Source organism: Nicotiana tabacum, chromosome 2, assembly GCF_000715075.1.
Source record: "Nicotiana tabacum cultivar K326 chromosome 2, ASM71507v2, whole genome shotgun sequence".
NCBI lineage: Eukaryota > Viridiplantae > Streptophyta > Magnoliopsida > Solanales > Solanaceae > Nicotiana > Nicotiana tabacum.
Window position 1 is genome coordinate 10501892 of NC_134081.1, and position 72089 is coordinate 10573980.

The 72089-nt window shown below is 36.5% G+C and overlaps 4 protein-coding genes across 4 annotated transcripts; 3 read left to right on the plus strand and 1 right to left on the minus strand.

The window, feature by feature from the left end:
- The first annotated feature begins 23503 nt into the window (after window positions 1-23503).
- LOC107815237 (synaptotagmin-3) lies at window positions 23504-30753 on the plus strand. Its single transcript, XM_016640792.2, has 12 exons — window positions 23504-23737; window positions 24749-24850; window positions 25144-25194; window positions 25336-25459; window positions 25561-25679; window positions 26200-26301; window positions 26414-26488; window positions 27357-27433; window positions 28280-28529; window positions 29144-29515; window positions 30158-30286; window positions 30379-30753. Exons 1-12 carry the CDS (start codon window positions 23627-23629, stop codon window positions 30505-30507), a joined length of 1641 nt encoding a protein of 546 aa, XP_016496278.1. The 5' UTR covers window positions 23504-23626; the 3' UTR covers window positions 30508-30753.
- A 6385-nt stretch (window positions 30754-37138) lies between these two features.
- On the minus strand, window positions 37139-37585 carry LOC142166202 (uncharacterized). Its single transcript, XM_075224706.1, has one exon. The coding sequence runs from the start codon at window positions 37583-37585 to the stop codon at window positions 37139-37141; it is 447 nt and encodes a 148-aa protein (XP_075080807.1).
- Window positions 37586-44453: 6868 nt separating this feature from the next.
- LOC107815238 (29 kDa ribonucleoprotein A, chloroplastic) lies at window positions 44454-47431 on the plus strand. The gene is made up of 4 exons (XM_075224710.1): window positions 44454-44804; window positions 45779-45880; window positions 46253-46588; window positions 47366-47431. Exons 1-4 carry the CDS (start codon window positions 44454-44456, stop codon window positions 47429-47431), a joined length of 855 nt encoding a protein of 284 aa, XP_075080811.1.
- LOC107795302 (protein CNGC15b) lies at window positions 47373-54298 on the plus strand. The gene is made up of 9 exons (XM_016617909.2): window positions 47373-47472; window positions 47664-48090; window positions 50310-50382; window positions 50782-51328; window positions 51578-51790; window positions 52016-52308; window positions 52383-52494; window positions 52604-52840; window positions 53230-54298. The coding sequence occupies exons 3-9, from the start codon at window positions 50336-50338 to the stop codon at window positions 53923-53925; spliced, it is 2145 nt and encodes a 714-aa protein (XP_016473395.2). The 5' UTR covers window positions 47373-47472; window positions 47664-48090; window positions 50310-50335; the 3' UTR covers window positions 53926-54298.
- The last annotated feature ends 17791 nt before the right edge of the window (window positions 54299-72089 follow it).

Here is a 72089-nt window from a genome sequence, read left to right on the forward strand (position 1 = left end):
GCGCAGGTCGGTCGGTGCAGTACCACTTATATGTCAGGAGTTCTCTATTCTCTTTTTGGTGAAGTTCGTGTCACAGTCTCGTAGGGAGGAGCTGCGTAGACAGTTTGAGCAGCTTCGGTAGGATGGTATGTCTGTGACCCAGTACGAGATAAGGTTTTCTGAGTTGGCTCGTCACGCAGTTTTGTTGTTTCCCACTAATAGGGAGAGGATTAAGAGGTTCATTGGTGGCCTCACATATCAGCTACGGTTGCTTATGACTAGGGAGAGGGTATATGGTGCCACTTTGATGAGGTGGTTGACATTGCTTGGCAGATAGAGGTAGTCCGTAACTAGGAGCGTGGTAAGAGGGAGGCCAAGAGGCCTCGAGGTTCGGGCGGTATTGGTGAGGTACCTTTTGGGGGGCAGTCCTACCACAACAGGGGTCGCCCTTATAGGCCCGATCAGACGACTCGTCCAGCTCATCGTGGTGCAACAGTTCGCCACGGTTCTTACAATGCCCACTTAGGCCAGTCTTTATTTAGTGCACTACCAGCGTAGAGTTCTCACTATGCCTTGTCTGCTCCGGCTTCTACGGTTAATTCCTCGGGTTATCAGAAACAACAATTCCGTCAGAAGATGGGTTGTTTCGAGTGCAGAGAATTTGGTCATATCAAGAGAGATTGTCCTAGGTTGTTGAGTGGTGCTCCACATCAGAGTTCTCAGCCGATGGCAACAGCACCAGCAGTAACACCACTCGCCCAGCCAGCTTAGGGTATGGCTCATTCAACTAGGACCGATTTTATGCTTTTCCTGCCAAGCCAGATGTTGTTGCTTCAGATGCAGTGATCACAGGTATTGTCTTAGTGTTCCATAGGGAAGCTTCTAATTATTTGACCCTGATTCTACTTATTCGTATGTATCATCATACTTTACTCATTATCTGGAATTGCCCCGTGAGTCCTTAGTGAACCGTGTGTATCGGTCGTGTGCGGTAACTATTGGGGGATTTGAGACTAGAGTTGATCTCTTATTGCTTAGCATGGTTGATTTCGATGTAATCTTGGGTATGGATTGGTTGTCTCCATGTCATGCTATTCAGTGGCAGACCCAAGTGGTGGCTAGCGGGTTCAACTGAACCCGCTCTACAAAAATATAATATTGTGTATATGTATAAATTAGGATTAAAGTTGTGTACATTTTGCATAAATATTTTATTTGAACCCACTTGACAACTACTATTTTACCACTAAATTTGTATTCTTCTAAGATTGAACCCGCTTGCATAAAATTCTGGGTCTGCCACTGATGCTATTCTGGACTGTCACGCAAAAACCGCGACGTTGGCGATGCCAGGGTTGCCGAAGGTCAAATGGAGAGATTCTCTAGATTATGTTCCAAGTAGGGTAATTTCTTATTTGAAGGCCCAGCGTATGATTGGGAAGGGGTGCTTGTCATATTTGTCCATTGTGAGAGATGTTGATGCACACACTCCTACTATTGATTCTGTACCGGTAGTGCGAGACTTTCCAGATGTATTTCTTGTAGACCTGCCAGGTATGCCGACCGATAGGGATATTGATTTCGATATTGCCTTGGTGACGGGTACTCAGCCCATTTCTATTCCTCTGCATCGTATGGAACCAGCTGAATTAAAAGAATTGAAAGAACAACTTTAAGAACTTCTTGATAAGGGGTTTATTATGCCTAGTGTGTTGCCTTAGGGTGCACCAGTTCTGTTTGTGAAAAATAAAGATGGTACTATGCGGATGTGCATCGATTACAGGCAACTGAACAAAGTTACAATCAAGAATAAGTATCCTTTGCCTCGTATTGATGATTTATTTGACCAACTACATGGAGCGAAGGTTTTCTCCAAAATTGATTTGAGATTCGAGTATCACTAGTTAAAAATTCGGGATTCAGATATTCTAAAGACAACATTCAGGGCCTGTTATAGTCACTATGAATTTCTCGTGATGTCTTTTGGTCTGACCAATGCCCCAGCAACAATTATGCACTTGATGAATATTGTTTTCCATCCATATCTTGATTCATTTGTCGTAGTATTTATTGATGATATCCTGCTGTACTCACGTAGCCAGAAGGAGCATGCACAACACTTGGGTATTGTATTATAGAGGCTGAGAGATGAGAGACTTTATGCTAAATTCTCTAAGTGTGAGTTCTGGCTTAGTTCGGTGGCATTCTTGGGACACATAGTGTACAGTGAAGGAACTAAGGTGGATCCGAAGAAATTAGAGGCAGTTCAAAGTTGGCCCAGTTCATCTTCAACTACTGAGATTCAGAGTTTTCTCGGCTTGGCCGGTTATTATCGTGGCTTTATTTGACCGAGAAAGGTACTCCATTCAGGTGGTCAAATGAGTGTGAAGAGAGTTTTCAGAAGCTCAAGACAACTTTGACTACAACCCCAGTATTGGTGTTGCCTATAGGTTTAGAGTCTTATACTGTGTATTGTGACGTGTCACATATTGGTCTCGGCGCAGTGCTGATGCAAGACGGTAGGGTGATTGCTTATGCGTCCAGACAGTTAAAGGTGTATGAGAAGAATTATCCAGTCCACGACCTTGAGTTAGCAGCTATTGTTCACGCCTTGAAGATTTGTCGGCATTATTTGTACGGTTTCCATTGTGAGGTTTATACCAATCACCGGAGTCTACCACATATGTTTAAACAAAAGGATCTTAATTTGCAGCAACAGAGGTGGTTGGAGTTGCTTAAGGATTATGATATCACCATTCTCTATCATCCCGTAAATGACAATGTGGTAGCCGATGCCTTGAGTCGTAAGGCAGAGAGTTTGGGCAGCTTAGCATACTTACCGATAGTAGAGAGGCCTTTAGCCTTGGATGTTCAGGCCTTGGCCAACCAGTTTGTCAGATTGGATATTTTCGAGCCGAGCCGAGTTTTGGCTTGTGTGATTTCTCAGTCTTCTCTTTATGATCGTATCAGAGAATGTCAGTATGATGACCCCCATCTGCTTGTCCTTACGGACATGGTTTAGCACAATGATGCCAATGAGGTCACTATTGGGGATAACAATGTATTATAGATACAGGGCATGCTATGTATGCCTATTATAGATGGTTTGCATGAGTTGATTCTCCAGGAGGCTCACAGTTCGCGACACTCCATTCATCCATGTGCCACGAAGATGTATCAGGATTTGAGGTACCACTATTGGTGGAGGCGAATGAAGAAAAATATAGTTGGGTTTGTAGCTCAGTGTTTAAATTGTCAACATGTGAAGTACGAGCATGAGAGACCGAGCGGATTGCTTCAGAGACTTGAAATTCCAGAGTGGAAGTGGGAGCGTATTACCATGGACTTCGTAGTTGGGATCCATTGGGTGATTATATATCGGTTGACCAAGTCCGTGCATTTTATTCCAATTGGTACTACTTATTATTCGGAGCGGTTGGCTAAGATTTATATCTGCGAGATTGTTCGCCTACATGGTGTGCCAATGTCTATCATTTCGGATTGGGGCACGCAGTTTACATCACAGTTTTGGAGAGCAGTGCAATGAAAATTAGGTACATAGGTTCAGCTGAGTACAACATTTCACCCTCTGACAGACGGACAATACAAGCGCACTATTCAGATATTGGAGGATATGCTACGCACTTGTGTCATTTATTTTGGGGGTTCTTGGGATCAGTTTCTGCCAATCACGGAGTTTGCTTACAATAACAGCTACCAATCAATCATTCAGATGGCTCCGTATGTGGCTTTATATGGGAGATGGTGTCAGTCTCTGGTGGGTTATTTTGAGACGGGTGAGGCTAGGCTATTAGGTACTGATTTGGTTCAGGATGCTTTGGAGAAGGTTAAATTGATTCAGGAGCGGCTTCGCATAACACAGTTTAGACATAAGAGTTATACCGACAGGAAGGTCCGTGATGTTGCTTATATGGTTGGGGAGAAGGTTCTGCTCAAGATTTCACTCATGAATGATGTGTTGAGGTTCGGGAAGAAAGGCAAGTTGATCCCTCGGTATATTAGGCCTTTTGAAATACGTAAGAAGATTGGAGATGTGGCTTATGAACTTGCATTGCCGCTTAGTCTATCGGGTGTCCATCCGGTGTTTCATGTATCTATGCTCCGGAAGTATGTTGGGGATCCGTCTCATATTTTGGATTTCAGCACAATGTAGTTGAATGGTAGTTTGATATATGATGTGGAGCCGGTGGCCATTTTAGACCGGCAGGTTCAAAAGTTGAGATTAAAGAACATAGCTTCAGTGAATGTACAGTGGAGAGACCAACCAGTCAGAGAAGCTACTTGGGAGACTGAGTGGGAGATGCAGAGTAAATATCCACACCTATTTGAGACTCCAAGTATAATTCTAAACTCGTTCGAGGATGAACGTTTGTTTAAGAGGGGGAGAATGTAATGACCCGGCCAATCATTTTGAGTATTACAACCTCGTTCCCCCATTTACTGCTCAACTTATACTTTATAATTATTATTTGACTCGCCGGGGTGATTAGTTCGGGTCCGGTGAGGTTTTGGAATGAATTGGAACACTTAGTTTCAAAATTTAAAGCTTAAGTTAAAATAGTGACCGGATGTCAACTTATGTGTAAACAACCCCGGAATAGAGTTTTGATGATTCCAATAGCTCCGTATGGTAATTTTGGACTTAGGAGTGTGTCCGAAAAATTATTTGAAAGCACGTAACTAAATTAGGATTGAAATGGCGAAAATAAAAATTTAAGTTTGGGAGTTTGACCGGGGAGTTGTCCGTGCAGCACGTGAGTTGTCCGCGCGGATTATAGCGCTTGGGCTGAAGGAGCCCCTCCGGAGTCTGTACACACCCCAGTGAGCGCATGTACCTACTGAGTGCGAGTGCTGAGTGAATGGAATGGCTGAGTGACTGTGGTCCTGAGAGGATGCATTTGATTTCATTATTGTTGCACTTCAACTGCCATATATCATTGTTTTGAAAATTTCTCAGAGATATTATGTTATGTTTCAGTTGAACTTGACATGAAATTACTGTTTTGGCCTTAAATGTTGAACTTGAAAGCATGCCTACCTTATTATGTTGGAAATTACTGTAATTGGACTCAGCTGTGAAGCTCGTCACTAAATTCAGTTATTTATTTAGTATTGTTACTTGCTGAGTTGGTTGTACTCATACTACACTATGCACTTCATGTACAGATTCAGGTATTTCCGGACACAATGGGTGTTGATTTTTTCGCACAATTGATTATCCGAAGATTCTGAGATAGCTTCCGGTATTTCACAGACCTTGCTTCTCTTTCCTTATCTTCTTGATTACTGTATTTGGCTTTAGACTATTATAGACCGTGTTTTCCAGACTTATGAGGTATAGATGCTCATGTACTCTGTGACACCCCGATATTTGAGAAATCCGCATTATGTTTTGAATTTTTATCTCGGTTATGAGAACTTTTACTATTAAAACTGCTTTAAATTCATTCTTGTTAAAAGTGTTAGAAATATTTGTGAGAAATCGGCTTGCCTAGTTCCACGTTAGGCACCATCACAACATGTTAGGATTTTGGGTTTTGACATTTATCCCTTGAGCTACACCGTCACCGAGCCCAAAAGCATGCGTACAATGTGAACTTGTGATATGTCTTATAAAGCTTTTCACTTTCCTCTCCATTTTAATGTGGGATTCGCCAAAAGTGATGTGTACATCCTTTTTTAAAAGCTTGCCAGCCTAGAAACCTGCCAATCTTGCTTGATTCGCCATCGGCCCTCCCTCCCTCCATCACGGGCATCATATGGATTATCCATATTTTTTGTAATGACATGTTTGAATTTCTATAAGTTGAATAATATGTGTCAAGTTTTAGCTTAGGATTATAAGTAATCGGGATAATATAATAGCTCCCTAAAGCAAAGAAATATCCTTATTTCTATTTAATTTAGACATCACTTGTCTGTATTACTAATAGTCAATTTAATTCACATCAAAAGTATTCACCCCTAAAAGGGATAATGCATAAAATCCTCTCTGAACTATACCCGAAGTTACTACGACACACCTTATTTTTGTGGGGGTCCTATTACCTCCATAAATTTATTTTTTTTGTAATTCTTTGCAACTTTATTGCTGACGTGGAGCACTACGTAAGAACAACTCTTTCAAGCGCGTGAGAACTTAAACAAGGGCTCTAATCTATACGAAATGGCCACGTGTCAATTCCAAAGCTGCTTTTCAAGAGCTCTTCATCCCCATTTTATCACCTATTTTCAAGAGCTCCAAATCTAATTTTTGGTGTCAAAATTCAACAAAAACTCGGCTAAATTTGGACCAATCAAGCTCAAATTTCAACTACAACTTCACAACATCATCATCACACCTTAGTGATCAATTTGGTCAACAAACAAGAATTCTGACAAACTCATTTTTTTTTGTTCTTTAAGCTTTTTCAAGGTTCAACAATGGTGAATTCGAAATTCTTTTTTCATTTTCGAATTTCATCTACAACTATGGATTTAGAATGATATTAGCACTTGAATCTCAATTTTAAAACTTCAATGACGTCTGAATATGCTCAACACCTCTAATAATTTTTCAAGTTCATACAAAAATAATTGTCCTTTCCATTTTTCTAAATACAAAATAATATTTCCAGTACATTTCGAATTTTTTTTTAAAAAAAAAAAAGGGGGAAGAAAATGAGATAGATTTAAAAAATAAAAATAAAATACGAAATTACATGTGGCAGCCAGCACTTAGGATGACATTTATTCCACTTTAAAAAAGTTTAGCCGGAGTGGGGGGAGGGGGGGGGGTAATAGGATCGCCCGCAAATATAAGGTATGTCGTAACAATTTCAGGTATAGTTCAGAGAGGATTTTATGCATTATCCCCTACTAAAAAGATATTCCTTTCCTAGTGAAAAATAACAGCCGAAAAATCGGTCGAAAATATCGACCTAATTGATCGGTGTTTGAAAATAACTTGCCAATTTTTTTGGTCTTAATTGTTCGAATCGGTTGGTTTTTTTGCGCCACAATACGAAAAATTATTTTTCCAACCAAATAGGCCGGTAATAAGTACCAATACTTTTTCAAAGCACTAATCGATTCAGTTAGTTTTCTTATTTATTTTTATTAAGAAAATTGATTGAATCGATTATTTTTTTGGTCAAAATTATATTCAGAAAACTAACTAATGCTATCGATAATTTGTTTTTAAAAAAAACGACTGAGTCGGTTGGTTACATTCGCTCATTGAAGAGTACAAATAAAAAAAAATCCTAAATCAACAAGTATCAGTGGTCTAGTTATAGAATAATACCTTGTCACACTACATACCTTAGTTCGATTCCCAAATGAAGCATTTTATATTTCCGTAATTTAAGAAAAAACGGCCATTTCTTTTATTTTTTCGCCAATTAACCATCGAAATCAGTCAATTTTACCAATTGAGGAGACCGGTTTTTGATACCTATCAAAAAATTTCAACCGACCAAATTCGATCAATTTTTTGTCGGAATTTATACAAAATCGACCGAACGAAATCGACCACGTTCGGTCGATTTTGTATAGTGAAGAAAGCCCGATTTTTAGTAATGTTAATTTGTTTTTGTAAAAGAGAGTATATGCTCTCACTTTCCACAACTTCTATTATGAGTTATTGAAGATTTTGACATATTTCTTGAAAAGTCTCTTATCTTTATGACGAGACTTCAACATAGACCAATTAAGGTCAAGTCTCTTATCTTTGTGATGAGACTTCAACATAGACCAAGGTATAATATTTTATTTTATTTTGAAATGGTTAAAAGTACCTACATAAATTTGGACCAAAGTAATTAGCGTCTTACTCACCAAATAAAGAGATCTCTTCTCCATTATTATAGCAGTCAAATCATGTCTCACAAAATATTGTCATAATTATATTAAACAATGATACGCCTTTGACATCTTTTGCGTTTGATTTTGTACATTGCCAATTTCATTTGCACAAAAGAAGTTGAGTTTCTTAGTTTCAGTTTTAATTAACGTCAGCACAAAAACCCCAAGATGAATTATCAAATTCTTAAATAAAAAAAAATCTGCTATGACTTACCAGATATAAGTAAAAAGAAATCATGAATTTTGAATACATATTGAAGAGGTTGGATGAAGAAGACAAAGAACAACAAAATTCATCCAACCTCTTCAATATGTAATTCAAAATTCATGATTTCTTTTTTGAACACAAGTTTGGATACAAAGGGGCAAGACGCTAGCTTCTACTGTATTTTATTTTATTATTTTATTAGTATAATCATATGTAATATCATTATAGAGTGTTATAAACTATATGATGATCATAGAATATTTTGTTCGTGCTAATTCGTATTTTTTACATGCTTTCTAGTAGATGAGGTTTTTTTATGCCTCAATAGGATTTGTAAGGTAAGGTCTATCCCAGTATGTGTGTGCTATATTCCTATGCCTTTGGGAATGTATCCAAACGGCTATGAAATTATATGCACTCGTTAGACTTTGTCGACAGCTACACCATGATCCTATGCACGAGGCTGCCATCGTAAGGCATTGGAGGCGCATATGAGCGATTATATAGCTAAGGCATAGAAGCAACATTACTGTAGCTTTTGCTCCCCTTACTTATACTCTTCCTTTGTATTTTTTCTTTTATTATTAATAAAATAGCTAGTAGGCAATAATTTGCTAAAAAAAAGAAGAAGATATAAGTAGCTTTAATCTTAAAGAGGTTCTCTCATGACCTCTTAAATATAGACGTGTTTTCAACTCAAGAAGTTTTTCGAAAAGTTTTAAGTATTATTAATGAGATTTTATTACTAATCGTATTATTGAGAAAATATATTCTTTTTTAATATTCAATTGTGTAATCCAATTAGGTTTAAAATACAATAAAAAGTTTGAACAAAAATACACCGTACTGTCCCATGCATGCATGGGACAGTGGCGGAGCCACCTTATCCGAAAGGTCCGTCCGAAAAATCACACTGTATAACTAGGTAATATATCTGATGGATTATTTTCATCGCTAATTAAACCGACGTTCGCAAGGATTTTGCACTTTAAATTTGTATCTTTATAGTTAAATGCGTACTTAATTTCTCAACATGTTCAAACTTCAAAGTTAAAACGAAAAATGCTCTCAATTGGGTAGATTTTTATCTTTTATATTTTCCAAGAAATCTTTTTTCTTTCGAATTTTAAAACTTTCTCAAACCAGTTTCTTATTCTTTACTATAAGTTGACAATTACGTTTGATGTCTTTCTATTTTTTCTTTGTTCCGCGGGCAGATTTAAAATTTGAATATTATGAATTAGAGCTCGAAATTTATTATTTTTAAGATTACTCCAAATATTTCCTTTCAGTTCATCATGAATGCTATAAAAAAGATATATTGGTAAAAACTCACCCTTTGCTATACACTCAAAAAGTGAAAAATAAAGGACAAACAATAGAAAAGAAGAAATAATCAAACTTAGAAAAAGTCTACAGTTTATATATACAAAAATGAAAGGAAAAAAAAAAAACAAAGCTTACAATGAGTCAAACCTAAAATATATAGACGGTGGTTAGAACAGTCGACGAGGCTTCAATATTAAACTACAATCTTGTTGAATATTTTGTTTGCTCAAGTCGAATTTGATCATTTATTTTTGTTAAATTTCATACCACAATTATTGTTTTTTGTACTGACAGGTGTATTCAATTCAACAAGTATTACAATAATACAAGTACAAATGGGAGAGACCAGAGAGAGATTTTAACTCCCAACTACCATCGCCCACACTTTCCTTCCACTTCGACCAAAAATGCAAAATGAAAAAAAAAAAACTTAAATAGTCGTCACTCAATCGCTTAAATTAAAAATTATATGTAGATGTATAATATATGTATAATTTATGTATAATTGTGTATAATCAATTGCATAACCTATGTATATCGACGAGAAAAAAACAAATAGTGAATCCCGCCGCCTATTTGTGTAAAGATTTAAAAAAAAAAAAGAAGAACTCTCCAACTAATTAGGATTTGTTGTGTTAGGGTTGGTAGATCGTTATGGTGTTTAGCACAAGTTCTATTGTTTACAAATGAAACGATCCCTTCCCGGGCATAAAAAGAAGATAGAATTTTAAAAGAAAAACCGAAATGAAACGATAAATAGAAAAAAAAGAAAAGTAAATTTCTTTGGTCTACGGTAAGTCCTTAGACATATACTTCCACAATACTAGAACAAAAATAATCAATATGATTTGCAACTTTGCATGAAACTCTTATCACGTTTGCATTGATCGTTTAGTGGTGTATATATAACGATGATACACAAGCAGCAATGGCGAACCTAGGAATTTTCACAAGGGTATTTAAATTTGAGAGAAGTGAAAAATAATTCCCGACAAAGGGTGTTCAATATATATTATATACCTCTAAAACGTAATATTTTACTTATATACACAGTGCAATTTTTCGACGAAAGGTGGTCAGTTGACCACCCTTGTGACCATGTGGCTTCGCCACTGTACACGAGTTAAATGTAAAGTTATATAATTAAGATATTGCAATTACGAGTGATGTATAGGTTTAATCGTGGTGTAACCATAAATTTATACAAGGAAGATTCAAAGTAGCTAGTCATTTCAATGTCACCAACTAGAATTTGAAGCACCAAAATCAATTTTTGAAATCCCTTCGCCACTATATTAGAATCAATTTCTTGTATCAAAGGATTCAACAAGTTATAACCGAAAAACTCTTTTTTTTTCCCCCCTCTATTTGCTCTCTATAGTTTTTCGACGATGAAGATTCATTAAAAACCCCTTATTCCTATCTAGCTCCGCGCTTGAGGTACAATATTAGCAAGAGATAGAGTTGGTCTTATGTTAGTCTATCATGTCGTTTGGTTGGGAAATAAGTTATCTCATGATTAATTATCCCGAGATTAGTTATCCCACCCTCTCATAGGGATAAAAACAAACTACAATTCCGGGATAACTAATCACATAATTAGTTATACCACGATTTTATCTCAACCAAATATGGGATAAACTCGTCTCAAATTTAATCTCGGGATTAATTATCTCTTATCTCTTATACCAAACTAGCCATATGTGCATTCTGAACATCTTTTTCAAAAGTAAATTTCAAACTTTAAATTAAAATAAATTTTACTACAACTTTTCCACTGAGTTCTAAAGCTTCTAAAATTCTCTTATAAAATAGTTTTTCATCTTGACGAGACTTCAATATGTAAGATATTTTTTAATCAAACTTTTACACTGAGTTCTATAACGATTACTTATAAGAATATTGTTGCAGAAGTAGTTTAGTTTTAAAGCCTTACTCACTTAATAAAGAAAATATCGTTTATTTCTTTATTTATATATCTCAACATTTGTAATTACTAGTAGTTATCTACGCGTTCAGAAATTCTTTAAAAATGAGTATTTTAGGAAAAAAATATAATGCCTTTAGTGTCTTTTTGTGCTTGATATATATTAAAAACTGAAAGAGTAAAATAGGAAAAACAAAGAGAGAAGGATCCAATTTAGGTTTGTTGTTTTAGATTTGATAGTATATACTTTATGGCTGAGCACACTCTCTTACAAATGAAAATTAAAAAAAACCCAGAAGTCAAACTAATTCTTTCCCGAAACATAGTCGTCTGACTCTATATAAAAAAGATAATGAAAAAAAATACATAAAGCATAGTCAAATTGTTTATTTTGTTATTTATTCAAACAACCGGAAATAAAAATGAGAGGTCAATATACAAGTAAAATAAACAACAAAAAAACTCTTCATGTTTAAACAAACATTGACCTACCAAGGATGGAGTGGGAAGCACATTTCCAAATGCATTGGGGGGTTAACTAAACCCAAAAGAAAATAAATACAGAGAAAAAAGGAAAAAAGAAGAGACTCAATTAAGCAATTGGTTTTAATTTCAAAAGGTTTATTATTGAATCTCTAGTTCGAATACTTAAAAGGACAGCGCAGTGCACAAAGTATCTCTTGTTCATGCAGGATTCGAAAAAAGTGGTTGTATCTTAAGAAGTGTGATGTAGACAGTCTACCCTAATGGCTAATACAATCATTAATAGTTGCTTTCACGGCTCGAAACTGTCTAGTTCGAATATTTATTTTTTAAGGGTTTATTTGTTAGGCACATGCTAGTATCAACATATTGGCTTTTCATTACACCCAAACAATACAATATAATTTGATATATACATAATATAATGTTTGATTAACATTATTAGCCCACAAATAGTATAAAATATTACGTCCAATCGACTAGTTAAGTGCACCAGCCAAATGAACAAGTATAAGCCATGTTCATTGAACCTTTTAGGGAACAAAAAATCCTACAAAATTCAGAAAACTCTCATATTTTAATAACTTAAATTAAATAAATGTGTCTTTTAAAAATATACATATAACTAAGTAGTAAAGTACTGTTAAATGTTAATCCATCCCTTTTGGGCAGTTAATAATACCGTTAACGAGACAAGTCGTATCTGACCAAACATGATAACTCCAAGAATCTAGTTTTGTGTTTATATTTTTCTTACATTTTACTGGATTGTGATTTTTGGGGTTTCGAGCAGATTTTTCTTGTGAATATTGAATTGTTTGTTAAATTTTAAGATGGTTGATTCATTGCATCTCACCTATATATTCTCTTGTGTTTTCTGCCGGTTATTTAGTTAATTGTAAACATGTTTTAGTTTTGTAATTTAGAGGTGCACTCATAATCTACCCGAAATTGTAAAACATGCAGTGAAGGGGGTGGGGGAATGAGTAAATAATGAGAGAAAAATAGAGAGAGAGGGAGTTTGTGTGTCTAACACGTCTTATTTGTATTTCTTTTAACGAAATTGAACTAAGATGTTAACTGGGTACTAAACTTTTAACTAGTATCACTACCTGTGAAAAACAAAATTAGGTTTTTCTTAATCTATATCTATATCTATATCTATATATATTATTGCTATAATTCCCCTTTTTCTCCGTATCTAATTATTATTATTATTATTATTATTATTAGCCACATATGATGCATTAACTAATAACTAATTCAGCCATATGGCATAATCAAAAAAAGCCATATATAAATTATTTATTAATTAATTAATAATAAATAACTAAACAAAAATATTGAAAAATTTACTATATAATACGTAAAAATATTATTAATAAATTTAAATAATTTAATAATTTCGAGTATTAATTTAAAATAATATAAATATTTATATCAAGATTAAAAAAATCACACATTGATCTATATTATGTTAAAGGATATAAATGGATAATGTCGCCTTCGTCTCCCATTGTAGTCGCCTTCTTCATATGGCAAGGGCTACCCGTCGCTTGCACTACATTGTCTGACGTTAACCTTGTCTGACCGCTTCCGCTCTGACTGAGCTGACCATCGCACCTGACTTCTATATCCCATTATCCATAGATCTCATTCCTTATCGTTGACGGTCTAAGCAGAAGGTTGCTTAGTCAGATGTCTGGTGAACACAGTCGTAATGAGTATGGGTCTAGTAGGTGTACTAGTAAGGAAGCGAGGTACTAAGTTTAGCGTCGACAAGGCAAGTAGTGGATCTTTATTATCGAATGATATGGGAGACAGTCAAAGCATCAGTCTCAGCATCAACAGAAGAAAAAGACTGACCGACCGCCGTTCAAGAGAGATCCTGAAAGCTCGAACTTTTTGCTAGCTTTGAATGATGGGCCGAAGGAAAGAGGAAGACCAAACAAAGTCGCGGTCAAAGCAAAGAAAAAGATGCCAAAAAAGATTCACTTTAGCTTCTAACTCGCTTAGCTTAGTGTATGTTGCTTGCAAGACTTTTGATAGCTGGCTCGGCCGAACGGAATCACCGATCTAGATAGAAGGGTCGTTCACTCCCTATTCTTTGAGAGGTTGCTTGCGACGGTAGCATTAGCTAGGCAATCAAGCTAGGTCCCAGAGTCAGTCCTAAGGTGAAGATCATCGAATGAAAAAATGGATTGAGCTAGCTAATCACTTGATGATACGGTGGAGAATGGGAACAGAGAGTCGCTCCATAAACGAATGAATTGGACTCCTGGTCCTGATCAAACCAGAGATTCCGACAACCCGAAAAATCGGCAAAAAGAGATGGGTCGGATACTGGAAGCTGCCCAAAAGTCCTGACTTTTTCTCTTTTCTATTCAATAAAGAGAAAATTTAATGAAGGCCACATGAAAACATGAAATCTTATATATTAGATAACGTAATAGCAATAATTTAAAAATCAAAAATATTTAATATTAGAAATAGAAGGGAAAGATGATTTGAACTTGAGATTAGATTAAAATTATGATAAAAACGCTCACATTATGGATAGGACCACAAAATTAAAGTTTACTAGATAAATAAAAATAATAATTGGATAACAAATTAAAATGTTAAGAATACAAAATAAATATTTGATGTATTTAATTTAGTAACGAAAATAAAAGTTAAATTTGTATCCTCAAACTAAAAGAGAAAGAAAATTTAATTGCACGTGATATAAAAATAATTATAAGAAAATAGAATAGATTTAAATTATAATAATTAAAAAAACTTATGTATTAATATTTTAGACTAATTCAAAGCTATAACTTAAAATAAAATGTGATACTATGTATTTGTATTGTATAATAAAATATTAATATAAACAACTAATTAAAATTTCATAATAGGGATAAAAATATATAAAGAGAAAAACAGAGATAGTGTGAATATTTATACTTTGAATTAATTTAAGGATAAGTATATTAAATAATTAAATAATATTCAAAAAATATTATTGATAGATTTGAATGACGAAAGATCTCCGAGTAAGAGGATAAAAGCATAAAAATACATTAAATTTTAGGAATAAAAAGTTTATATTTATATATGGTTATCAAAAGAGTAATAAGCAAGATATTAAATCAATTGGTAAGCTAATAAAAGATCACATGAAAATATAACAATATTAAGTAATGAATATGCAGCAACAATAAGCAAAGATTAAATAGAGATTTTGTTTTGGTAAAAATGTAGAAGGATACGACTTATTCGACTTTGAGGCAAAACATAAAGTGGTAATAAGAATTTTGTTAAAACAATATGTTCAAACAAGACACATTACAATGTGATATGTTTAGTATTCTTTAATATTGACCACGGAATAAAATGCAAGTACTAAAATTAAGGGGTTGGGATGCTACAAATATAAATATAAAAAAAATATATTATCTAGTACGAAATATGAGAAACAGTTTCATGTCCTTCTTCTTAAGTGTTAACCCGACGCAATTTATCCGTGATAATGTGCAGCACACGGATCTTTCAAGGGGAAGTTGGGGGTTTGTATTTCTGTTTCTCATCTAATGGTCAAATTGATCATGTTTTGTAATATTGTCATAGCATTCTTTTTTTGGTTCCTAGTTCTTTATTCATTTTAAGATTTCGATTCATTTAAATTCACGTCACATAAGGTCCATTAAAGGAAGGAAACACTATCTATCAGAATTTTTTTTCCTTGGAACTCGAATCCTGGACCTCTGATTAAGGATAAAAAAATATTATTCATCACACTACAACCATTGATAGTAGCTCCTCCCAACACATGAGGGGGAACTATAACTAATTAGGTGATGAACATTATGAGTTAACATCATAATTAAGGCCTAAACTCCTATCAGATCTTATCCTTTTAGAACTCCATGTAAATGGGAAAACACGAGAGCGAGACTCTGATTCTTGAATTAGGTCATTGAGATTGAGCAAAATATCCGACTTCAATCTCAACTTCATTGAAGGAAGCAGATTGTATATTCGTTTTTCTTTTTTATGAATACGCTTTAAATGAAACTATGAAAGAATTTTTTATTTGACTGTGCATAAATAGTACCCAAAAAGAGACTTGCCGAGTAGAGAGATGTTCTCCCCTCTCCTTTATGTGTTGGGATTAGGGTGGATTTGGGCTTTGTGAGTTCAAGATCTCAATTTATTTTACGGAAAAGAGCTAAAAATACCTATAAAGTATTTAATTTGGCCTAAATTTATCCTCCTTCCACCTATTGGATAAAAGTTGTCCTCAACGTTATTATTTGGCTCAAATGTACCCCCAAAAAATTTAAAATGTCCAAATATGGTCCTCGCACTAACGTGGAAGCCATGTTATGATATATTTGAACACATTTATTGTTTAAGGATATATTCAAAAAATATTCAATAGTTCATGTAAGGTCCATTAAAGAAAGGAAGCGTTATCTACCAGAATTCTTTTTCCCTTAGAACTCGAATCTTGCACCTCTAGTTAAGGATGAAGAAATCTTATTCATTACACCACAATAGTTGATGGTAGTTTCATAAGATTCTCAATATGGTGGAACTATAACCAATTAGGTTATGCACGTTGTGAGTTAACATCATAATTAAGGCCTAAATTCCTAGCGGATCTTCTCCTTTTAGAACTCCATGTAAGTGGAAAAATACGAGAGCGAGGCTCTGATTCTTGAATTAGGTCCTTAAGATTGAGCAAAATATCACAGACTTCAACCTCAACTTCATTGAAGGAAGCAGATTGTATATTCATTTTTTTTTGTGAATACGCTTTGGCTAAAACTAGATTTAATCATTATTTATTTCTGTGAAGATAAATTAAAAAAGAATATGAAGAGAAAAAAAAAATCAAGTTTACTTGACATTGAGTTCTTTGGTGTTTTCACTATGTCAATTTTGAAATCTGAGCTTCATAGAAGATTTTTAGGTTCTCTGTGTGATTTGAAGTTGATCTGATAGGAAACGAATCTGAGCAAGAAATTGAAACCACCATTATTGAGCATCTTTGAAGTTTCGAAGTGGGTTTGAAGAGGACTCAAATTTTTATGTTTGAAATCAGTCGTGTGTTGCTAAGTATACTTGGTATTGAGTAGCAAAACTTGTTTATGAATTTTGAGAGCATATGGACTGATTTAGTTAAGATTAAATCGAGTTCTGGAGCTGAAAATTGAGGAGAAGAAAAATATGGTGTGGCTGACTGAACTAGGTCAAAGAAAATTTAGGTTAATAATTTGCCTAGTTGGTAGTTCAAGTGATGGGTCCCATTATCACGGTGGAGATTTGTTAGGGATAAGGACGATTATGTCTACTTTATTAACGGTAAGGATATTATTGGACAGAAAGTAAAACGAAGGATAAACATGGACAATTTATCAAAGTACAGGGATAAATATTTTTTTTTTTATTTTTGATTTGATTGTACGTAAATAGTACAAAAAAAACAAAGAGACTTGCTGAGTAGAGAGATGTTCCTTCTCCTTTACGTGTTGGGATTAGGGTGAATTTGGGCTTTGTGAGTTCAAGATCTTAATTTATTTTACGGAAAAGAGCTAAAAATACCCATAAATTATTGAATTTGGCCTAAGTTTATCATCCTTCCACCTATCGGACAAAAGTTGTCCTCAACGTTATAGTTTGGCTCAATGTACCCTAGAAAAATTATAAAGGTCCAAATATGGTCCTCGCACTAATGTTGGAAGTCATGTTATGATATATTTGAACACATTTATTATTTAGGGATACATTCAAAACTTTTTAATTGTTCACGTAAGGTCTATTAAAGGAAGGAAGCGCTATCTACCAAAAAAATTTCTCCTTAGAACTCGAATCTTGGACCTCTGGTTAAGGATGAAGAAATCTTATTCATCACACCACAACCATTGATAGTAGTTTCATAACATTCTCAATATGGTTGAACTATAACTAATTCTATATTTTCGATAAAACGAATATATCAAGGTATACAAAGCTAAGGGGGAGTTTTGTTTAGTTGAGGGGTGGGGGGAGATAGGGGTAGCAAATATACTGTATTCTCTATTGGATCTTTGGTGAAAAACATAATATTTCGAATTTTCTTGGGGAAATAATGTTTTCCTTTCCATTTTCGCGGGTAGACAACCCTCAGATCCTTTGTAGCCCAGGGGTTAAAAATAGGAAAACTATCAGCTATGTCCATTTAGCTTATTATAAAAATTGGTCAATTCATTAAATATTACTAATATTAGCTAAATGTTACCAATATTATCCAATTAGCTATTTGTAGCAACAACAAAAAAAAGTCAAATCTTTGTTTTATTTTGAGTGTGTGTTACTAGAATAGATTGGGTACATCTTAAGGAGTTTGAATCTCAATTTTGGGATAATTTGGCAAAGTCTTGAGATGGTTTGAATTGAAAATTTGAAGTAGAAGATGAAACATGAAAAAAATGATATGTGTATCATACCGTGTATAATTTGTATATCACATGTATATCCATGTATACATCTGTGTGTGATACATGCGTGATACATGCGTCGTAGAAGTATTTTTTGAACTCAATTTTAACTACGAATTTTGATACTAAATCAGTCCAAATCACCTCCAATCTTCCTCAAAATTTGTATGTTGACTCATCTATATATTTTTAATGAATTTCAACCATACCCGTTGAAAAAGGTCTCTGTTTGCTTATATTCTTGAAATCTTGTATATATATAATCTTGTTTGCTCCTCATCCATGAAATTTTCTTTTCGTTATCTGGTTTGCTCCTCATCCACGAAATTTTCTTTTTGTCTTGTTGCATCTAATGTTGCTGATCGCGCTTAAAAATATGGAAGGAGATCTTTGCGTGTGATTTTTGGAGAGAAAGAACCTTATTTATTTGGGTTTTCAATTTTATATTTGCTCGGCTAGTTTTGGCAAATGTATATATAATGGCTAGATGTTAATAAGTTGAAACTTATTTGGGACATTTATGTAAGATTCCCTTAAAAATATCAAAATTATATTTGAAGTTCAAATGATATTATTTTAAGTATTGTTTATAGTAAAATTCAATTTTCATGAGAAAGTCGTAGAGTAGAACTTAATAGATGGGACATTTTCCTTAAGGAAGTGTTAACATGAAACGTTAGACATATTTGATAACAGAAAAATTTAGACATATTTGACATGAAAAATGCCATAAACAGGTCATGGCGAATATACAACACAACGTAGAATTTTGTGTTTGATACAATCTTTTAGTAGCAAAGTTTTTATTTGGGGAAAATGATATAGCCGCTCTCAAAATAATAGTTTGATACAAGGTTTTTGTTTTGTTTTATATATTTTTTGTATGTATACACATTTTTATGTTATATACAAAGAATATATAAATTTTATACACTTTTGTGGCTATTAGATATAAATAGTTTCGACCGGGGGCTAAAAATAATCTTTGCCCTTTTATTCAATGGGAAATTTTCAGAAATGACTATTGTTTGGAGGCTTATTGCTACGCATAGCTATAGTTTAGCTAATTACATTCCGTAGCTACTAATTATTTGCCATGGGATGTATGGTGTTGTATTCAATTCGGTTGTATACACTGTATTCAATTCGAATGCATTCGTTTTATATATTTTACATTGTATTCAATTTCACTGTATTGAATTATGTTGTATTAAAATAACAAAAAATCAAGAAATAAGGTGTATACCGATGTTTTCAATTAGGATGTATACACTATATTCAATTCGACTATATTCATTCTTAACTATTTTACATTGTATTCAATTTCACTGTATTCAATTTGACCATATTCAAACAACAAAAAATCACAAATACAATGATATTCGACGGTCTTCACTTCATTGTATTCATTCGTTGTTGCTTTTACACTGTATTCAATTCGATGTATTTAATTCGGTTGTATTCAGACAACAAATGTTCAAATATTATAGGAATCTGCCATAAAAATAACCTTCAGAATGCATAAATACAAGAAAAAATATAAAAAAAGGAACTGTATTTACATTAAAAAGTATGAAATACCCTCATATTTGAGCGTATTTGTACAAAATTCAATGTGTTTGTATCATTGCATGTGACTCAATCGCAAAAAAGAGAAGAAAGTTCGCGGGAGATGGCGTCTTCCGGCCAAACAAAACGTTGTATACATTGTATTAAAACTAAAAATAGAGACGAACAAAGAAGGAGAAAAAGCCATGGATTCTGGAGAGAAGCCATGGATTCTTAGAGTCTGAAAGTTCCCCTTCTAGAAGAAACCATAGCATCATAAATTTTGAAAGTTCCCCTTTTAGAAGAAGCCGTAGATTCTAACGAAGGAGAACCCAAATACTAAAAATCGATTTTGAGCGGTAAAACCAGATAAAAAAAGGCTCCATTTTGTGTAAATCAGAATCTAGGTCAACTGTATTAGTGGGCCTCCGCCAGCGAACCAAATCCAGGATTTCAGAAAGAGCGAGGAGAGAGAGAGCGAGAGAGAGAGAGAGAGAGAGAGAGAGAGAGAGAGAGAGAGAGAGAGAGAGAGAGAGAGAGAGAGAGAGTTGAGGGATCAATTGTATATATTTAGGGAGTATGTATATATTTGTACTTTGCTATAAAATATAAAAAGTAACTATAAAATTTAATATTTTTAAAGTGTTTTGGTTTATAATAAATAGGGTGCATTAATTAGCTATATCATGTAAAATTTCCTTTATATTCATCTTTGCACTTCTTAACCTTCTTAATACGTTTTTAAGGTGGAGGATGAAATGGGCCATCATTAGCTTAGATTGTAGGAGGCAGCCCAATAGCAAAATAAGCCTTGATTAATTCACAGCCCATATAAAATCTGTTTTGCTTCCCCGGTATGTGCCTAATATCATCTAAGGTTGTCCTACCCGTAAATACTTATCAACATTTGATGTTTATATTAAAATAAAATAATTTAACCTTAGCGTTTAATAATTAAAGTGAGAATACATAGCTAAGTGAATAAATATTTGTATACAAGTTAAACATCAATTCGATATAAATATCAAATGCGGATAAATTTATCCAAAAACCTAATGAACAAAAAGCCTCCTCCACCCTCGTTTCGAAAATCTAATCTGATGATGTGTATAACAAAAATGTGTCGTGCTTTAAGATTAGGGCTGGCAAGTGGGCCGGTCCCGGGCCTAAATGGGCCGGTCCCAAATTGAACGGGCCAAACAGGCTTTTGTAGGGATCGGTCCGGGACAGGGACCGTTTGGTCCCAGGCTAAGTGGGCCCAACATATATATTTAAAAAAAAATTAAATAGATATTAGAGACAAAAGGATGTTAAAAAATATCTAAGACAATGCTTTGTAAATTTTATTATAGAATTGTGACATAAATTTTAATATTCAATATTTAATATCCTCTCATTGACTAAACTCCTTCTTCTCATTTGATACTTTTGCTTCCATTACTAAAGATGACAATTATAGAATAAAATTAGAGAGAGATTGTGATAGATTGATGATTTTGTAAGAAAAAATGAAAGAATGATGGGGTATTTATAGTTAAAAATAGGAAAAAAGTGTAATTATAAAAAGTTTGGGATTAAAACAAAGTTGGGGGAGGGGTTAAATGGCTATTTTATAAATAGCCAACGGCTATATTATTTTTTTTTATAAAAAAAATAGCCGTTGGGACCGTTTGGCCCGTTAAAGGACCGGGCCGGTCCCGGGCTAAACGGTCCCGGGCTCTGATAGGCTAAACGGTCCCGGGCTCTGGCGGGTTAAACGGTCCCGGGCCTGACGGGCCCAAATCATAGGACCGGCCCACGAGACCGGTTCAGGCCCTCTAAAACCGGGATCGGGCCTGAACCGACCCACTTGTCACCCTTATTTAAGGCATTCCAATTTTGGAGAGAAAAGAAGTGTCCAATTATAATGACATTACGAATTTATAGTCAACAAAAATAAGCTTATGAAGTGTTCCAATAGTATGGCTAAGTGATTAACTTTGGAGATTTAAAATTCGAATCTCAACTACAATACTTTATATAAACCTATGATTTAGTTTATCTGACATATGTGCTTGTGGACTATAACAAGTTGTTCATCGAATTAGGCGAGCCTATTATAATTTTTTTTTTTCAGAAAAACTAAGTATGAAATTCACAAGAAAATCTTTATAGTTATTGCAAAAAGAAAATAAAAAAATAAAAAATTTGAACCAAATGCTAAGATAGGCCAAGCACTTAGGCTTAAAAGTCAATTCAACAAACCGTCCTAATTCTCTTTGGTCATTTATGCAAGTAAACTAATAACCAGACTTTTCTTTTTGCAGGCATGAATCATTTTCCTAGACATGTTCTTTACTTTTAAATTTCAACTCTTTTAGCTACTCTGTTATTTAATTGCGATGTTAGTTTGCGTAAGAAATAGAAACGTGGCACCGAGACTGACTTCAAGAAAAGAAATGATTGAATAATTTCACTAATTCTAGAGCTTACCTTATTATTTAAAGGTTGAATTTACTAGATATCGCCTTGAGATAAGAAAATCATTTATCTGGAGTTTTCTATTCTTGATTCAACAAAAGAACCGATTAATAATTTCGAAACAAATATCACTTATTTAAAAACTACAAAAAGAAGTACACAAAAATCAAAGTCTTATTATTTAATTAATTATATTGTAAAACCCGTTTAACTATCTAAAAACAATACCGTAATATATTGGTATTTTTGACATAAGGATATAGTTTATGACAAATCGACCACTAATTTTCCTAGCAGTTGACAGTTATTATGAGGACAACTACATTTCGAATGATACCCAAATCTTTGGTCCCGTAGCCAAAATTCCTTTTTGTGGTGGTTCTCATGTACAACAAGAAACTTAGTACTCAAGGGTGAAACTAGATGCACTAGTACGGATTTTGGCCGAATCCATTAATTTTGTTTAAACAATATATTTGTGTTAAAAGATTTATTAAATTTATACAAATATTATATTTAGAATCGAGTTATTAGTACTTGAAATTGTCATTCTAAAATCCAGAACCTATAAAGTTGAAATCCTAATTTCGCCTCGATTAGTTAGAATTTTTTTTTAGAAATAGTTAGATTTACAACTGGTAATTAAAAAATAGCCACAATTTCAAAAGTAATTGGAATTCAGCCATTTTTTCATCTAAAGATAAACTCTAAATAAAAACTCCCTTAAAAATCCGGAAATATTCCAGCATAACATGCTGGAGTTCGAATTTTTTACATATGAGATTCCAGCATAATATGCTTGAATTTCATAATGTGCTGGAGTTCCAATATAATATGTTGGAAGTGTAACCGCAGAATCTTCATAATCCAGCATATTATGTCGAAACTTTTCGTGTGCTAGTTTATACGGAGGAGCTCCATAATCCAACATATTATGCTCGAACTTTCCGTGTTTCAGCAAAACATATGTTATTTTTCAATAATTTTACAAACACTGACTATTTTTTGATTACCAAAACTGACTAGCCCATGCTATTCTCGCACTAGTATTTAATAAAAGAGCCACGTCTGAATTTGTTAATTTTAATAAGTTGATAATTCCTACACGTTCTAGTGTTCAACGAATCAACGCTTTCAAATCTCAACATCAATATTAACTAAGCACCAGCTCTGCCAAAAAATCCCTTTCTGTGACATTATTATCTTTCTTTATTTTCAAGTTTGACACATAATACATTAAAGGAAAAAAAAATGGAATATACAAATAATCAAATATATATGTTATCACGCGTTTCTTGATTTGCGTTTGAATGTTCCTTTAACATGGGGTTCATTGAACTTTGAGAATGATCAAAGAAAATGGGTTTTCTTGGAAGTTTGTTAGGTATTTTTGGCTTTGGGATTGGAATTTCAATAGGTCTGGTTATTGGTTATTTCTTGTTCATATACTTTGAGCCCAGAGATGTTAAGGTAAATGCACCTGCTTTTATTTCAATGGAATGATAAAGTTGTTTACTGTATTCCTTTGATTATCTTATATAGGACAGTAATCATTTGATGGGATTTCAGCTATAATTACTTATGTTAATTATCCATTTCCTATGTTGGTTCTTGTTTCCATGTTTCACTAGAAATTGTTAGCATAATTCAGTTACAATAGATGAACCTTATGTTGAGCTCAAATGGTTCAAAGATACTCTTAATATTGTGTGATATTGTCAGCCAAGCCTGCATCGTTTTCCCAAAATGCCTCGTACCATTAAGATTATCCAAGACCTTATAAGTAGAATCTTTTCCTTTTCAATTTTCCATGTGAGACTTTGTTCACATACACCCAACTATCTCCCCCGAACTAAGTTCACATGATCCATTATCATTTATGAGCTAATTTGTAGATTAACTGTGTGCTGCCCACATGATTCCAGTATTTATGGTCACTGAAGCCCAATGAGAGTTTATGTATGCGTCTTTGAAGCTACGGGTAAAGGTAGTAAACCATCCCATAGACGGGCAAACACACTAAGCCAGACCCTACGCCATCACTGTGCCATCTCCATACCCGTCCCGCCAAACCATTGGTATGGGACTTTGTTCACACACACCCAACGCCTTCGACAAACAATTCGCTATGTCTTACACACGCCAAAGTTGTTGGTGCAAAATCATTCATCCTTCTGCATAGGCAGAGGCAAATTAATTCAGGGTTTAGAGTCAGTATTCAGAACGAGTGTTATCTTATTACTACATATGTTTTCTTTTTTATTTCGTTTCATATGTATACATAAGTTCGAACCCACACTAAATCCGCTTCAGTCATTCATTATCATGTAAAGATGAAGATAGACATGTTGATATGTTACATATGTTAGTATAAAATTGAAGAGATACATTTTGAACCAATTTCTGCTCCCTTAAAAGGTTTAACAAATTCAAACCAACTTATTGGAAAGTGAACTGAACTTCTTGAACACAAATCTCCAGGATTTACCAGAGAGTACACCATTCGATGAAATTGAGCCAAGCTCATTAGTTGATCTTCTACCTGAACTCCCATTATGGGTGATGAATCCGGACTACGAGCGGGTAAGCACTTGCCTTCTTTTGAAATTAACATCTTTATCCTATTATCCCAAGTGAAGGGAACCTTGGCGTAACCAGTAAAGTTGCTGTCATGTGATCAGGAGGTCACGAGTTCGAGCCGTGAAAACAGCCTCTTGTAGATATACAGATTAAGACTGCGTACAAAAGACCCTTGTGGTCCGGCCCATCCCCGGACCTTGCGCATAGCGGGAGCTTAGTGCACCGGGCTGCCATTTATCCCATTATCCCAAGTCAAATCTTATCTAGGTTATGATCTTATTCCTATTGTTGTGTAGGTTGACTGGTTTAATGAGTTTATAGCGAACATGTGGCCCTATCTTGACAAGGTAATCAAAATTCGCCGCTTGTTATTTCCAACATATCATTCATATCATGTTTGGGATTCTTATTCTTGTTTATGCCATGGAAATGGTCAGAAATATAGCAGCATGCCTGAATAGTGCAGTCTGATTTTATTTCCTCTACAGGCAATTTGTGGAATTATTAAAAGCACATCAAAACCTATTTTTGCAGAGTATATTGGACAGTATCAAATAAAATCTATTGAGTTTGAGCAACTTACTCTTGGAACAATTCCTCCTCGATTCCATGGTGAGCACAAACTTTATCAAGCACATGAAATGTTGCGATAAACGGCCATCTATAAGATTAGAAGTTACCCATGTTTCATTTGATCTCGATCAATTTGGCAGGTATTAAAGTATATGATTCCAATGAAAAGGAGCTAGTACTTGAGTTTGCGGTCAGATGGGCTGGAAATCCAAATATAGTTGTGGCATTGAAGTTATTATCTCTACAAATCTCGGTACAGGTAAGACTTAGTTTCCCTTTCTGTTCTTCTTATGAAGGATAGATTGACATAATCTTCAAATGAAAGTGCTATGCAATTTGCTTTTTTGTGTTAGTTATCTGATTTACATCATTTCTTTTGATTGCTTTAGTAGAGCTTAGAAGGGAGCCTTGGCGTAACTGGTTGCTGCCATGTGACCAGAAGTTCACGGGTTCGAGCCGTGGAAACAACTCTTGCAGAAATGCAGGGTAAGACGGTGTACAATAGACCCTTGTGGTCCGGCCCTTCCCGGACCCCGTGCATGGCGGGAGCTTAATGCACCGGGCTGCCCTTTTGCTTTAGTAGAGCTTAATGTTTATGGATGATACTCAGATATATATGTTGTATAAAGATTGTGACAGATTGTTGTTTTCAGTAATGTTTTTCAGGAACAACAAAATAGAAACGGAGAGAATGAATTTTTATTGAACTTTATTAGGTGATATTAATAATGTAACTCTCAATGAGAAATTTTACTGAGGTTCGCTATATTTATCTTCAGTTGATAGATTTTCAAATGGCTGCTACAGCAAGGGCAACACTAAAACCTTTGGTCCCAACCTTCCCATGCTTTTCGAGCATAATAGTATCACTGACGAAGAAGGTACGTAAGCATGCAAAATATCTGTGCCTTTCAAAGACTTTAACACTGCTGATGATCTAGAAATAGACTCGGCATAATCTGTCTAACTAAATACTATCGATCATATATGTAGCCAGAGGTAGACTTTGGGCTAAAAGTAATTGGAGGAGATTTAATGACAATCCCTGGTTTACACCATTTTGTTCAGGTAAGCTTCCTCTTTTTACCTAGTGTGCTTCTTAAGTACTAAACTCCATAGGCTAAGCTCGCATTGGATATATAGATAAAAGGTCATATCATAATTTAAGTCAAATGTTCTTTCACTTGTTGCATTTTGGGGTAAAGTGAACTTTCACCAATTTGATCTGCAAATTCAAGGATGGAATCACAAGATTATTTCTTTTACCTATGAAGAAAACTATGTGTGGTATGCAGAATTGTGCTCATTATAATATCACAAGGAATATGCAGAATAAATCTTCAACTTGGCGCCGACACAAAAGCAATCTATGTTTCGAGTTGATTACGTTTACCCCAACAGCCTAAACCAATACAGTTCCTAAAGAAATTAAATAAGCTGGAAGATATTTGTTCACAAAGAGATGTAAAATGTACTTTATGTCTCTAATAAGCAGGCAGGAATACTCAGTACCGCACGCACATTATAGAAAGGCCTTGAGTGCTTTCCTAGCTGCAGACTAATAGTTGTAGAAAATGCACCTTGAAATCTTACTCATTGGTTTGGCTATGACTTAAACAGTAGATAGAACTACTGAAGTAGGAAACTTACAAAATGTAGTAGCATAACATGATTCATCTGCGTAAGAGATATTGCTCTCAAATGAGTCTGTTAAACCTATATTTCCGTTCTGAAAATTTAAATATCCTGATACCATTGTATCTGAGTTTGGCTATTGTGGTTACATACACTCAAAAGTACATAGATTTGAATAAAGTTTTCGCTCTCCCTCCCGTTCCATGTGTTTCTAGATTCAAACTCACTATATAGTAGAGAGGAGTATTTTATACATTACCCTCCTCAGCTAGTTCTAATGGAAGTATTCGTTGGCTGACAGGAAACTATAAGCAAGCAAGTTGCCAGGCTTTACCTCTGGCCACAAACACTTGATATACCAATTCTTGACAGTTCAATGTAAGTTTTAAACAAACAATAATTTACTTGAAATCTCGACAATGGACTAATTCCTGACAGTCACTTGCACTTGTTGTGTCGTGATACTTGAGCGTTACCGTTGTAGTTTCAGCGAATATAAGGGTAGCCAAACACAATTTCTTAAGCTTTGGTTTTCTCAAAATGAAATCATCTTCCTTCTTCTCTTCCTCTTTATTTCTTTTGTCCATGTGTTTTGAACAAAGACTAGAAACTTTTCATGTATTTTACCATTCCTTTTGTACTATAAAATTTAAAATTTCTACTGTTAAAATATGCAACATAAATGCAAGTGCATCCAAAGGGATTTATAAAGGTTTTAGTCTACTCTAATCATTACAAAATTTTGATGGTGTTTAGATTCTTTTAAATGGTATTAGAATCTATTTTGGGTAATACTGATTTCAACAATTGATTTCTCACTATTCCAGCCAAATTTTCTATTGTCTCTACCTATTCTAAAGCTCTAGATTTCATGTATGAACTCTCCCTATCGAGCCATAGACGTTTCTCTCATAGTCCTCATCGAGTCACTAGCACTATTATCGACACACTCTTTAGTCTCCTGAACTTACTTTCTTTACTTCACATACACTTTTCAACTTGTTGAACCTACTCTTATTCCGGTCCACTCTTCGTCTTTTACGCAAGTTGAACCACATAGATTATGCCCGTCAAAAAGCAAATAAGCTTCTAGATTTGAAGTAAATATGATGTCTCCAATATCAGATATCTAAATGCATCCAAAGTGGTTTAACCTTGAGTTATCGGGTTGGATGCTCAAATTCTTTTCATATTTACTAACATTAGCTTTTGTGATTTTAATAGAGGAGCTGTGAAGAAGCCAGTTGGAATTCTACATGTGAAGGTTCTGAGAGCACAGAAACTTCTGAACACGGATTTTTTGAGTAAGTCAGATCCTTATGTTAAACTCAGCTTAGGTGGGGACAGGCTTCCAGCCAAGAAGACTACTGTAAAAATGAACACTCTGAATCCAGTATGGAATGAGGATTTCAAATTGACCGTAAAAGATCCCGAGTCTCAAGTTCTGCAGCTGCATCTATATGACTGGGAAAAGGTCAGAATCTTGATATCTCATGGTATTGTGGCATCATCTCAAAGTTTAATGCTATTTATTTTATTTTTCTGTAAAAAATTTCTGATGGCTAGAATTCTGGTTTCTGATTTTCTGTGAGAAGGAATTTTATTATGTACACCATCCATCTCAAATTTCCAGACCGTCTTTTACTTGCTTGGAGTTTAAGGGTAAAATGTTTGAATATATGGAAATTGGTAGAGAAGCCTTACGATTTTGAAAACAAGAAAAGTTAGTTAAAAAGATGTAATATCAAATTTTGTGTACTACGAAGAAGTATAAGTTAACATCAGTTTGAATTGTTAGAGGGAGTAAAATTTGATATTTATGGAAAGAGGTTAAGTTTTATGTTCAGAGTATTTCGGTGTCTCTTTTCATCGTCTTGAACCGAGGGTCTATCGGAAACAATCTTCTACCCCGGGTAGGGGTAAGGTTTGCGTACACACTACCCTCCCCAGACCCCACTTGTGAGATTATACTGGGTGGTGGTTGTTGTTGTTGTAGAGTATTTCGGTGGTCGTCTCCAAGTCTGCAGATGAATGTCTCATGATCCACAGCAAATGCAAAAGACTAAGAATTTTCACTTTGTTTCACAGATTGGGGCACATGACAAGTTGGGAATGCAAGTCGTGCCACTGAAATTGCTCAATCCATATGAGAAGAAAGAACTAACACTCGATTTGGTCCACAGCACAAACCCAAATGACCCTCAGAACAAGAAGGCGCGAGGCCAGATTATGTTGGAGATGTCCTTCATTCCTTTCCAAGAAGATAGTAAAAAGTTCAGCGGACCTCTTAATATTCATGAACGGAAGGAGAGTATTTCAAGCCTTTCAGATGATAACTATTCCTTGCGGGGAGCAGGTTTGCTGTTGGTTACAGTTATTGGTGCTGAAGATGTAGAAGGGAAACACCATACAAATCCTTATGCAGTGGTAGTTCTTAGAGGAGAAAAAAAGAAAACAAAGGTGACTTTTACACTCTCATATATTGTTAACCACATAGGCGGATTCATTAAACTTGATGTTTCAACGTTTAAGGTTCTAATAGCAGAACCTATTGCACTTTTTGAATTATAAAATCAGAACTAATAAAGGGCAGTCCGTTGCACTAAGGTCCCGCTATGCGCAGGGTCCGGTGAAGGACTGGACCATAGGGGTCTATTGCACGCAGTCTTACCCTGCATTTCTGCTAGAGGCTGTTTTCACGGCTCGAACCCGTGACCTCCTGATCACATGACAACAACTTTACCAGTTACGCCAAGGCTCCCCTACAAATTCAGAACTAATATTTGTTGAAATTTTAGTTATTTTTCACATATAAATCTATGTTCCACACAAAAAATAGTAGGTTCAGAACCCATGCTCGATTCACCTCTAGTTAACCATCTTATTGCTATTGTTGTCTTACCTTTAAACAACAACAATAACAACATATCCAGTGTAATCCACCAGTGGGGACCGGGGAGGATACCGTGTACGCAGACCTTACCCCTACCTTGAGAAGGTAGAGAGGTTGTTTCCGATAGACCCTCGACTCGAGGACAAATGAAGAAAAAAAACAGTAGCAACAAGTATGTTGCCTTACCTTTGTTTACCAAATATTTGTAGGCAAGGAACAAAACCTGGAATCCAAAATGGGAAGAAGAATTCCAGTTTGTGTTGGAAGAAGCTCCATTGAAGGACCTAATCCATATTGAAGTCAAGAGCAAGAAAAGAAGATTTGGTTTTCGGTCTAAGGTAAAAGAACCATCATCACAAAACTCCTTAACTTTTCATTACTACACTCTTTGAATACAAAAACTGATTTTTGTTGCATGTAATTTCTGTAGGAGTTACTTGGGTATGTAGATATCCAACTGATGGATGTGATATACAACGGACGTATCAACGAGAAGTACCATCTCATCAATTCCAAAGATGGAATTCTACATGTTGACATCAGATGGAAGGTGATCTAGCAACTGCAACGCGATGCCTCTGCACTGTAAATTATCCGTTTAGATATTAAGTTCATCGATCCTATCTCTGAACAATTTGCAAGAGTTCTCATAGCAGTTGTTGTATGTCTTGCCTTTAATTATATAGTATAAAGCCTTAATCATCAAAATCATAGCACAATGTCCGTTCTTTTTTAAAGCCATGAAAGAAATGCATACAAACATCTGCGCGCGCACGCATGTTCGTTCGTGCCTTTTGTCTTATTCTATCAGGGGTAAGTATACTTATCTGTGTATTATATTATATCAATCAATCAACTACACCTCAAGTTCAATGAGTTAATCTGCTCTTGTTAGGTTTATTTAATTCTAATACTAAATAGTTTGTTCTTTTAAGATAGAACGGAGATTCTTTATGACTTTATCCCTACACTGGCATATAAGGTTCTAACCAAAATAAAGAAATTTTGACAAGCTGTCAAAAACTAATGCCATTTTCACTTGATTTGTTTCATACTTTTTTTCGAAATTTTACAATTCTTATGTCCAAATGTCCGCTTAGTATCAATTAGTTAACATCGTATATATGGATTCTTTACTTTCTTTGTGCTATGTTCTTAACTAAATCCATATTGATTCTATTGTGTCTGCATATATTTTATACTTGTGATCTAGGACCTTTTTGTCTTCTCCGGTAGTGGCGGAGCATAATATAGTGAGGGGTGGTCAGTTGAACACCCTTTGTCAAAAACTTATATAGATCAAAAAATATCTTTTGTACATACATATTAAATTTTGAATACCGCGATATTTTTGGCTTCGCCACTACCTGTCAGTGTAAGAACCTTAGATGTATATATCATATCGATCAGTAACAACAACATACTCAGTGTGATCTCAGAAGTGGGTTCTGGGGAGGGCGGGGTGTATGCGGACCTTACCCCTATATTGTGTGAGGTAGAGAGAGTATTTCCGATAGATCCTCGGCTCGCAATTTGGCTTATGAAATTAGTGTGAAATTAGTATGTAGCTGAAATCAGAAGGAGGCGTACGTGTGACTGTGTATATGTGGAGCAGCATTAACCATAGGTTATGTTTGCCTTGGCATTATAGGAGACACCAACCATAAGTTATGTTTGCCTTGGCATTATAGGAGACACTAAAATGTAGTATATCCTGTATTTGAATCAAATAGGAAGTGGTCCCTTTAGGGATATCCGATAAATGAAAAATCAAGAAAACTTTGGTGGTCCAATTGATGCACAAACTGTTGTTTGTTAGGTTGTGTAAAGGCAAATGGGTGTAGGAGATGACAGATTACAGCAGCAGTGGTTTTGCAAGTTGCTTTTGCTATCCCTATCAATTAATGTGAAAAACTATAAGATGTATAATCAACAACTAGAACTGTTTTCTTATCAAAATATATCTACAACTAACAACTTGAGCCGTTTTATTAAAAAAATTAAATAAAAGAGGCAAGTGTATTATAACAAATTTAATACAAACAACTCTAAAGGGAGGTGTCTTAGGCCTCATTTTTTAGACTTAAATATTATCTGAAGTTTTATCATTAAGTTCTTAATTATAAGTGCTTTATTTTTTTAGCTTTAATTTTAATTATTCAAATCTAAACATTAATTGCATCTTTTTTACAATCACTTAATGTGTCTAAATATATCTAAATGATTAAGGCTATAACAAAATTTTAATATCATTAAGATGCTACATATTAAAAGATTTCTGCAAAGATGACTGTTTCACAACTATTCCGTCCGCTTTCACTGCAAATTGTCGTCGCCACTGCCCCGATTACTAACTACCACCGTCGCTAATCACCACAGTAAACCGTCACCATCACTAGACACCATTTATAATCACCACCGCCAACCACCATTGTCACAACAATCACTAATCAGGACCATTATGTTTAAGTGAGTTTAACCAAAAATATATCTTTCGATCAAAATCTAAGTTTAGAAGAAAACGAGTTTCTGATAACCAAGTTTTGCTTCACTTTCTCAATGATATCAAAGGAAAATAACAAGAACAACTAAGAAAATAATTGATTGCCAAGTCAAGTTAGAGAATTTCGAGAAAACCGAAAAGTAAAGTATATATTTCAATATTGCATCATATGTCCTTACAAATAGAATTCTATGCCCTTATATAGGAATACACAATAGTAACGGTTTTCTCCCATAATTTGGGCTAATTATGGGCATTAATAATATTGATTGCCCATTATTTTGGATTCTCATAACCGATGCATTTATTGCTATAAATGCCTTACATCTGTTACGATTCCCCTTCCTTATTTCTTTCCGGTCCATGTATCTTTCCCTATTTCTACTATTTATTTATTCTCTGCCAGCCGTTAGGCCCGGTGCCATCTCGTGGGTATTTCTCCTCGTGCCTTCTCTTTTCCTATCAAATAAGATTGCCACGTGTCGCTATATTATTGTTCCACGCGTTATGCCATGTCAGCGGTCTAATATTCCACGTGTAGTTCTTTTTTACCACAAATACAGATAGTCCCCCCACTTTCTTGAATATTCTCTACTGAATATTCGAGGAAGTGGAAAGGTTTTTATGGCGGGAATTCTCTGCCGCCGATTTTTCGAATATAATCATATCCTTTTCTGAACCGATGTGACGTTCATCACTTTCATTTAATGATCATGCCACGTGGCTTTTATCAACTGGTCCTTCAGTTCTTCAGCGTCTTTTAGGGTTTTCCTGCAACCGCATCAGTCACGAAGTGACGGTTCCATTATGACGCTTTATAATGACCTTAATAATCGTGTCTTCTTATAAATACTTCACCCATTTTTTCCGATTTTCTAAAACCTTTCCTTCTTCGTCTTCTTGTCTTACTTTTTTCTACATCTTTTCCTTGCGTTTCTTTGATTAATCATGTCTTCCCCTGATCCTTACAAAGTTATCATTGTTGATGAGTTTGCTTCTTCCAATGTACCTATTAGAAGTAGAAGAGGTAGTAGATTGCGTAGCCTCGGTTCTATTTCTAACCGTGGTTCCTCATCTCAAAATAGTGCTGCCAATACATCTTCTTCCAGACCCAGAGCTTCTGCAACCCCAAGATCTTCTTCTAAAGATAAATATACAACTGAGGCTCTACGTGAACCCAATGTTGATGAAATTATTCCTTAAGAACTATCCTTTGTGACTGATAATGAATCCATGAAGAGTCAGGTTTCTTCCATAGCTGCTTCCCTTGATCGTGTTGATCGTTACCCAACTTTGATTACTGCTGGTCTTCTCGCTCTAGTTCGAAGAGAATGTAATTGGAAACATGATTTCCCAATTTTAGTTCCTGGCACCAACCAAAGAATAACTTCATACCAAACTGGCTATTCCTTCGTTTATACATATCCTTTTACCCTAGGCTTTAAACCTCCTATTGACCCGGTAATCATTGAGTTCTATCGTTACTTCAATGTGTGTTTAGGATAAATTGGTCCCATTGTTTGGAGAGATGTTGCATGCCTCCGTTATTTGTCAAACTTGGCTTCTATGCCCTTTACTTTTCGTCATCTACTCCATTTTTACTCCCCTAAACTATTTCGTGAAGGAGTTTTTTCCCTTGTGGCCAAAAGCAAGAGAGTATTAGTTATCCCTGAGGATGATAGAGATCGAGGCTGGTATGCTCTCTTCGTTGCTGCTCCCACTAGTGCTTTGGCGGGTGAAGAAAATATGCCTTTTCCAGAAAAGTAAAATTTTGCACGTAAGTATTTGCATCTTACCTTATTCCTTTCTCAAAATTGATTCTCAGGTATTTTCATCCCTACTTTTTCAACAACTATGGAAGTTTTTGAGCAAATTCCCAACTTTCGTGCTTGGGTAGGAAAAAGTTGCTATATGTTGCCCCTATGGAGAGAAGATCTTGGAAGTATCTCTCTTAGAGATTTGGGTGGAAAGTTAAAACACACGGTACTCTTTCCCGCTTAGTCTTCTTCTTTTTCCCTTTTGCTAACTTAAGAGTTTTTCACCGTGACTCTTTTCTTTTGTTAGGATTTCCCATTCATGGTGTTAGTCCCGCTTCTGTTTCATCTGCAAAACTTACGATGAGTCTTGCTCAAGAAAGGATTCTGAGCTCTTCTTTAAAGAGAAAAGTAGACGGAGCCCGTAGCTCTGAAGGTGAAGAGGAACAAGAAGAGGGTTCCTTAGTGCGCAAGCCTCGGGCTAGGAGGCGCGTTATTTCAGATGATGAAGCCACCCCTCCTCCAAGTTCAGTTCTTTTGAATGAGTCTGAAAGTGCTACTTTAGTGAGTTCTGATGAAGAGATAGATGCTCCCCCTCGTGACTCCACTGATCAACTATTTTCCCGTGGTTTTGATAGTGAAGATTTTGGTCCCGTTTCTGAAAAAGTATCCCTTGCTTCTTTTCCAGCGTCAGTCCCCATTCGTTCTCAATCTAACGTTCATGTTGTTGTTGCTACTGCTCCCCCCGTGGTTGCTTTCACTTCCTTAACTGTCCCTGTTACTACTACTTCTCATGTTAAAGTTGGTACTTCTGGTAGCAATAAGGTGATGAAAAAGTTTACCATAGAAATCCCTGAAGGTGGTAATCTGTTGAAAAAATCTAGTCAAGCCGACATATGGTTGAAACCTCTACTTGGCCCAGTTGAGAAGTCAAAGTTGGAAAGCAACAGTTCCTTGACATGGATGAATGACATTGTTCATTCATCTTTGAAGGTTCAAGTCTTAACTTTTTTCCTTTCTTTCCCTCGTGGTTATTTACTTTTGTTTGACAAACGCTTCTTTTTTTCTTTTGTTGATCAACTTGATAAGCATGGAGCTTATGAAGGGAATTGTTCATACTGAGCAGCTAGTCAATGATTTTTGTATTGAAGCGGATAACTGGAAGGAACAATACGAGGGTCTTCAATTAGAGAAAGAAGTTTTAGCTGAAGAGAAGTGTGCTTTGGAACATCAAGCAAGGATGATGGCGGCGGAATTGGCAGTTGAAAAAGCTTCTTAAAGTCAAGTTGGCAAAGACAAAGACATCCTCGAGTCTTCATTTGCAGAGCAACTTTCTAAAGCTACCAAGGAGATAAGGGGTTTGAAAGAACTCCTTAATCAGAAGGAGACTTATGCCGGGGAGCTAGTTCAAACACTCACTCAGGTTCAAGAGGAGCTTCGTGCCTCCTCTGATAAGATCCAGTTCTTGGAGAGTTCCTTCGCCCCTTTGAAGGCTTTTTATGATTCTTCTTTGATTGATAAAGAAGAGTTGAAGGCTGAAATTGACCAGTGGGAGAGATTACGAAGCCCTTGAAGATAAATTGACACTTGATGTAAGTTGGGCTTTTCTGAATACCCGCCTCGAGACTTTGATGGAGGCTAGCCATGAAGGCTTTGACTTGAATGCTGAGATCGCTAAGGCTAAGGAAACAATTGAAAAAACTCAACAAAGTCAGAGCTTTTCCTCACCTGAGGTCGGCGTTCATGAAGGTGATGAGCTTACTCCTGGTGAAGTTGGTGTTCAAGCTTCTTCTGCTTAAGTAGAATCTCCTCCCGCTGCTGATGATGCCATATTGGATTCTGCCTTTCTCGCTGCTGATAATGCCACATTGGATTCTGCCCCTTAGTGTTCTTTCAGAACTTAGTTTGTTTTTTAACTTTTGATGGGAAGTTTTTGTTTACTTTTTTGGAATGGATGATTAGTTTTTACCCCTGGTTCGTTTTGGGGTTTGTTGGTCAAAAAATATTTTGGTTTTAAATAAGTATATACTTAGCTTTAGCCAAGTTTAATATATGATCTTTCGTTTAATTTGAGTTTTTGTTTAAACTCTTTGACTTGCATTTAAAAATACTTTAATATTTCGTAATTTTGGCATAGACACGAATTTTATAAAAGAGGGCCCTTTTATAATCGACACTAATGAAGAAGACGTCTCAACTTCATATTGGTGTAAGTATATGAGAGAAGTAGGAAAATACATATTTTGAAGAAATTTCATAAATAATTTGAGGAAGTTTCATGTTTTGAACTTTAAAATTACATAACACTTTACAAATATTCAATTAACTTTTTGTGCGACATCTACAACTCTTTCATAACTGTTTTTCTTATAACAGATTTCAAAACATTCTAGGGTATATCTTGCAACCCATGACTAATCATTGCTCTTAACCTAAGTACTCGCAGGATCTTGTAATTTGTGTCCGCGAGTTTATACTTTATCAAAACTTATTACAAAGGTTTTTAAATCGGGCTTGTTTTTTGGCTCTTGATTGGCTCTTGACTTTTAATTTTTGGATTGATCGAGGCTTGAATTCTGACTTTTAGTATTCTTTGCCTTCATATCTGTAGTCCCCCAAGTGTTAGAGCTTTGAAGTATGAAATCTCAAGCACTTGATTATTTCTTCCATTTGGTCCATTTCCTAAAAAGGAAAATACATACGGGACTCGGAGGTATATTTTTAGATGATGACTGCTTAACCCTTTTTATTTCCATCAGAAAGGTTGTAACCCATACCAGGAATAATTTTGTATCCCGCGTGTCTTTCAGGTCTAATATCATCATTTGGTGTGGGCTAGCTTTGTGCCTATCATCTAAAATGGTTAGTATAATTTAAAAAAAAAAAAACTAAACCATATACGAATGATACTTGATCGGGGGATCTTCCTTTGCTTAGAAGTAATACTTCTTTAAATGAACAACATTCCAATTTGATGGGAATACTTTGCCTTCCATTTTTTCTAACTCATACGCACCCTTTCCGGCAATGCCTCGAATCATGTAGGGTCCTTCCCAATTTGGACTCAACTTTCCTGCATTGGCCATTTTTGTCGATTGAAAAACCTTTTTGAGGACGAAGCCCCCAATCTTGAAGTATCTAAGATGAGCTTTCCGATTGTAGTATCGCCCAATAATTTGTTTCTGCGCTGCCATCCTTATTAGAGTCACTTCTCTCATTTCTGCAAGCAAATCTAGATTTATTCGCATCTCTTCCTCATTTGATTCTTCAGTTGCTTGGGTATATCTTGTACTCGATTCACCTATTTCAACTGGGATTAAAGCTTCAGCACCATACATAAGTGAGAATGGAGTCTCCCCCGCACCTGTTTTTGCTGTCATTCGATAAGCCCATAAGACTTCTAGAAACACTTCTGACCACTTACCTTTTGACTCCTCTAATCTTTTCTTTAAGCTATTAATAATAATTTGTTTGTCGATTCGGCTTGTCCATTAGCCACATGATGGTAAGGTGTTGAATTTATCCTTTTAATCTGCCAACTCTGAAAGAATTCTGTGATTTTACCTATGAATTGCGGGCCATTATCATATACGATTTCTTTTGGAACTCCGAACCGGCATATGATATTTTGCCAAATAAAGTCTCTGACTTCTTTTTCTCGCACTTGTTTGAAGGCACATGCTTCTACCCATTTGGTAAAATAATCTGTTAATACTAATAAAAATCGTACCTTTCCTTTGGCTTGTGGTAGTGTACCCACGATATCCATCCCCCATTTCATAAAAGGCCATGGTGAAATAACCGAATGTAATAGCTCCCCTGGGCGATGCATGTTGTTGCCATATCATTGGCATTTGTCACATTTGGCCACAAAACTTTTCGCATCTTCTTCAATTTTTGGCCAATAATATCCTTCTCTAATTAAAGTTCTTACCAAAGATCTTCCTCCTGCATGATTTCCATAGTGTCCCTCATGTACCTCTCTCATCACATATTCTGTTTAAGAAGGCCCGAGACATCTTGCTAGAGGCCCTCCGAACATCTTTCGATACAAGTTGCCACGAACCAAAAAATAACGAGCAGCTTTTTATCGAAGTGATTGAGACTTTATCTTTTCTTTAGGTAAAATCCTATGCTGCAGGAAATTAATGAATCCGTTCCTCCAATCCCAAGTTAAATTATTGAAATTTACCTCTTGTTTATCTTGATCAAGTGCCGAATGAAACAAATGTATTACGGTAGAATTTTCTTCGTTCGTTACTTCTGCAACATATGCGAGATTAGCCAACGCGTCTGCTTCCGCATTTTCCTCCCTGAGTATTTGCACAATTTTTCACGATTGGAATTGTCTGATTAATTCTCGTGCCTTTTCCAAATATTGCTGCATCCGCGCCTCTCTAGCTATATAAGTCCCCTGCACTTGATTAACTACAAGTTGCGAGTCACTTTTGATTATGATCTTCTTTATTCCGAGCTCTTGTGCTAATTCCAGACCTGCAATTACAGGTTCGTATTCTGCTTCATTGTTAGTAATGGGATGACACTTTATTGCTTGCATTATGGTTTCTCCTGAAGGTGGGTTTAGAAAAATGCCTAAACCCGCTCCTTTAACATTCGAGGAGTCATCAGTAAATAGGATCCAAGTACCCGGATTAGATCCGGAGAATACCTGTAGTTCCTTTTCTGCTCCAAGAACTATCCCTGGGCTGAAGTCTGCCACAAAATCCGCTAAAAGCTGTGATTTTATCGCAGTTCTAGGTTGGTACATGATATCATATTCACTGAGTTCTATAGCCCATTTGTCTAACCTACCTGATAGTTCTTGCTTATGCATTATATTCCTTAAGGGATAAGCGATCATTACAGAGATAGGGTGACATTGAAAATAAGGCCTCAACTTTCTAGATGCCATAATTAGTGCTAAAACAAGTTTTTCTAAGTGAGGATATCGAGTTTCAATATCCAATAAAGATTTACTAATATAATAGATTGGAGATTGTTTACCTTTGTCTTCACATACTAATACTGTACATACCGCCATTTCTGATACAACGAGATAGATAAGTAGCCTTTCTCCATCCTTTGGTTTAGCCAGTAACGGTGGATTTGACAAGTATGTTTTTAGATTTTTGAGCGCTTGTTGACATTCATCAGTCCACTCGAATTGTTTTTGCTTTTTCAACACTGAAAAGAACTTAAAACTTTTCTCCAAAGACTTAGAAATATACCTTCCCAAAGCTGCTATGCTACCTGTCAGCCTCTGTACTTCCTTTTTGCTCGTAAATATGTCTGGTATTTCTTCAATGGCTTTGATCTGTGCAGGGTTTGCTTCAATACCTCGGTTAGAAACAAGGAAACCTAAAAACTTACCTGAAACTACACCAAAGTCACATTTTTCGGGATTTAACTTCATATTGAACTTGCGGAGAATCTGAAAAGTATCTGACAAATGTTGGATATGATCCCCCGCCTGTGCTGACTTGACCAGCATGTCATCGATGTAGACTTCCATAAATTTTCCCAGGTGTTCTTGGAACATTTTTGTTACCAATCTTTGGTATGTGGCTCCATCATTCTTTAATCCGAAAGGCATAATTTTATAACAGTAAGTCACCCTGTCTATGATAAAGGAAGTTTTTTCATCGTCTAAAAGATCCATCTTTATCTGGTTATATCCTGAATAAGCATCTAAAAAACTCAACAACTCATGTCCTGCAGTAGAATCAATTAGTTGATCTATATGCGGTAAAGGAAACGAGTCTTTAGGACAAGCTTTATTTAAATCAGTATAATCTACACAAACTCGTCATTTCCCATTCTTTTTTGGTACTACTACAGTATTAGCTAGCCAGTTAGGATATTTTACCTCTCGTATGGACCCAATTTTTAAAAGTTTTGTACCTCATCCTGGATCACCTGATTTTTGAAGGATCCTTGCTTCCTTTTCTTCTGTTTGATAGGTGGATAAGATGGATCTTCATTTAGCTTGTGAGTCATCACCTCTGGTGGTATTCCTGTCATATCTGAATGCGACTAAGCAAAGAAATATGCGTTAGCTTGTAAAAATTTGGCAAGTTTACCTTTCATTTCTGGGCTTAGCTTCATTCCAACATAAACTTTTCTATCTGGCCACTGCTTGTAAAGTGTGATAGCCTCGAGTTCTTCTATTGTTGTTTTGATGTTTTCATTTTCTTCTGGCTCTTGAATGATATCAGGCCTTGAGTCTACGTCCGTTTGTCCACCTTCAGTTGAGGTTTGTGCTATTGTGTCCTCAACTGAGTTCTGTAATTGTTATCTTTTATCTGCACCATCGTTTGTTGTGCCTGAATCTGCCACTGAATTGATACTTCTAGAAGCCTGCTAATCTCTACGAATTTGTCTAATCCCCAACTGAGAGGGGAACTTAATAACTTGATGTAAAGTAGATGAAACAACATCCATATCATGAATCCAAGGCCTGCCAAGAATCATATTATACGCCATGTCCGTATCTATCACTTGGAATTTCGTATCTTTGACAACTCCTTCTGCAAATGTGGTAAGCATTATTTCTCTTTTTGTAACAACACTTGAATTGTCGAATCCAGATAAGGTGCGTGCTTTGAGCACCATTTTGTCATCATCTTGCATCTCGTTTACCACCTTCAGAAGGATGATATTTACGGAGCTACCTGGGTCAATCAAAACTCGTTTCACATTAGTATCATGTACAAGTAAAGATATTACCAATGCATCGTTGTGAGGGGTCATCACGCCATCTGCATCTACATCATCAAATGTTATACTGTCTTCTTCCAAAACTTGGCGAACTCGCTTTCCATGGGTAACCATGACTTTTGATGTCTTTTTTGCAGCCGTATATGTCACACCATTGACCTCCTCACCTCCGCTTATCACATTAACCGTCCTTTTTGGTGATGGAGGTTTTGGTGGCTCTTGTCTATTCTTCATATACGTTTTCTTACCCTTCTCACTAAACAAATTAGTTAAATAACCTTGTTTTAACAAATGCTCTATTTCACCTAGTAGCAATCTGCAATTTATTGTTTTATGACCGTGGTCGTTATGAAACTCGCACTATAAATCTGGATTTCTTCTGCTAGGGTTCGATCTCATTTCTTTTGGCCACTGTACCTTATCTCCTATATTTCTTAAAACAACTACAAATTCAGAAGTGCTAACATTGAAACTGTAATCACCAAACTTTGCCTTTGTATTAACATTTTTATCCCGGGCATCTCGCTCTTTCCCGAACTTGGATGATGAACCCGCGTCTCTGTCTCTTGATCTAGAACCATCCCTTGGATTTTCTTGTTTTGAGCGTGAATCCCGTCCTGCTGGTCCCATGTAAGGTTCATACCTATTCTTACCGGACCTTTTTTCGGTTTCTGGTTGCCTCGAACTTGTTCTTTCATCACCCCTTGAGCGAGTGATAGTGTCTTCTTCTACCCACAGCTTCATACTGTACCTATTGTACACATCATTCCAAGTTGTAGCATGGAATTCTCGTAAGCTTTCCTTAAGTCTCCTCGTGGCTTCCGAGCTTTTTTCATTTAAGTTGCTCGCAAACACCATGGCCGCCCAATTGTCAGGTACGCGTGGTAACATCATTCTTTCACGTTGAAATCTATCCACAAATTCCCTGAGTAGCTCCGTATTTTTTTTTTTTTAAAGATGTCTTCCATTCTCTTCTCAACTTTTTGAGCTCCCGAATGTGCTTTTATAAATGAATCTGCAAGCTCAGCAAAAGAATCAATAGAATTTTCTGGTAAAAGAGAATACCATGTTAATGCTTCTTTCGTAAGTGTTTCACCAAATTTTTTGACCAGCACTTACTCAATTTTTTGCTTGGTTAAATTATTGCCTTTCACGCCAGTTGTAAACGCAGTTACATGATCCCGTGGGTCGGTCGTTCCATCATACTTTGGAATATCGGACATTTTAAACTTCTTCGGTATCGGCAAGGGAGCTGCACTTGGCTTCCAGGGATGTTGTGAATATTTGTCAATATCCACTCCTTTAATCACGGGTGACACACCAGGTATTTGTTCTATGCGATCGTTCTGCTCCTTGAGTTGCTTCTGCAAAGTTAGTACTAACCTTTGTAAATCAGAATTATTTGGTGTACTTGACCTTCCATCGCGAGATTCACTGGGTGTTCCTCCGCTTCCCGAATTAGCAAGTCCCGAACGTGGGTTTTCTATAGTTGCAGTGTTGTTTGGAAGTGGAGTTGGTGGCGCAGTTGGCAATCCATTGACAAAAGCTTGAAGAGCATTGTTGACGTGTTCCGCAATTAGTTGTTTTAATGCTTCCTCGGCAGTTTGCTTGTCCCCTTGTTGATCATTCGTGTGCGATGTTGATCTTTGAGGTGTCCCCTCCCGAGACTATCGAGGTGAATTTTGAGGTGAAGGGATTGGAGTTCCTCCCTCCTGTTGGTTTTGTTGGTTCAGTTGGTTGTTGTCGTTGGCAGTTGACATGATTGTTTGACAGAAAAATGAATTTGGAAAGTAAAAAGATTATTAGATTTCCGGTAACGGAACCAATTTGTTTAACCAAAAATAAAAATAAAATCAAAATCTAAGTTTAGAAGAAAACGAGTTTCTGATAACCAAGTTTTGCTTCACTTTCTCAATGATATCAAAGGAAAATAACAAGAACAACTAAGGAAATAATTGATTGCCTAGCCAAGGTAGAGAATTTCGAGAAAGTAGAAAAGTAAAATATATATTTCAATATTGCATCAGATGTCCTTACAAATAGAATTCTATGCCCTTATATAGGAATACACAATAGTAACGGTTTCCCCCCATAATTTGGACTAATTATGGGCATTAACGATATTGATTGCCCATTATTTTGGATTCTCACAACCGATGCATTTATTGCTATAAATGCCTTACATCTGTTATGATTCCCCTTCCTTATTTCTTTCCGGTCCATGTATCTTTCCCTATTTCTACTATTTATTCATTCTCTGCCAGCCGTTAGGCCCGATGCCGTCTCGTGGGTATTTCTCCTCGTGCTTTCCCTTTTCCTATCAAATAAGATTGTCACTTATCGCTATATTATTGTTCCACGCATTATGCCATGACTGCTACTATCATAACCACCAACTAGTATCATAACCACCAATAGTAACCATGACTGCTACTATCACCAATAGTTACTACTCATAACTGCCACCATTAGCCAACGCTAACACTAACAACCGCCTCCCAGCCAGCACTTACAACCACACTATTAGCCGTAACCATCACCATCTACTATATAATTTAAAAAAAATAATATTTTGGTGATATAGCATTAGATTAGTTAGTACTTTCTCTCTAACCCAATTTACGTGTCATACTTTCTTTTTGATTTGTTCCACCAAGAATGTCATGCATTCATACTTCATTATTTAGAAATAATTTAACTCTAGAATTTCTACTTTTCCCTTAATGAGATGACTTATATACACACAAATGTCTATGACTTATTTTAGACCATAAGATTTAAACTTAATTTTTTTAAAACTCCATGTCAAGTCAAACACTGCCATATAAGTTGAGACAGAAAAGAGTATTTTATTTTAATTCTATGTTTATAAACTATATTTTGCATAAAGAAAATATTGAGAAAATAAAAAAAACTTGATTATTTAATGCTCACGTCTTAATAATATTAATATCATATGTGTATTCAATTTTAAATATTTTAATTTTAATACACATATTAATATTCAATTGTATGTTCAGTTTCAGATATCTTAATTGTACTGAAAACAAATGGAGCCTTAATTAACACACACCACTCGTGATTTTTTTTTTAATGGAAAATAAAGAAGATAACACCCAAACCTTGATCCTCCCTCCCCCTAAAAAAAAATGTAGAATTAACCCAAATAGCTGTCCACCCAATCGTTTAAACTATAAGTACTCGACAAATGTATACTATATATATAATTAATATATAAGCTATGCATATCGATTAGAACAGTAGATAATGAATTCGACCGGCTATTTTAGTTAAAAGTCCCCAAAAAGAAGAGAAGAAAGAAAAAGCTCAAACCTAGATTGCAACAGGCCTTAAGCAAACATGGGCCTTATCTCCTAAAAAACCCAAAAGTTAAAAAAATCCATCAATGGACCCAAAATATCTTCAAACATCACATCTCCTCTGCCCATAAATATCCCCCATAGACATCCACAACAGGAGAGAAAGAAAAAGCCTATCTTCAAATTCTTTTGCTTCAAAACCTTATCTTCAATGGCTTCCTCAACTTCTTCCCTCCATTTCCTTTCCCTTACACCTCAAACACTTCCTCTACCAAAACCCACTTCCCAAACTACTTCCCTTTCCTTCTTTTCCCTTCCTCCTTCTTCTCTCAACCTTTCTTTAACTTCTTCTTCATCTTGTTTTTCTTCTCGTTTTGTTCGTAAGGTGACCCTTTCTGATTTTGGCCAAATTGAGGATGTTGAAGATGGTGATGATGGTGTAGAAGAAGAACGTAATTTCTCTCCTGACCTTAAAATCTTTGTTGGTAACTTGCCTTTCAGTGCTGATAGTGCTGCTCTTGCTGAGCTTTTTGAGCGTGCTGGTAATGTTGAGATGGTTGAGGTAATATCTTACTACACTTTCTTGCTTGTATTTTGTGGGGTTTCTTCACTTTATTTAATTTGAAGTTTTGTTTGGCTATGTTTGAGTAACTAGACTTGTACAAACCTAAAACTGGTAAATTTAAGTGGCTATCTTTGGCAGTTTAATGTTTAGATGAGACGGTTCTCACAATTCAGCATGTTATAAGAGCAGACATGTACATGAGGGGAGGTGTTTTATATCTAAGAATACAACAACAACATACCCATTATATTTCCACATATGGGGTCTGCCACATATGGGGTATGGGGATGGTAGTGTGTACGCAGACGTTAACCCTACTCAGTGAAGGTAGATTGATGTTTCCAGTAGACCCTCGGCTCAGAATAAGAAGAAGCAGGGGGAGAAAAAGAAAGAAGGAGAGGGGAGATGGGGGGGGGGGGAGAATTAGTAGTACCAAAATCTAAGAATAATTAATTAAAGTGGTTATCTTTGACAGTTTAATCTTTTAGATAAGGCGGTCAGTCAATTCAACATGTTATAGAGCATACCTGCACATAAGGGGACGTGTTGTATATGTAAGAGTAACAAGTAAAAGTATCCTCTCCTAACAGGTTAAACTTTTAGATGGGGCGGTTTTCACAATTCGATAAGTTCTAACTATGTAATCTTTATTTATGACTAGAGAAGATGTCGTTAATGTGTTATTGAAGGAAGTCGTTTTGGATTTCTTGATGTTTGAATGTACGGTGATTATGTGAGGCTAATGGACTTGTTATGTTGACATTTTGTTTGTCAATGTTTGAATAACCGAACATGTTGAATGTTGAAGGTTCTTATTGGATAGTCTTTTAGTATGACTAGGAAAAATAGCCTTAAGACATTGTCGTAGGAAGTTGTTTTTTCGATGTTGATTGGGGTTTGGGGTAGAGTGAGGATGTGACGGTTTGAATGGGAGGTTTAAGTGTACTTACCGGAGCTGTTTACTTTTGCAGGTTATCTATGACAAGCTTACAGGAAGAAGCAGAGGTTTTGGTTTTGTGACAATGTCCTCAAAAGAGGAAGTTGAAGCTGCCTGTCAACAATTTAATGGATATGTAAAGTCTTTTGCTTTATTGAATTTCTCAGTTAATTATGCTCTAATGTGCATGTCCAAATATTTATTCTTGAATTCCAGTGGCCTTGGATATCTTATGTATTTTTTGAAATCGAACTGTTTGTGTTCAGTTTACAGTTTTTTAAATGATTTAACTGAAAATCAGTACTTCTTTTTGATAGTAAAATTTTGGCAAGGTTTCGCACTGCAGAGTTCCTCTTATAATTTGGTGATGAAATGATTTCTAAGTCTTAGTCTTAACCATCATTTATGGAACCTAAAAGGCTAAAACTCACTTGTTGTTAGTGATCCTTTCCTTATCCAAAAGTTCTTTGGTTTAGACACTAAGCTAATGTTTTAAATCTTTTGGCAGGAACTTGACGGGAGGGCACTGAGGGTGAATGCTGGGCCACCACCAGAGAGAAGGGAGAATTCTTCTTTCAGGGAGAATTCTTCTTTCCGTGAGAATTCTTCTTTCCGTGGAGGCAGGGGTGGGGAAAGTTTTGATAGCTCCAATAGAGTCTATGTAGGAAACCTCGCATGGGGTGTTGACCAAGACGCACTTGAGACCTTATTCAGTGAGCAAGGTAAGGTTGTGGATGCCAAAGTAGTCTATGATAGGGATAGCGGTAGATCAAGGGGCTTTGGATTTGTAACGTATAGTACTGCTGAGGAGGTCAACAATGCAATTGAAAGCTTGGACGGAGTTGTAAGTATTTTCTTACTCAGCTAAATTATGCATCTATCTCTTTCGTTCTGTATGTCGGTCACATTTTCCGTTCAGGTCGATTTTGTGTCCTGGTTTAGGTTTCACATGTACTTGTATCTCATAACTAAATTTTCCCACATTGATGGTATCTGTCATTCAACTATATGATATATAGAACGATTAGGTATTTGCCTACTTGTTGCGTTCTGGATCAGTTTTACCTGCCATAAATGTCTTCTTAATAGTGATGTAGATATCTACACCCCAAGGTTGTGGCCTAGTGGTCAATGAAGTGAGTTGAGAACTTGAGGTCTCAGGTTCAAATCCCATTGGAGACAAAAAACTAGGTGATTTCTTCCCATATGTCCAAACTTTGGTGGATAGAGTTACCTAGTACCCATTGCATGAGAGGTAGCAGGTATCCCGTGGATTTAGTCGAGGTTCGCGCAAGCTATCCTGGACACCACGGTTGGCAAAAAAGAAATAGTGATTTAGATATGCATGATTGTGTAGTTATCGAACTTGTGGGGGTGGGGGTGGGGGGGGGGGGTCAGTCTTCTTAGATACTTCGCTTTCACTTGTCTTCAACTAATAGATATGTGATTTACCATCAAAACTGACTCTCGTATACTGCATTGTTATATTATTGAACGAGTTTCACATTCTTTTTTTGTAATTTTCTTTTTGATTCCTTCTAGTAAAATGAGCTTCGAGTAAATACTGTATTACTTCTTATTGATCTTTGTTTGCCTTAACATATTGAACTTTGTGGTGTAGGACCTCAATGGAAGGGCCATCCGTGTAAGCCCTGCTGAAGCTCGGCCACCCAGGCGTCAATTCTGAAGGTTATAACCAACATCTTTTTGATCGAGAAAACGATTGGGGTAAACAACATCTATGTTCAACTTTTTTTGCTGTTTCTCCTTGAGAATTCACATCTTGGAGATGCATCAATATCTATTTATACATTATCATGTGATTAGTAATCCAAGTGCAGTTGACTGTACATTTAATTTTCAATAATTAAACCAAAAAGGTATGTTTCGGCTCATAAGAATGTATAATTACATGGCAGGGTCCAGGAGATGACGACTGTTGCAACAATGATGAGTTAGTAAATCTGCAACTTCTACCCCAAACTTGCGCGGACAAATTACTCTCTGCTTCTGGACTAACTAGAGTTCTCAAGTAAATTAGCTTTTGTAATCTATGTTCTGAAATTGCCTCGGAAAAAATTCTTGATCTTGTAATATGCTTATCCATCACTTGTTGAAGGACACGACAGTTAAAAAGTTTGATACTCTTTGAAATGTATGTTAGCGAGAAGCATTCTTGTTGTACAATGAATTTGCAGAAATTGTGTTAATTGTGCCAGTGCCTCTACAACAATTAATGGTCCTTAAAATTTTACTAATATTTTTGCACTAAATGTTGAAGGGCAGGGATTTTCTTGACCAGCTGGGACAGGAATCCATAGCGCAATTCAGGTTTTGCTTGTCTAGGTAAGGTCCCAGACTGTCTGCATTTTAGGTCTCTGGTAATCCATGTTGCTCGAATCTTTCAAAAATGTCATCGGGTGTGTATTATGTTGTTCATTTTTGGATCCGATAGGGGTGCAACAATATTTTTGGAGGATCCGAGCAACATAGTTGGTAGTGGTTATAGTGGTAGGCTGAGAGGGCTACATTATAATGGCTCTGAGATTCATGTATCGCGTGAATTGCCCCTCCTCTCTGTATTATCTAATCTAGTTGAGGGAGCATGCTTGTTCGATTAGCTTAAAGAGTGCCTTTTTTCCTAACAAAAAAGTTAATAAAGTTTTGAGCTAAAAAATTTGAGTTGTGTGTGAAAAGTAGTAATATGTATAATTAAAGTGGTAAGTTATGAATTTCAATTCTTTATTATTCTGGAATCTAAATTATTCTCTGAGTCTACGTTGTCCTATAAAAGTGCAGTCGTGTGCGTAAAGTATTCCGTATTAACGTCGGGTTCGAGGAAGGACCATGGGCGTATGCACTTTATACCATGCGGTATCACATGACATCGCTTGGTCGAAATTTCTTAATAGATGTTTATAAGAAAAATAAAAATATTGGGAATACGTATAAAAAAAAATTTCTTAATAGATGTTTATAAGAAAAATAAAAATATTGGGAATACGTATAAAAAATGCACTGCTTGTTATTATAGTAATTTATTCATTTGTTCTTTCTGCTTATATAAATTCTACCCCTCGGAATATGACGTAGATAGGGTATACGATGTTCGGCAATCTAAAGTCATACAAGTGTTCGGCAATCTAAAGTCATGTCATCTACATTTGAAGCTATTTATTGTATTATTCTTTACGACATTTATGACTATATATTAAAATTTGAAATTTCAATTGAACTAATATTTTAACCATTGCTTTAATGTTGTGCAATCTAAAGGCAAACGATTATCTTAAACTCCATATCCGGTCAAATATTATCATACGAATAAAATGTGGAGTATAAATTAAGCCAACGAGAGGAATCCAAACTGAAGGAAATTCACTAATTACTGAACTATGTTGAAATCTTGGAAGTATTTTCGTTTTAACCTAATTTAAAAGTGTAAGTAGGAAGAGTATATTGGATCATATAACCTATTCGCTTTTCTACGCAAAATAAGATAAATTTAGTAAAGGAAGAGTAAGAAATACTACCATTACCTTATTTCTTCTCTAGCACGTGAAAGCATTTTCATCTCTCGGAAATGAGTCAAACACGACTTTTCATCGACTCCAATAGAGTATTCTACAGTCACAATTAAGTAATCTATTGATACTGCCAACTTATGCTATGTCCAGATAATAGTTTGAAAATGGAGGTTGGATCCATTACTTTGTCTTTTTCTGCAAATATTGATAAATGAAGATCAAACAGAATTAAAGTGAATTCAATTTCTTGTCAAAATTCCTTCAACTGGACATGCAAATAGTCCTTTCACATGATTCTTAGCAATGAAAACTAGTTCAAAATCCATAACTGTGGTCACAAGGTGACAAAAAAAAGAAGATGTTTTCTACAAAAAAGAAAACTTGCAAACATACAAGGTTGCTGCAATATTCTACCATAAATACCTTTGCTGTTCTTTAGTATTATTCAAAAATATATGACTGCTAAGACCCCCACTCATGATCGTCTCGCAACTCTCCTATATATGGCCTGTTAAGGATGAGAAGATTATATTTGATATGATTGAAGCAGCACACTGCACACAAGCAATATCTAGCTACTCCTTAACAACATTCCCCCCCTGTCCCACCATATGTTAGCACTCTTACTCTCTGTTTTGTACTGCATTGTGTTGTACCGTATTTCTTGAGCCGTGGTTCTATCGGAAATAGTCTCTCTACCTCTCCAGGTAGGGGTAAGGTCTGCGTACACACTACCCTCCCCAGACCCCACTTGTGGGATTATACTGGGTATGTTGTTGTTGTTGTTGTGTTGTATCGTATTGTTTTGTAAATACTATGTTTGGATAGAGTGGAATGTTTGTTTTTGTTTAATAACATTTTACCTGTTTTGTTTGGTCTAACTGTATTATATCTGCTAAGTATTACTGAAATGCCCGTAACTTTTACTCAAGTTAAGCAGTATTCAAGAAAGATGTTATCAGTGATAAGTTAAACAATGTTAATGTTATAGGTAAATCAGTTCATTATTGACATTTCTGTTGTTTCACTCTTACACAGATTAAGTCCAACTTTAAGGTCAGGAAATGTTTAGCCAGAGCACCATGTCTTCTACTAAACAAAAATCTGTCAGGTATATCTGAGCAGTCCTTAAATTTGTGGCTAAAGTACTTTTATAATATAGTAAGTGCAGCCCGGTGCACTAAGCTCCCGCTATGCGCGGGATCCGGGAAAGGGCCGGACCACAAGGGTCTACTGTAAGTAGCCTTATCCTGCATTTGTGCAAGAGTCTGTTTCCACGGCTCGAAACCGTGACCTCCTGGTCACATGGCAGCAAGTTTACCAATTACGCCAAGGCTTCCATCACTTTTATAATATAGTATTCTGTTAAATAAAACTGCAGCTCATTTTTGTAGTAGTTCTTCTATAAAGGCATGCTGTATTTTATGCATTGGAGTCTGAGTTATGCACCACAAATAAATGTATTAGATTCCTATTCTAATTATTAATGAAAGCTTGAATCTGTAATCAGATTTCCAAATGACATTGACATTGCAATATCTGGATCATACAAGCCGGAAAAATTCCTTAAATCTATATCTATGAAGAATGACGAACAAACGTCTAGCTCAAAGTTGGAGAAGGCAGAAATAGAGCCAAAAATGAAGATGTTCCGAAAGAAAAAGCTTTCAAGAGTATTTTCAGAAGACTATGAGGGGGTTCAAATGAAGATATTAGATCCTCGCGGACGTCCCATAAACACATGGAACAAGTGTTTCTTAATTGCTTGTCTTACATCTCTATTTGTTGATCCACTCTTCTTCTATTTACCAAGTGTTAACGACGAAATCTGCATGGATGCAAGTTATCCTATGGAGATAATCCTTACAATCGTCCGATCAGTGATAGATGCATTTTATTTGGTTGAGATTTTAGTTCAGTTTCGAACAGCTTATGTTGCACCTTCCTCTCGCGTTTTTGGACGAGGAGAGCTAGTCATTGATTCTTCAAAGATTGCATCGAGATATCTCCGTAAGGATTTTTGGCTTGATCTCTTGGCTACTCTTCCTCTTCCTCAGGTATAAACAAGTCCTCTAAGTCTATTGTAGTCTTTTCTCATATTCGATATGATGTTTGGTTGTTAAAAGTTCGAGCAGGAAAAGTTATAATCTGCTGGTATTTCCTCTGTTCTGATATTGCTTGCCAAAAATGAACTGATAAATTGCTAGATATCATGTTTTTAGGCTTATACAAGTTACATCAAATGCTACTTTCTGCTACCTATTCTTGCTTATCTCATACCAAACTAGTCCTAAAACTGTTTTCAGGTTTTGATTTGGGCTGCAATCCCATCTTTGAGAGGTTCGAATAGGATTGGTGCAAAACACGCCTTGCGCTTTACTATCATTTCTCAGTTTCTGTTGAGGCTATGCCTTATTTTTCCACTTTCATCTCACATTATCAAGACTACTGGTGTAATGGTGGAAGCTGCATGGGCGGGGGCGGTTTATAACCTTGTGCTCTTCATGCTCGCAAGTCATGTAAGTATACGACTTGTTTTTTTTAGGGTAGACCAAATTTGTTGTTTCAAATTAACTAAATACCAAGTTCCATTATTCCGTGACAAGCCTCAACAAGAGTAGGGGTAAGGTCTGTGTACACACTACCCTCCCCAAACCCCACCTATGGGATTCCACTAGGTGGTTGTTGTTGATGAAGCCTCAACCATTGACTTGTCCACCATTTTGACTATGCATCTTTTATAGGTTATGGGTTCTTGCTGGTACCTTTTTGCTGTGGAACGACAAGAACAGTGTTGGAAAAAGGTTTGTGATCAACAACAACCGCATTGCCAGGATTGGTATTTTGACTGTCATAGGAGGGATTTTACTAGTAGAATCGCCTGGTATGAACGGAGCAATATATCTACATTATGCGGTCCTAGCAGCGACTTCTTCCAATTCGGAATCTTTAATGATGCACTGACTTTTAGAGTTACACAGTCATCATTCTTGAACAAGTATGCTTACTGTTTTTGGTGGGGTTTGAGGAACCTAAGGTAACAAACTGCAGCTAAAGCTTTATTAATTTTTCTTTGATTAAATGCTAACTTTCTTTAATTAACTTTTGCAGCTCTCTTGGGCAGAATCTTGTGACTACTACTGACATTAATGAAATTAATTTTGCTGTTGTTCTTGCAATTCTGGGATTATTGCTCTTTGCTTTACTTATTGGGAATATGCAGGTAAATCATAGACAATTACATTGGAGGATAAAGGGACTTAGTTTTTCAATCTTAGCCAAACTAGGTACTTAAAATGTTTCATTTCTATGGCCTAAATTTTCAATACCAGACTTTCCTTCAATCAACTACTATGAGACTTGAAGAATGGAGGATCAAAAGGACAGATACAGAAGAATGGATGCATCATCGCCAACTCCCCCACAATCTTAAGGAAAGGGTGCGAAAATATGATCTATATAGGTGGGTGACAACTCGAGGTGTTGATGAAGAAGCCATTGTCAAAAGCCTTCCGGTGGATCTCCGAAGGGACATCAAGTGTCATCTTTGTCTTGATCTAGTTCGTCGAGTGAGTATCTGTAGTATTTAACAATAAATACTAGTTTTAGGAGACTTTTGAGTTCTCCTTTGCGGAAGTGGATCTGCAACAATCATCGTATCACTGGTCGTGGGGAATCCTCACGAAGCGGATGAACTCCCTTTTTCCACAGCCTAGATATCCTATTGTGATGCAAGGAATTACTAACCTTAGCCGTCATTTGTTTCCCAAAAGAAACATTAGGAAAACTTGTTTTCTCTACACCCAATGGACTTGTGGGACATCTAGCACCACTTATGGGTGAACCCGACCCAATAATATTGTCCAACAGTATCATTTGCTTCCATTCCTTGACCTCCTATGTTATAAACAAGCTATTGCTTTTCCACTAATGTGTTTTCATAATCTTGATCCGGCAGGTACCTCTATTTGATCAAATGGATGAGTGTATCTTGGATGCAATATGTGAAAGGTTGAAACCACTTCTATATACTGCAGGAACATGCCTTGTTCGCGAAGCTGATCCTGTGAACGAAATGGACTTCATTATAAGAGGCCATTTGGATTCTTACACTACTGATGGAGGGAGAACAGGTTTTTTCAATTCATGTCAACTAGGTCCGTGTGATTTCTGTGGTGAAGAACTACTGACATGGGCGTTAGACCCTCGTCCGAGCATCATCCTCCCGTCCTCTACACGTACAGTGACAGCGATCACTGAAGTAGAAGTATTTGCACTCACTGCAGAGGATGTAAAATATGTGGCATCACAGTTCAGGAAGCTGCATAGCAAGCAACTCAGGCATACGTTCAGGTTTTACTCGAACCAATGGAGGACTTGGGCTGCATGTTTCATACAAGCAGCGTGGTTTCGCTACAAGAGGAGGAAAGAGGCTTCTCTACTTAAAGCTAAGCAGAACCCCGCGGCTGCTCCTACTGAGCTACACGATGAACGAAGAAGTGTATCCTTGGGACAAAAGGCTTCAGAATTTGCTGTATATGCTGCAACATTGGCAGCAAGCAAAAGAAAGGGTGGAAGCATGAGGGGAGAACTAGAAATCATTAGTTCATTACAAAAGCCAGTTGAACCTGATTTTTCAGTTGAGGATAGATGAAGTAAAATGCTAGAGCATTTCATAGAGGTATCACTTGTAATATGGTAGCTTCTCATCAGCAGCGGAGCCAAAATTTTACCAAGAGGTATCAAAATATAAAAAGTAAACGCAAGAAAAAAATCTAGGGATTTAACATATAGTATATATACATAAAAATATGTTGGATTTTGCATATGTTACTGCTACTGTTTTCTAGAATAATTAGATTAGTTGTTTAGTTTTAGGAGGAGTCTGATAGAAGATTCAGAATTTTAATTATAGTAAGAGTTTAGTAATTTAGTTGTAGGAGGAGTCTACTACTTTATTTATTTGGCTATTTAAAGCCCTATGATTAATAAAATTTTAGAGACAGATTCTTAATCCTATTTTCAACCTTCTTGCTGCTTGCATATTTTTTCTAAAATCCATAACAAAATATACCTTGCTATTATGGGTCCTCCGCAACAACAATCTTAAGAAATGATTAACTTATTTACTACTATTAGAGATGATTCTCATCTACAAGTTACTATAGTTTCTTAATTTTTTTGGGGTCGACCAATCAACAAATTAAGCTCAATCCCGAACCAGTTGGTGTTGGTCTTAAATATTCTCTAACATTTAATTTGCTTTATTTTCAATAGATAGATGATTTATCATAATTTGACCGTCAACCTACTGCAATACAGGTTTGAGATCGGCTATACTAGTGAATACACAAACAACCGTTCTTAGGGTTGATATTTAGAGATTAATCAATATTTATTCTGTCCAGAAAATTTGAACTAATAATCATAAATTCAGGATATTAGTGTCCAGAAAAATTGAACCAAAAAACAGAAATTCAGGTCACATTGGCTAATTCCTAAATAGCAGCCCTTTAGAGTGACTACCTGGTGTCATTTCTACGAACTCACCTATAAAGAGTTAGCTTTTCTATGTCATCTAAGCCCTTTTGCATTATATTATCAGTGGGCTTTACAATCAACTGGAGCTGGATAGGGATCTAAAATATGGGTGTACAAACCGAATCGAAAAATCATACTAAACCGAAAAGTCGAACCAAACCGATTAAAAAATTCGACTAGGTTTGGTTTGATTTGATTTAATTTGGTATTGAGTAAAAAAATCCGAACCAAACAGACATATAAATATATAATTTTTATGTATACTTTTAAGATTTTATGTAGAATTTTCTTTAAAAAATATCTAGAAATATTTGGGATTCTCTTATGGAATATAATATTTAATAGAATATTATCACACCCCCTTTTTTTTTTACCCCAAAAGATATGTATTATGGATTGTTGGGTTAAAAGAGTTTTTTCATTTGAAGTGACAAATTTGAGTAGGGATTATTTTATTTACAGAGTCGCCACTTGGAATTAATTTTTCGATGTTCCAAGTCACCTTTTATTTGAATCCCTAGTCAAAGGAAGGTTTGACTCTATTATTATTGGTCTGCGAAAATAAAGTTCGGATAAGAAATTGTATTGACCTGGGAGAAGGTGTAAGGCATTTTCCGAGTCCCGTGGTTCTAGCACGGTCGCTTTATTGACTACATTTGGCTTATATTATTTTTGGATAAACTGTGTTTTATTGGTTCTCATATTTTACCTATGTCCGCTTTTATTGCTTGATTATTTAAAGATGTTTTGAATAAAATAAGATGTCGTGACCACACTACGCAAGCGAATGCGTGATCGAGACAAAAAATATTAATTTTGTCGTAACAGCGCTACGCATGCGAATCCGCAGTCATGACAAGGATTATTAGTACGTTATTACTTTTGGAAAAATTACTACGTTTGAGAAAATTAATTTTAAAATTTATGAAAAGTTAACTATCGCGCTACGCAAGCGATTCCGCGATTATAGCAAGGGGTGAATTAAATTAGAAATTAATTAAAGCTATATTGGATATAATATGAGATTGTTGAATTAATTTATTGAATGTTAAACATCACGCTACGCAAGCGAATCCGTGAAAAAGTTAAAGCGCGCCTACTAGTTGCCTAGCATTTAAATTATTTAATAAAGGTGATTAAGTTATTAAACTATTTATTCAGAAGAAAAGGATATGATATTAAAAATGTTTAACTAAAATGACATTAAACTTAGACTAACATAACTTTTTTTTTTTTTTTTTTGGTTTTCATGTCATCAGACCACTTTATTAGTGCTTATGGGTTGTTGTACTTGATTTATTTGGCCCATAAGTATTTTAATTATTTGCCCCATTATCTATTATAGGCCCAAGACTTCCCACGTTATGAACCAATTTCTGCCGTGACCCATTCTTCTCTTTTCTTTAAACCCACTTTCATTCTCAAGTTAATATCCAATTCTAAACTGCTATTCCGTATAAAAACTTGTTGCTCATCATTATCTTTGCCCTTTTATATGCTTAAACAACTATTGTTTTAAGGGCTAACTAATAATTCTTCTCATCCATACTAACACATGGCAGTAGTTAAACTACAAGCTCATTAGCAACATAAGCACCTTAAATATTTAGTCGAATCTCAAAATAAAATTACGGCCGCAACTAAACGTAAAATCTGCAAAGCAATAATACTTTTAACGCTAAAGAGAAGAAAACTCAAATATCATGGAGATATTCTGTTGACTATGACATTTGAAGCTACGAGTCATTCCCAGATATTTAATACAGGAACCTTGAAAGTAAATCACAAAAGAAAAATCCCAAACGAAACAAACATGGTTAAAAATGAGGCCTTTATCTTTTCCTTAACTAAGTAAACTTAACAGAATGCAATTTCAAAAGAACTGATAATTTAACTAATTTCTAACAAATTTATATGATGATAACACTAATACAACATTCATTTTGAAACAAAATCAGATCTAACATGTTTCATCAACCAAACCGGGATCAAATCCTTCTTATTATCATCAAGAATCTGCAATATAAGAATTTGAAAGTTATCTGGCTTGTAGAATAATAAGATACAGCAGTGCAACAACAGAAATTTAGCAGCAAATACAGTAGAAATAGCAACAACTCGAGTGTTAAGACAACCCAGAAAATTCAACAAAGATACTTGAAACTAGTAGCTATCAACTTCACAAATTGCCTAAGGATCTTTCTATTTTTCTCAAAATTTTTGCACTATGAAAGACACTCACAAAGCTCAGAATTTTCAGCTCACTCTTTTATGTTCAGCTGCCCTCTTTTTACTCTCAAAGTTGTGTTTGTCTTAGTGTGTAAAAATGTCCAGCATATGTATGATAGAGTGTGTGTTAAAATGTGGATAGAGGAGCGTAGGAAATAAAAGCACCTTTTGGACAGATTATTGTTCACTAAAAATCTGTCCAAAAGGACTAATTTTTGTGTGCCAAAACAGTTCTCTTTTTACCAAAAATATGACACAAAGCAAAGTAGTTGTACTCCAAGCATACTTCAAATAGTAAAAGCAAACTAACATGTACCTATTTCATAATTAACATATCTAACTTTCAGCTTTACACCAAATCAGTACCACTCTATTTGATTCAAACCAAAAACAAGAAGCAAGTAACTAGAACTCAACTAAATACCACAAACATATAACTAAACCTTAAACTAAGCTATTAATCAATCAAGAGAAATCAGATCCTAACAAAATTAAGGCCAAGCTAAATGCTTATTAAACAGTGAAGCAATTAGAAAACTAACTAATCAAAGACGAAATCAGAAATACTAAACATGAATTAGTCAGAACTTAAACCAAACAAACTACAATCAAACACAAAGGGAAAAATAGAAATAAAATTGCTAGAAGCCTTCAATCTGATTTAGACAACTAATTATACTATCCGAAAATGACTTAAACAAACAAACAACTAAACCGACAAATAGTTATGCTGAAATGCTGAAATTTTAGTTAATTAGTACGACGAGCTAAACATGAAATAATAGAAACTACACTTGAAGTTTACAAACTTGAATCTATAACTAATTTCAACACCACTAGCAGAAATTATGAGATAAGAATCTGATTGAAATAATGAACTAAATGAACGAACAACATAATAATTCAAAATCAACAAACGACGACTAATATCACTAATTAAGAAAAAAAAATAGAGCTTAATCTAAACAAACAAAAAATAATCTAAAAATCAGTCAACAAAGAAAAACATAAAATCGATGAACAAGGGATTAGGATTTTACCCAACAAAGGAATTTGATAGCGATTCGAGCAGCGAGACGATGCCGAGAACCTCGAGTAGCGGCTAGCCGACCATGGAACACTTGTTTCATTTCGGTAGACACCAAATTCAATGAGTTCGATGTTATGTGATGACCTCCACAACACACCTCTATAGGAGATATAATACAGTCATATGCAATAGTAATTACCCAACTATGAGTCGGGTTCGAATCCACTGGGAGTTATGAGGGGTGTTAGGAGTATATATTTGAAGCAAGCAAATGAGTTATCTAAGATTGCACTTCCACAACAAGATTTTATTTTCTATTTCTACCGTTACTCTAATGAATGCAAGCTAAAGAAAATAGATTATAGATAAATATTTTTGAGGTTTTTCCAATTGGATTAAAGGCCTAGGGCTATGACCATAACCTAGGTGTTTGCCTAATAGGATAAAGATGTTTATATTTATTTTGTTGATTGGGATGTATTATAGCTCTCAACTCCACGTTACCCATTCAATACCTCTCGGTCAGAGAGTGATTTTACCCAATTTGACTTTCTCAAGTCCAAATGGATATCAACCAAACAGTTGATAAGAGCTCAAGTCGGGTTATTACTATCCCTAGTTTGAACTCTTTAATTAGATTATTCAATCTCTCAATTAATCCAATTCCTCATTAGCTAAGTTATCCTAGACTAGGTCCCTCTTTCTCAAGTAGAGACTAAGTCCAATATGCATGAATCAATGTTTGAAACCATTAATTCTAAAATTGAAGCATGAACTAAGCTAAATAATCAACACCCAATCATAAATAATCATAAAATTAATCACCCATAAGGGCCACACTAGGGTTGGGTCACAACTCTAGTAAAAATTTAGCTACTCATAATGGGATTTGAAGAAAATAAAGATGAAAAGCTACTTAAACTCATAATGGAAGATTAAAATGATGAAATCTAATGTTAAAATACTCAAATAAGCTAAAACTTCCTAAAATAGCAAATAGAAAGGCTACAACAGCTTTGTATGTTCAAACTTAACCTAATTTTGTGAAACTCGTCTATTTATACAGTGCCAAAAATCGTGGACAAAAATGCCCCTCGGGAGGTTCTGCGGCCGCACTATTCCATGTGCGGTCCGCAAATTTCTTCAGTTGGCAGGAAGAAGGTATCCGCGGATGCATATTTCTGGACTGCGACCGTGAGGCAAATTTTTACGGCCGCACAATTCTTGTGCGGTCCGCACTTCACAAAGGCTTCAGGACTTGGGCTTCTTGTATATTCTATGAACTTTGCATCTTTGTCAGTATAAGCCTGGTTTTGTGGCTGCACAATACATGTGCGGACATCGCTGAAAGTTTTGATGAATTTTTCTTCTTGGTTTGCGGCCATAGATGGAATTCTGCCGTCCGCAATCTCTTCTGTAGCCGCAAAATTCCTTCCGCGGACCCCACATTTGTGCTTCTACGACCTTTATTGCCTTGTATTTCGGAACACTCCTTTTTGAGTCGGATTTCATCTTGATAGACCAAACTTCCAGCATTCCCGCAATTTGTACAATTTCATTAGTTTCGGGAACACAATTCAATGCTTTCGGACTAAAGCAGAAGTTAAAAGGTACTAACAAGCAGTCAAAATTCTCACTTTTCAACTCCCCCAAACTTAGGTCTTTGCTTGTACTCAAGCAAATAAATTAGTTCCCACCTCCAAAAGCTAAGGGTCATCTCAGCGAGTCAAAGGTGAGCCATCCACATATCAGTTGGGACCAACAATTATCCACACTACTCATGTATTATCAACAAGACGACAAGTTAAATATTCATGCACATATAGTTCTAATGTGACATTTAAGCTTTAAGCATTGACTTTACTCATCAAGGACTCTTGCTCTATCATGTAGGTCATGGTGGACTCCAAACTCTTCCTTATCTACTTTCCATTTGCCTAACTCACTTAAGAAATTTAGCACTCAATCTAAAGATTTATGAATGGTTCATTCATCTCTCTCAAGAGAATGTCACAAGTACGACTTCAAGTACCATAGGCTTGCCCCTCATGTAGATCGCCACTAATGTAAGCTCACCCGATTTGAAATCAAGTAGGACTTCTTTCGGAATGTAATGAAGACTTTTGGGTTAGGGTAGGATACCGTATGGGTAAGTGGTTACACCTTTCCTTAAGCACTCCATCTTTCATTTCTCGGCTCACACTTTGCCAATTCTTAGAGGCATTTTCTTTTCATTGGGGACTAGAGAGACTTAGCATCACTCTTTCTTGATCATTTCATTATTTTTCTCCCTTTTTGATTTCTCCATGTTTGGAATCATTACCTCTTTTTGAATCCCTTCAACCCTTCCACTTATTCACTTTTTTGCATCTTTCTTTTTGTTCTTTTCTTTTCTTGTATTTTCTTCTCATAGAGATCATTTCTTTTCTCATTTTGTGCCTTGATACCTTTTTCAAGTTCCTCATCTCTCCCCCAAACTTACATTTTAAGCCATTTGTTTCACAAGAGTGTTAAGAAAATCTCAAGTGCCAAGAGAGGGTCACGACCAAATAGGTAAAAGCTTGTAACATGGTTATCAAATGAGAAAGGCTAGAGGCTCAAAGGGGTTGACTAGTGATAATGACATTGGTTGGCAATAAAAAACTCAAATGGGCCAAGGAGCGCCTATAATCACTTCTCAAACCAAGCAAAACTTAGGATTTTGCCTTGAAACACATTCGGAGCAAGTTCTAGACCCTTCGCATGGATACTTGGAGTAGCAACAATTCATCTCACCCCTCACACAATAGAATTGTAAAAGAGGGCATAGTCGAGGGCCCACAATGACCACATTTAAGTTTAAAGATCACTATGGTCCAATTAAACCATTCGATGATTGCCAAAGTCAACACAAGAGTCACAAAGTCACTAACTAGAGCTATTTCTTTCAAAAACCTTGTTTCAAACCCTAAGCACGCAGTTAAGTGTGTTGGTGCCAATTGGATCATGGTTGACTTTTTGAGCATGGCTTAGTTAGGTCTTTTTATTCAATACTACTACTATTGTTACCTAAACACAAATAAACTGACTCATTTCTTTAAGAAGGTTGTCACGCCATCCATCATTTGGACGAGTCATCCGGTTCACACAACTACCTTTAGAAAGAACCGTGGTATTAAGAAAATCAAAGGCTTATTATCTACTAAAGCATAAAAAAAACTACTAAATCAAACAAAGAAGCTACTTAATCAAAAAAAGAACTAATAAAGAAACAAAAACAAAGAAGCTAATAAGCAAAAACTACTGAAGATAGAATGAATATACATAATGAGAGAAAGCGAGAGAATATATATACATAATAAGAAAACAGAGACTAATATCAAGTTATTACAGGCCAAATGTCTCAGAATGTATCAAATATAATAAATAAACTCCACCCCCCGAATAAAGATAAGCATTATCCCCAACGCTTAACAAAATAAGAGTAAAATAGGGGAAAGAGTGAAGAAAACTCCCTATGGCTCCTTGGACATCTCTGTGTCCCCAACAATGTCATCGCCCTCAGGCTCAACCAACTGAATCTCATCATCCTCAACTCTGGGTGTGGCTGGGTTGGCGAACATCTAACACACTGCCTCAGCAGTGTTGGTAGCAAGGTCTGGCTCTTCAGACTGTCCAACTGGTGCCACCGGTGCAGATGGTGTTGTAGGGTTTAGGACAAAATGCTCTGGGTCAAGCAGCATGTTAAATGGGAGATCTACGGCTGTAGAAAGCCTGGTCATCTGTCTCCGGAGCTTGTCCACTGACTTCTTGCTGGCCTGGGACATTCTCATCTTCTTTACTTCTTTTCCTAGCTCTTCGATCACTGACCCATGCTGTACCAAGGTAGCCATGATAATGTTCTGGTTCTCTAGGAGCTTCTTCAATGTCTCTTTAATTGTCGGGGGAAACTGAGGTGCCTGAACAGAAGATTGCGCTATAATAGTACTGGATAAGTCAGATAGCTTTGCAGTGGCTGTCTGCATCCAGTTGTTGAGGCTCGCCAATGTCTGGGAGATTCGTAGCACAAAAAGTGTGACAATAGGCATAAGCACTAGCTTCAAAGCCGAGGTGGGAGCTGTGGCAGGAGCTATAGTAGGGGATGTGGAGGAGGGCGGAGGCATAGCTGCGGCACTGGAGGAAGGCTCGGCTGAAGTGGATGGAACATCAATTGCCTCAGCTACCATAGCTGGCTCATCAGACTGACCCGCGGTGGTAGGAGGCTGAACTTTCTTGTTTGGATTGTTCGTATCCATCAGTGAATACCAAGTAAAAGGCTTCTTCGGCCTAACCTTTGTGTCATAATCCCTCGGCTCTACCCTTGCATCTGTGAGATATTCTGTAATAGTGTTGGGATACCGGTAGGACGAGTCATCTTGCCGAGCAATCACTGAGATATTGACCGACATCACGTCACCCACATTGATAGGGTACCCGGCCATAATAGAAGCAACCAGAACTGCCAGAGGAATCGAAAGGTAAGTCTCATTCTGGCTCGGGTCCAGTCTGCTGCAGATAAAGGTTTGCCACCCCTTCACCTCGAAACTCAGAGTGCTCCGGTGGATTGGGACCCCAATGACAATCCATGATGGTGGTGGCCCTGGTGCTGCTAGAATCTATGCTAACCAAGGTCGGGTTGCATCTCCCAATGCATACTTCTCCAAATATTTCTTTGGCTCAGCATCTTCGAAGCCCAAGTACGTGTTGAGTGTATGCTGATCAAATCTCACTTTTAGGTTACGCACTTTAGTCATTTTTGTCCCTTTTTTGATGTGATCCACATTTGCATAGAATTCACGGACCATGTACTCTTTGGTATCCACTACACTTTGAGTGAACCACATCCACCCCTTGCGTTCCCTGAACTGTCTCAACACTGCTGGGTTGTACCTCTCCAAGTATTTCATTAGAAACTGTCGCTCAAGGTTTAGCGACCTCACTGGCCACCATGTAAGAAAGTTGGTGAAGGAAGTCAAGCTAACAAATCGGTCCTCCTAAACCTCTTTCTTCTTCGACCTTTCAAGGCCGACAGCTGTAGCATCTCCCCCTATGCCATCATCGGGGATATCTTGAACTGATGTATCCAGTGCCTTAGGGACTGGTGTAGCCGATGGATTAGAAGCCTGACTAGCACTCTCCGAATCCTCGAAAGTACTATAAGATGAGGACATCTCATCCCTAAGTTGGTATCTCCCTTGCGGCCTTGACTGTACGGCCGACTGCTCATGAATAAAGGGTGAGTTTCCCTCCGATGCTTCCCTAGACAGGATATATGAGCTCATATCGAAGAGATCTGCACCTCTCCCTCTGCCAGCTGTAGTTTTCTTTGTAATTGTCTTTTGTTGGCTAAGGGGTAAGGCACTCTTGCCTTGACCCCGAGCAGGTTCACCTCTCTCTTTAGATATGTCGCCACGTCCTCTAGATCGAACCATTGTCTGCGTCAAACAAAAGTAATTGTTAGTTGCAATTCAATGTTCAGTCAAACACAGGAGATATGCAAGTAAGCTATAAACCAAAAGACACAGTAAGGATGCACAGTCAAAGCAAGCTTGCAGGAAACCAGATTTGCGGGCCGCACAATTTTCTTGCGGCCGCAGATGATGACTTGCGGACCGCACAGTTTTGTTTTACAGTCGCAAAAGTCGAGTGCGGTCCGCACAATTCCACTTGCGGCCGCACTTATGAGACCTAACAAATGCCAACTCTCTGATGACAGAGAATTGGCTGATGTGCGGCCGCAACATGTTTTCTGCGGTTCGTACAATTAAACTTAGGACCGCACATTGGACTCACAAAGTAGGGACTCTCTGATGACAGTGAAAGTGCATTTCTGCGGCCACAATGGGAATTCTACGGTCTACACATTTTACTTTGCGGCCGCAGATCCCCTTTTCACTAATGGTGCCCTAAAATCAATTTTTGCGGACCGCACAATTTCAGGTGCGGCCGCAGAATTCAAAAATTACGAACAATTTAGTTGTTTTATTCTAGGTTTTTTAATTTCGTGCACAATTTGACATGGCAACTTCATAGAAGCATGAAAATGTGTTAACCCAGTCCCCATAGAGCATGTGTTATTTAACCCATTACATATTTACCCTCACATGGATACACAATTAAATTTTGAATTCTAATGACAAACGGCCTAAAAATCTACAAATTAAAAGAAAAAGATTAACAAGAAATTAGAGCATAACAGATGAATGAGTGTAATGAGTGACTGATCAAGGATGTTGTGTGTGTGGACAGATGAAATCACCAAGAAATTTCAAGAGGGCACTATTTCTATGCTCAGAAAGGGAAAAAACGTAACAAATGCCGTTGTTCATCTATTTATACGAGTTGGTTGGCTAAGGGAAAGAGGAGCGAGTGCGGCCGTACAATTTCATGTGCGGTCCGCACTCTGTTACCTAGTGACCTTTACTCAGCATCTCATCTGCGTCGCACATCGATCTTTTCTCTGGCAGACTAAACTTAAGAGAGTCGACATTTTCAACCTTTCATTTGTGCGGTCTGCAAGATAATTGTGCACCCGTATTGCACTTTTGCTGCAACAACCATAAATGTGCGGTCCGCATAAATTAACTGCGGTCTGCAATTCTTGCAACACTTAGCCAGATTTCTGTCCACAATTCCTGTAAGTCACACTCAACCCTGTAGCATACTTCAATTCAAGTTAGCACAAAAATAACACCTAACTACAAAAGAAAAAAGGAAAAGAAACATGGGTTGCCTCCCAAGAAGCGCCCGAGTTATAGGGGAGTTGCTGCCCGCTTTTCCTTAAGCCATACGACTAGCCAAATACGATGGTACGATATTATATGTTAACGATAATATCATTTCACTTGTTGTAGATGCAAGGAGTTGTGTTGAGCTTAGTTGAGTAATAAGGAAGAGATCATACAGGTATGTTAAGGTTATCCCTTCTTTCATGTTGGTATGATCCATATGATACAATGAAATGAGAAAGCACGCCACTTTCACGAATGATTCTATTCCTTAGAAGTACTAGGGTTGCCTATGTTCTTGATTCCCCATATGTCCTACTATCATATCATCTATTCATGGGTCTCATGACATTTCGAGAGATCTTATTGACTTATTTCGTTATGCACTGTATTCATTTATACATGTATATTGACCCATGACCAGATGGCATTATATACGCGTATAGTATATGTATATGGGGTATGGGGGAAAGGTTATGGCGTTATATATACACCACCACCTGCTCAGCTGGTATACATTTATGATTTCGCCCACAGAGGCTGAGATGATATGATGGGATGCCTTCAGGGGCTTGATGATGTTATGTACGCATATACCTATGCATGATATGACATTTATACGCATGACATTATAAATATTTTCATGATTCACAGAGCTATTTAGACTTACAGGTTGAGTTCTTTACTCCATGTTTCTTTCATGCCTTTTATATATTGATTTTTATGCCTTACATACTCGGTACATTATTCATACTAACGCCCCTATTGCCTGGGGGCCTGCATTTCATGCCCGCAAGTGCAGGTAGACAGGCTGATGGTTCCCCTCCTTAGGATCCTAGCTCAACGAGAGTTGGTATGCTCCATTTGATCCGGAGCTACTATTGGGTTTTGGTACGATACTTTTGTATACATATAAGGGTATGACGGGGCCCAGTCCCGTTCTTTATACAGTTTTACACTCTATTAGGGGTTTGTAGATAGTCATCTATAGATGGATAGTATGTGGCCTTGTCGGCTCGCCCTACTGTATTCCGCATGTATATGTATATATATCTTTTGAGTATGTCTCCCCACGTATGTTATTCACATGATTTAGCAGTTTAGGGGCTGTTATGCATGACCTACACTTATTTCATGTTTATATCTTAGACGTATGCTTAGGGGTGTTCGGTAGGTAGAACTCGGGCACTCGTCAAAGTCTATAGATTTGGGTCGTGACAAGATCACATGGAATTTGTCATCTACAAGTCATCTTGTCATTCGTTTCTGATTTTGATGGGGCTTCGAGGTTATTAGCCATATGCTCCCATAAGAGTTTTACGTCAATTGGGCCACAAACAGATAGTGTCCTCGGTGGAGACTATGGAAACGTTTGTCTGGGAAGCAACATCAGAGGATCCCATTCATGAAGGTTATGCTCAACGTGTTTGGAATGGCACTACGATACTCGAGTGTGGCACCATGGTGAAGGATCGAGAGCAGGGTGAGCTGAATCCTTCTTATCTTGAATGGTTCTATAATCAAGATGCTCTCGCAGATAGATCAGGGACAGTCATGAAGAGCACCACAGAATGGGAGGCTGAGATTCGAAACAGAGTTGGGATGGTTGTGGAAGAGACAAAAGGAGATTATGAATCTGCCTTCGGAGCACTACAAGAAGAGCTCAGAATCGTTAAAGTAGATAGGGATCTTCTGTATGACGCTTTTGACAAAGAAAAATCTCAGTGGGCACGAGAAAAGCAAGCACTCAAAGCTTCGGAAGAAGAACATAGTCACAACCGCTCAGCAACAAGAAGAGAGAGAAGCCCAGTTCAAGGTGGTCCGTGATCATGAGCGCAGAGGTTTTGCTCCATCAGTCCAAGGTCTGAGGGATCATATATGGGGAGTTGAGTCAATCAAGGAACGCTAGATCACGAAGTTTGAAATAGAAAGACATCACTACCAAAGTATGATCAATCAGTTAGAGGGGGAGTCACTAGAATTTCGGCACTAGAGCGATATGGCCTTGGAGAGCGAGCATGATGCGCTGGATCTAGTTGAGACCCGTGGTCAGCAAAATCAAGATTTTCATTTGGCTCAGGAACACATTAAGGGAAAGATCCTTGAGGTAGCCACATACACCTCCCGAGCATGCAGGAATTGCCAGGGAATGACGTATGAGCGGTTTGCAGAAGCATCATTGAACGTCGCTCGCCACATATCTGCAGACTTAGAGAGGATATATTGCGATGTTGGGGGTCAGCCGCAGGAATAAATGATTTGACTACAGTGATGCCATTGGATTCTCCAGCAAAGATAAGAGTCTTATTTTACTTGGCAGTCCATTTTGATTGTTCATTTGTTGTCATTGAGTCTGTTAGAGTCTTTTGGTGTGTTGAGTCTTGTTGTTTTGCTTTTTATCTTAAAAAGTCTATTCGAGTCGAGTCTGGTCTTGTTTAGATGTTTGTCTTTATGTAATTTTTATTTTCGGGTCTTGTATTAAAAAAAAAGTTGAAAATCAATGAAAAAGATTTTGTTTTAGAAAAATTCGAAAATGAACCAAAAAGATTTTTGTTTTTTGTAAATATAAGTAATAAAGAAAATAATTGGTCATGTCCCTGAACTAAGTAATGATCTGACTCATGCGGCGACATGCAATCCCCAAAAGGTTCGATCAAATATTTTTCAATGACTCTAGAATGAGGGATCGAAATGAGTCAAGTGAAAAAAGAAGAAGAAGAAGAAGAAGAAGAAGAAAATAAGAGCATCAATAAGAAGCAACCTCATAAGCCGGAATGAAACATGAAGCCTTCCAAAAGCATGTTAGAAATTGTGATAATGTTAGGAGTATGGCATATTACGTATGATTCATTTCTATAAAATGCTTAACCCTAACACGTTTGTTGTTACTTATATAGTAAGCTTAAGGTGGTTGGTTTGTGGTGAAACTGGCAACACATCATTACTTCACCAGATCTAAGGGAACGATAGTAATGACTAACAATGATGAAATCGAGTTGGTCAGTGACAACCCCTAGGGTCAGTCGGTCGAGCAAGAGTCGGAGGAAATAAGAAGATTGAGACAACAATTGTCTGATGTATATCAAGCTTGGGTTTTCGGTCAGCCTCCACCCCAGGGTCCCTCAGAGGGAACTTCCACCGTACCCATGGCTATTCAACCACCATTTCATGCAACGAGCGATCATATTCTACCACCAGGGTATGTGCCAAACTACAGCCTCCATAAAATATTTTTATTTAAATCTATCTTTGAGACATCAAATCTAGAAATTAAAAAAAAAACAAAAATTGAATTCCAAAATATTTTTGTTCTTCTTCAGAAGTTTTTCTTTCAAAACTTAAAAAGAAAACTCAGAATCCAAAAATATTTTCGGAACAAAGACAAAAATTCAATATCCAAAAACATTTTCTTTCTTCTTTAGAAGTCTTTCTTTCAACAATTCCAAAAACAAAACACCAAAAAAAAAACAAAAAAAAAATCGAAATCCAAAAATAAAAAAAAATGAAATCCAAAGAAAAATATATTCTCTTTCTTCTTTAGAAGTCTTTCTTTCAATAATTCCCAAAAAACAAATCCAAAAATTATTTTCATTGTTAGGAGTTATCATGGTCTAAATTGTATAAGAGTAAGAGTTAGTTTATTTACTTTATTTCTTATTTTTTCGAACTATGCAAGATCTGATTCATGTTACCACATGATACGTAGGCAACCCACATCAGGTTTGATCAAATGATTTTGAAAAACAAAAGTGGAAAAAAAAAGTAAAAAGAAAAGAAAAGAAAAGAAAAAAATAGAGAAAAAGAAAGAAAGAAAGAAGAAGAAAGAGAAGAAGAGTGTGTTCATTCTAACGTGCTTGTTGTTTTGAAATAAAAGCTAGTTAAAGGTGGTCGATTTGTTGGTTTGCAATGGTGAATCACGAAAATAATCTAGGATCACTCAATCATCTTCTCAACCAAGGGAATAAGCATCGCTATTGTTGATCCAACTAAGGTCACGAAAAGGCTAGTACACAGTTTGGTGGTAAAAAATATAGGCAAATATTGGTTGAATCTTACCAGGTTTGAGCAACAAGACATGCTTGGTGTGAGACGATCTGTGATGATAGGGAGACATGAGAATTCTTCCAGGTCTTTTGGCAAATTGGTTGCTATGAAATTTCTCATGCCGCCAGTCCTGAAATCTGATAGCCAATATTGGGAACGGTTTGATCAAAAAGTCGAAATTTGAATGTTGATTCCAAAAAAATAAAAATTATTGAATGTCGTACAATGCTGATGTGCAAGTCTTTGGCTAAGATGTCGCTTAGTAACTGAAAAGTCACTCCCTTTTCAGTCGGGTAGGAGTCATGATAGCTTATTTTGTCATTTTATTTTTGTGTTATCAGACCATTCCATTCTTTATTCAATAAAATACAGTCAGTCATGTTGTGTCCATTTTGTGCATAGTTCTTTTTTCGCTAGTTCTAGTGACATGACATGCATGCAGAATTTTCGGCCAGATTTTAGAAATTGATCTAGTCTTGAATTTGATAACTAAAAGAAAGAGACATTTTTGAAGATGAATAAAGAGTTGAAACACTTCGAAAATAAGTATAAGCCAAGTATACGTGGAACCAAAGCAGTCATACCCATGGAGGTTAAGGATCTCTACCTATAAATTGTTGTGAAGATCGAGCTTAAGGATGATTAGATGGGTTGAAGTTTGTTTAGCACTAAAATATAGAAAGTGTTTTTCAAAAGAAGGTGCAATATAAATAATTTGAAACGGACCAATCAGTATCGAAATGCACACTTCCATATCAAGAAAGAAAGGTCATCCAAATTGACAAGGGTCATTCTCTGCGAGGAAATTATTGCTCATACAGCTTTACGCTGGACAAGACCCGGAAGACAACATGTTTATCAATGTCATGATTGTTAAGAGATAATATGTTTGGCGTTCTCGTGGCTAGGAGGCCCTTGTTTCTGCTACCTAAACACTTTATACCACTTGTTACCCCGTTGAGCCTATGTTATAATATTTGCCTTCCCCCTCCCCACCTCCCCCTTGGAATCAAGTCTAGAGTCAAAAGTCCAAAAAAATAGTCTAAGGTCCATGCCCCTAGAACATAAAAGCTAGGGAATTTTCCCAAAAAAAAGAAAAAAAGAGTAGAAAGATAGATGAAAAAAGAAATAGTTAGGTCAGATGTTTGAACTACCTTTGACTTGATTCCTTTAAAGGATACGTATGTAGCTCTATACTAGGGTTCAATCCAACCAAAAAAAATTCAATATCTAAAACTGGGGCATGAGTTTGTTTTAGTATTTTTTTTAAAGAGTCGATTCCAAGAGTTGTAAGTGTACAATCCTATTATATTGAGTCTATTTTGAGCCTTTATACCGTCCTTTCTTTCTAACCATATCCAAAAGTCTTCCAAATAAAGACCTCCTGATAAACCTTCAAGAATGCCAAAAGAAGCATGCAATGAGCAACAATTGTCACACGATATAGAACACTATCAAGTTGCTCACACAAGAAAGCAATAAGAGAGAGAGAGAGAGAGAGAGAGAGAGAGAGAGAGAGAGAGAGAGAGAGAGAGAGAGAGAGAGCCTTACTAGTGAAAACCTTCACGGGCACTTTAAGGCGACGGTAAGTAGGGATAAATAAATGAGAGAGACTTGTTGGTGAAAACCTCTCGGGGCATCACTAGTCGGAGGTGAGTCATGAGTCTGATGCAGAATAATTAGCACAAAGATGCTCGGTTTCAAAGCTAGAAGGAATGACAAGAGGAAATGTTAGATTGGTTTGAAAGATCAGGCCGTTAAGTCCAAAATGCATGTCACGGTCACCAAGGCTGGCTACCACACTCACATGATCCCCTTCTTTCCTTCTTTCCCATAAAAGTTGCATCTCTTGTTAAAAATTGCTTCCTTCTATTTGTGCATAGCTTTGTCTTTTTGCTTTTGAGTCAGTACTCATCAAAACAAGCAATAAAGGATATCAAAATCTGCTACCAGCTTTTCGGTTGCACAAAGAAAATTCTTGCTAGAACGTTCAAGATAACACTGTCCAGGGAGCAACATGCACTCAATTGTTACAATCGACATATCTTGAGAATTCGTACAATACAAAGGTTCCTCCCAAAAATACTCATGTTGGCCTACTTGTCAAAAGCAAGCAAAGAAAAGACCGCAAGATTAATCATGGATTTCCTGTAGTACCGAACAAAGACTATGGTGTATGCACATCATGCAAAAGGCACAGATCCAGTTGTGATTTGCTCTGATAGACAAATTGCTTTAAAACAAAAGTCATGCAAGATATTAGAAAAATGGTAAAACAAAATGTGTGTTCCTTTTGGGATAATGCGGATTGAGCCACAAACACAATCAGGGTTGATACATAGAGCAAAAGTCTCTTGAAAAATACAATAGAGTCTACCAACAGTGTAGCCAACTACAATACAGTCGGTCTTCCAGAATCGAATGGGCACAAAGTCAAGCTGCCAAAGACATCATGGCCACAAACCAACCACCACTTTTAAAACTCACAATTTTTCTTTGTTTGAAGTAGGAACAAAGCAGTGCAGAATGGTGATTCTTAAAGGACGAATGTCACCCAAAGGTAAGTTTCCGCAAATCTCCATTTTCTTTTATTTTTAGCATGCATCACTACTGTTCATACAAACCACATTTGTACCTTAACCCAGGTAGAACCTTTACGCCTAGGGGGATCCAGCTCATATTTCCGGGTAGAAGTACTCTTCGCCCAGGCTTGTTTCATGTAGCTTAACCCATGTAGAACCTTTTCGCCTATGGGGATCCAGCTCATATTTTTGGATAGAAATACTCGTCGCTCAGGTTATTTTACGTAGCTTAACCCAGGAACCTTTTCGCCTAGGGGGATCCAGCTCATATTTCCGGGTAGAAGTACTCTTCGCTCAGGCTCTTTTACGTAGCTTAACCCAGGTAGAACCTTTTCTCCTAGGGGGATCTAGCTCATATTTTCGGGTAGAAGTACTCTTCGCTCAGGATCTTTTACGTAGCTTAACCCAGGTATAACCTTTTCGCCTAGGGGGATCCAACTCATATTTTTGGGTAGAAGTACACTTCGCTTAGGCTCTTTTACGTAGTTTAAAACAGGTAGAACTATTTCGTCTAGGGGGATCCAGCTCATATTTCCGAGTAGAAGTACTCTTCACTAATATTGTTTTACCTAGCTTAACCCAGGTAGAACCTTTTCGCCTAGTGGGATCCAACTCATATTTTCGGGTAGAAGTATCTTTCGCTCAG

What these genes read in the sequence shown, in the direction of transcription:
- LOC142166202 (XM_075224706.1), bottom strand. Translation starts at nt 37,585, where the DNA reads ATGACAGCAAAAACAGGTGCGGGGGAGACTCCATTCTCACTTATGTAT.
- LOC107815238 (XM_075224710.1), top strand. Translation starts at nt 44,454, where the DNA reads ATGGCTTCCTCAACTTCTTCCCTCCATTTCCTTTCCCTTACACCTCAA. An exon ending in GTCAACAATTTAATGGATAT is followed by an intron (nt 45,881 to 46,252) that starts GTAAAGTCTTTT and finishes ATCTTTTGGCAG; the next exon opens with GAACTTGACGGGAGGGCACT. An exon ending in TTGAAAGCTTGGACGGAGTT is followed by an intron (nt 46,589 to 47,365) that starts GTAAGTATTTTC and finishes TTTGTGGTGTAG; the next exon opens with GACCTCAATGGAAGGGCCAT.
- LOC107815237 (XM_016640792.2), top strand. Translation starts at nt 23,627, where the DNA reads ATGGGTTTTCTTGGAAGTTTGTTAGGTATTTTTGGCTTTGGGATTGGA. An exon ending in TGTGGCCCTATCTTGACAAG is followed by an intron (nt 25,195 to 25,335) that starts GTAATCAAAATT and finishes TTTCCTCTACAG; the next exon opens with GCAATTTGTGGAATTATTAA. An exon ending in AATTCCTCCTCGATTCCATG is followed by an intron (nt 25,460 to 25,560) that starts GTGAGCACAAAC and finishes TCAATTTGGCAG; the next exon opens with GTATTAAAGTATATGATTCC.
- LOC107795302 (XM_016617909.2), top strand. Translation starts at nt 50,336, where the DNA reads ATGTTTAGCCAGAGCACCATGTCTTCTACTAAACAAAAATCTGTCAG. An exon ending in TCTTCATGCTCGCAAGTCAT is followed by an intron (nt 51,791 to 52,015) that starts GTAAGTATACGA and finishes CATCTTTTATAG; the next exon opens with GTTATGGGTTCTTGCTGGTA. An exon ending in GTCTTGATCTAGTTCGTCGA is followed by an intron (nt 52,841 to 53,229) that starts GTGAGTATCTGT and finishes TTGATCCGGCAG; the next exon opens with GTACCTCTATTTGATCAAAT.